Genomic DNA, 70,632 nt, shown 5'->3' with positions numbered 1-70,632 from the left:
ATACTATGGCCCAGCTTTTTCACTTTTGGGTTCATACCCCACAGAAATGCACATATATTCACCATAAGACACACATTAGGATGTACACAACAGGGATATTTGAAATAGTCCCATACTCGAAGCTATCTTAATGCCCATTACATTAGTTACCTATTGCTGCATTAAAAAATAATTGACTCTAAAACTTAGTGGCTTAAAATGATAAACACTTATTATCTCACAGCCTCTGAGATCAGGAGTTTGGGAGTAGCTTGGCTGGATGGTTCTGGTTCAGGGTCTCCCATGAAGTCACAATGAAGGTAACCAAGAGAGGACTTAAGTCATCTGGAGATTTTAACTGGGGCTGGAAGACCCACACACAAGTGTTTTCCGTTGCTTTCACAAAAAATACTTTACATGCCTCTTGGCTTTGACTTGCCAGGCTCCAGCCTTACTTCTCAGCACAAACCTCTCAGTCTCTGTCCTCCAATTACATTCTCCTTCTTCCAGTTCCTTGAGTGTTCCATGCTCACTCCAAGCCCCCGCCCCAAGGCCTTTGTAGAATGCTCTTCCCCACAATCACCAAGTTAACTCCCACTCATTCTTTAGATGTCAGCTCAAATGTCATTTCCTCAGGCAGACTTTCCTGATTCCATTCGAAAATAGATATTTCCTTAACTACTCTTTTCCACCATGAACCCTTCCTCTATAATACTTAACTGGGTTATAATTGTACACCTATTTGATAATTATTCAACTAACTGCCATCTCCTCCTCTAGACTGTAAGTTAATAAAGGCAAGGCCATTTCAGTTCTGCTCACTTGTATTCCTAGCATGTCACAGAGTGCAGGGGACAAATATTTGTTTTTCTTTAATGAATGGACAAGTAAGTCATGAAAGTCCTTAAAATTGTCTGGATGATACTGACAGGACAATTTTAGTTGTGTGGACGACTTCTCAGACCACATGGCTTGATCTAGAGTTTTCAGCTTTGCAGTCACTATAGCAAGTGTGGATTCTCTCGGTCCTCCTGTGGGCAGAGTGGGTTGTTTGAATTCCACATTCTAAGGCTTGATTCTAGTGCACTGTCCTCTTGCCCATATTTCAGAACTTAGACAGCATCTGTAACTTGGTCATTCTACCCGAAATGACTAGATGTCTTTTCTACCCCTCTCCACCTGGCCATCTCTTAGTCCTCCCTCAGAACCACTTGAAATGTCGCCTCCTCCATCAAACATTATCTGACACCCCCAGTCAGAATTAGTCACTTTTCTCTGCTCTATAGGATATTGTTATTCACACCTTCATCATAGCACAAATCACCTGTAAAATAATTATCCACTTATCTGTCTGTCTCCCATACTGTACTTCTCAAGGATAGAAACCTCATCTTCTCCATCTTTGGGCCAGTGTCTCCACATGTGGCACCTGGAACATAAAGGGTTCACAATAAAGACTTGCTGAAATGAAATTACGCAAGGGCACAGTTTCATGGTACGCGGTGAAAAATATAACAGTGCTTCTCTTTTTCCTTTTCTGGTGGTGTTGATCAGAGGTTCAAAACTACAGACACTTCTGAATATTTCTTTTTAGTGTTTCTGGACTCTCCTCCTTGAATCTGCTCTGTTCTCTGTTATGTTCTCAATGCCTAGAACAGTGCCCAGGAGACAACAACCATTTCATAAATAAATTTTGAATGGATATCTTTGATCAGAAGGAACATCTATAGTGCAGCTGGGATTTTTTTTTAATTTTTTTTGCCTGTTTGCTGTGAAGATGAGCAATATTATTAACCAATTTGACCTAACTGACATTTATAGAACACTCCTCTCAACAACACCAAAATACACATTCTTTTCAGCTGGACATGCAGGACTGTAGCTTAGGAGAGTCATCTATGTAGGAAACAGACTTGAAAATCATTAGCTTTACAATGGTAATTAAAGGCTTGGGAGTGAAGGCAAAGAGTGTGGAGGGTGAAAAGAAAGGAGGGTATGCCTGAAGTATGGTAAAGGAAGAGGAATCAGCAGAGCAGCCTGAGGAATAGAATGAGTGTGGGTGTTATCAAGACTACATAAACAGTGTTTCATGTAGGGAATGGTCCATGGAGTCAAGACTGCATTTACTCATGCGACAACTCAGAGCACCTTCTACATAGCAGGTACTATGCAAGTACTAGGCTGGGGATACAATGGGAAAAGAAAAAGCAAATTCCTCTCTACTCTCCTGGAGTTTATAGTCTACAGGGAAAGACAATCAAATAAATTTGTAATTATAAAGATGGTTTTGGTGCGAGCATATATCACAGGGAAGCTATCTTCCCTGAGGAAGTGACATTTGAGCTAGATCAAGACAGAAAGGCACCAGATAAAACACCAAAAGTACAAGCAACAAAAGAAAAAAAAAACAGATAAATTGGACTTCATCAAAATTAAAAACTTTTGTGCTTCAAAGGACACCATCAAGAAAGTGAATATATTGCCTAACCGGTTTGGCTCAGTGGATAGAGCGTCGGCCTGCGGATTGAAGGGTCCCAGGTTCGATTCCGGTCAAGGGCATGTACCTGGGTTGCGGGCACATCCCCAGTAGGGGGCGTGCAGGAGGCAGCTGATCGATGTCTCTCTCTCATCGATGTTTCTACTAACTCTCTATCCCTCTCTCTTCCTCTCTGTAAAAAGTCAATAAAATATATTAAAAAAAAAACAAACAAGAAAGTGAAAAAAGACAACCTGAGCACAGAAAATATTTGCAAAGCATATATCTGATAAGGGACTTCTACTTAATATATATTAAGAACTCCTAAAACTCAATAATAAAAATACAACTAACCAAACTAAAAAATGAATAGAGGATTTGAATAGACACTTATCCAAATAAAATACATAAATGGCTAATAATTATGTGAAAGTAGCTTCAAAATCATTCACATTAAGGAAATGGAAATAAAAAACCAAAATGAGGTACCACTTGACAGCCAAAATGATGGTTATAATAATATTTTTTAAATGAAAAATAACAAGTGTTTGTGAGTGTATTAGTTTGCTAAAGCTGCCATCACAATTGTCTCACAGTTTTGGATGTGTTAAAAGATAAAATGAGGCATATTAAAATTTTTTTGAAATACATTTTTATTGATTTCAGAAAGGAAGTGAGAGGGAGATAGGAATAGAAACATCAATGATGAGAGAGAATCACTGATCAGCTGCTTCCTGCAAATCCCATACTGGGGATCAAGCCCACAACCTGGGCATGTGCCCTGACTGGGAATCGAACCTGTGACCTTCTGGTTCATAGGTTGATGCTCAACCACTGAGCCACGCCTGCAGGGCGCATTTTAAAAATTTTTTAAGAGTTTATTTGAGCAAACATTGATTTGAATTAGGCAGTATTCAATCTAGCAGATAGCGAGGAGCTCTGAGGAGCTGTATAAAATGAAACAACTTGCCTGGCTGGCTTGGCCTAGTGGTTGAACGTCGACCTATGAACTAGGCTAGGAGGTCATGGTTTGATATCTGGTCAGGGCACATGCCCCGGATGGGGGCTTGATCCCCAGGGTGGGGCATGCAGGAGGCAGCTGATAAATGATTCTCTGTCATCATTGATGTTTCTATCTCTCTCTCCCTCTCCCTTCCTCTCTGAAATCAATAAAAACATTTAAAATAATTAAAATGAAAGACCTTTAGAGGCATAAGGAAGCAGGAATGAGAATGTTATTCTAAGCAAAAAGCGGGTTGGTTACTTTTCTTTAGGGATGCATGGCAGGGGTCCATCAGGCAGATTAACTAACTAGTGCTGATCAGTGATTCCTGATTGACTGGTTTAAGATTCCATTCTGGGAGAAACCAAGATGGCGGCATAGGTAAACACCTAAACTGCTGCCTCGCACAACAATTTCAAAACTACAACTAAAAGACAGAACGGACACCATCCAGAACCACAGGAAAGCAGGCTGAGTGAAAATTCTACAACTAGAAGGAAGGAGAAAAGCTCACAGAGAATTGGAGGTACGGCAAAGGGGCTTTGTGCGCGCAGAGAGGAAGGGCGGCTGAGAGCCTGGCTGACTTCCTCTGGCGGAAGGGGGAAGGAAGCCTCCGACCGCACTGAACCCCAGTTCTGACTGCACTGAACCCCAGTTCCGGGTGAACCCCTGGGGACCCACGCTCTTACGGGGGGAGTCTGGACTCTCGGGTGGAGACTCGAGCTGGGAAAGGCAGAAGTCTGAAGGCGCACGCGGGCCAGTGCGCACAAAGGCTGCGGAGGTTGCCATAGGCTTTCCCTAGTGGAAGGGAGTCAGAGGATCCTGACTGCACTGAGCCCCAGTTCTGACTGCAGTGAACCCCGGTTCCAGGCGAGCCCCTGGGGACCCACGCTCTTGTGGGGGGAGTCTGGACTCTCGGGCGGAGACTTGGGAGCCGGGGAAGGCGGAGGACTGAAAGCGCGCCCGCGCCGGTGCGCACAAGGGCTGCGGAGGTTGCCGCGGGCTTTCCCTGGTGGAGGGGAGTCAGAGGCTCCTGACGGCACTGTGCCCCAGTTCTGACTGCAGTGAACCCCGGTTCCAGGCGAGCCCCTGGGGACCCACGCTCTTGTGGGGGGAGTCTGGACTCTCAGGCGGAGACTCGAGCTGGGGAAGGCGGAGGACTGAAAGCGCACGTGCGCGCAGGGGCGGGGCTGACAGGAAGCCAAGACTGAGGCTCCACCCCATCCAAGCTGAGCACAGAGGCTATTGCAATTTGGCAAGTCTAATCCTATAGGGCTGTCTCCAGCACCGGGCTTCTCCCAGCATAGACACAGCTGATCCTTACAGCCAACTGACCCGGAGGTCAATTCTTCCCAGTGATACCAACAACAATAAAGACTTACTTACAACAAGGCTGTACACACAGTCCACAAAGGGGTGCACCAAGAGTGTCCACCTCAGGTTAACTGGGGAAGCAGACCCACTGGGCCATATTGGAAACCTAGCACAAATATCTACCTTACCAACTCAGGGAATCAGTGAAAATGCGGGGTCAAAGAATCAGATCACAAACGAAAGAAATGGAGGAAAACAAACGACTGGATATAGAATTCAAAACCACCGTTATAAGACTTTTTAAGAATATCCTAGAAAAGGCCAATAAATATAACGAGACCCTCGAAGATATGAAAAAGGACCAACTAGAAATTAAACATACACTGACTGAAATAAAAAATATTATACAGAGACCCAGAAACAGAATAGAGGAACACAAGAATCAAGTCAAAGAATTGAAATACAAAGAAGCAAAAAACACTCAACCGAAAAAGCAAAAAGCAAAAAAAAAAATCCAAAAAGTTGAAGATAATGTAAGAAGACTCTGGGACAACTTCAAGCGTACCAACATCAGAATTATGGGGGTGCCAGAAGAAGAGAGAGAGCAAGATACTGAAAACCTATTTGAAGAAATAATGACAGAAAACTTCCCCCACCTGGTGAAAGAAATAGACTTACAAGTCCAGGAAGCGCACAGAACCCCAAACAAAAGGAATCCAAAGAGGACCACACCAAGACACATCATAATTAAAATGCCAAGAGCAAAAGACAAAGAGAGAATATTAAAAGCAGCAAGAGAAAAACAGTTAATTACCTACAAGGGAGCACCCATACGACTGTCAGCTGACTTTTCAACAGAAACTATGCAGGCCAGACGGGAGTGGCAAGAAATTTTCAATGTGATGAATAGCAAGAACCTACAACCAAGATTACTCTACCCAGCCAAGCTATCATTCAGAATTGAAGGGCAGATAAAGAGCTTCACAGATAAGAAAAAGCTGAAGGAGTTCATCACCACCAAACCAGTATTATATGAAATGCTGAAAGGTATTCTTAAAGAAGAGGAAGAAGAAAAAAGTAAAGAGAAAAATTATGAACAACAAATACATATCTATCAACAAGCGAACCTAAAAATCAAGTGAATTAAAAACCTGAGGAGAATAATCTGGTGAATATAATAGAATCAGGGGCATAGAAAGGGAGTGGACTGATAATTCTCAGGGGGAAAGGGGTATGGGGGGTTCATGAAGAGAATGGACAAAAATCATACACCTATGGATGAGGACATTGGGGGGGAGGTAAGGGCAGAAGGTGGGGTGGGAAAGGGGTGGAGGGGAGCTATGGGGGGAAAAGGAGAAATAATTGTAATAATCTGAATAAAGATTTATTTAAGATTCCATTCTGGGAGAGCCAAAACTAATTAAGTCTCCATTTGGTGACATGGGGCTTAGCATAAGTGACTCCATTTTGAGTCTGTTGTCTTGTTTTTAAAAGAGGCCAGAAGTCTGAGATCAAAGTGTCAGTAGGGCCATGCTCCCTCCATAGGTGCTGGGATATGAATCTGTTCCAGGCCCCTCTCCCAGCTTCTGGTAGTTCCTCGGCTTGTGGCAGCATAACTCCAATCTTCACATGGTATTCTCCTGAGTGTGAGTCTCTGTGTCTAGATTTCCCCTTTTTATAAAGGACACCAGTCATATTAAATTAAGGGCCCGAACTACTCCAATATGACCTCATCTTAACTAATTCCATCTGCAATGACCTTAATTCTAAATAAGTTTACATTATGAGGCACTTTGGGTTAGGACTTCAACATGAATTTTGGAGGGACACAACTCAACCCATAACAGCAAGGATGTGAAGAAATTGGGACCTTCATACAGTGCTGGTGGGAATGTAAATTGGTGCAGCCACTTTGAAAACACAGTCGGGCAGTTTCTCAAAATGTTAAACATGAATCTACCATATGATCTAGCAATTCTACTCCTAGCTATATAACCAAGAAAAGAAAAACATTTGTTCATACAAAAAATTATACACAAATATTCATAGCAGCATTATTTACAGTAGTCAAAAGGTGGAAATAACCCAAATGTCCTGCAATTTACATATAAACAAAATGTGACATAGAATACCATGGAATATTATTATTTCACAATAAAAAGAAATAAAGTACTTAAACTTATACAATGTTATATGCCAATTATATCTCAATTTAAAAAAAAGAAGAAGAGCCCTGACTGGTTTGGCTCAGTGGATGGAGCGTCGGCCTGCGGACTGAAGGTTCCCAGGTTCGATTCCGGTCAAGGGCATGTACCTTGGTTGCGTGCACATCCCCAGTGGGGGGTGTGCAGGAGGCAGCTGATTGATGTTTCTCTCTCATTGATGTTTCTGACTCTCTATTCCTCTCCCTTCCTCTCTGTAAAAAAATCAATAAAATATATTTAAAAAAAAAAAAAAAAGAAGGAAGTAAAGTACTGATACATGCCTCAGCATGATAGCATGGAGGAACCTTGAAAATGTTATGCTAAGTGAGAGAAGCCAGTCACAAAAGATCACATAATGCATGGTTCCATTTATAAGAAATGTCCAGAATTTTCCAATTTATAGATATGGAAAGTAGATTGGTTACCCAGGGCTGGGGAGATTTGCAAGGGGGAAGGAGAGTGACTACTAATGAATATAAAATTTCTTTCTGTGGTGACAAAGATGTTCTAAAATTATTTCTTTCTGGGGTGATGAAAATGTTCTAAAATTGCTGCAATGGTTGCACAACTCTGCATATACTAAATTGAATTGTACACTTTAAATGGATAAATTTTATGGTACATGAATTGTATCTCAATAAAGCTGTTAATATATATATGTGTGTGTGTGTGTGTGTGTGTGTGTGTGTGTGATATATATATATATATATATATATATATATATATATATATATCACACTGAGTGGCCAGATTATTATGATCTCTGAACGCATAATAATCTGGCCACTCAATGTGTGTGTGTGTGTGTGTGTGTGTGTACTAGAGGCCTGGTGCACAAAATTCGTGCACAGGGGTGTGTGTCCCTCAGACCAACCTGCACCCTCTCTAATCTGGGACCCCTCGAGGGATGTCCTGGTAGGATTGGGCCTAAACGGGCAGTTGGACATCTCTCTCACAATCCAGGACTGTTGGCTCCCAACTGCTCGCCTACCTACCTTCCTGATTGGCCCTAACTGCTTTTGCCTGCCAGCCTGATCACCCCCTAACCACTCCCCTGCCAGCCTGATGGATGCCTAACAGCTCCCCTGCCAGCCTGTTTGCCCCTAACTGCCCTCCCTGCAAGCCTGGTCACCCCTAACTGCTCTCCCCTGCAGGCCTGGGTCCCCCCCAACTGCCCTTCCCTGCAGGCCCGGTTGCCCCCAACTTCCCTCCTCTGCGGGCCTGGTCACCCCTAACTGCCCTCCCCTGCTAGCCATCTGGGGGCAGCCATCTTGTGTGTTGGAGTGATGGTCAATTTGCATATTACTCTTTTATTAGATAGGATAGAGGTCTGGTGCACGGGTGGGGGCCAGCTGGTTTGCCCTGAAGGGTGTCCCGGATCAGGGTGGAGGGTTCCCTTGGGGCATGAGTCGGCCTGGGTGAGGGGCCTGTGGTGGTTTTCAGGCCGGCCACGCCCCCCAGCGACCCAAGCGGAGGCCCTGGTATCTGGGATTTATTTATCTTCTATAATTGAAACTTTGTAGCCTTGAGCGGAGCCAAGACTCCTGCTTGCTCTGTGGCCGCAGCCATTTTTGTTGAGATTTATTTATCTTCTATAATTGAAACTTTGTAGCCTTGAGTGGAGGCCTGGGCTGGCCAGGGTGTGCGGAAAACTTGGCTTCCTCCATCACCAGGGGCAACCGAGCCTCCTGTTCCCTCAGTGGCCACAGCCATCTTGGTTGGGTTAATTTGCATACTCACTCCTGATTGGCTGGTGGGCGTGGCTTGTGAGTGTAGCAGAGTGGTGGTTAATTTGCATATTACTCTTTTATTAGATAGGAGATATATATATATATATATATGAGGCCCAGTGCATGAATTCGTGCATGGGTGGGGGCCAGCCTGGCCAGGGGGAGGGGACATGGGCAGTTGGCCAGCCTGCCTGCTGGTCGAACTCCTAGTTGAGGGGACAATTTGCATATTAGCCTTTTATTATATAGGATATACACTAAGTGGCCAGATTATTATATGTTCAGAAATCATAATAATCTGGCCACTCAGTGTATATATATGAATAAATAAACTCCTTAACATGAAAAAAATAAAAAGAGGGAAGGGGAAGAGCATTCCAGTAAAAAACAATCACCAGAAGGTGAATCCCAGAATGGCAGCAATTTTTGCCTGCTTTGTTTGCTGTTGTATCCCAGCACCAAAACAATGCCTGGAAAATAACAGTTAGAAGTAAAATAGTATACATATATGTAGGTACAAATAAAATAGTATATATGTATATATACATACATACACACATACTGGTGCCAAAATATAAGCATATATACATTAGTATAAATAAAATAGTATATATATATACACACACATATATTTCATATATATTTATATGCAATGGATGAAGGAAGAGAATATGGCTCATTAGAGAAATGAAAGATCAGTGTATGTGACTGAGATGACCTGGAGAGGACTGGATCTGATCAGGCAGCTCAGATTTGGATCTTAATTCTAAAAGCAATGTGGAGCTACTGAGGGATTCAAAATGAAGATGGATCAGATTTACATTTAAAAAGAATACCTGCATCAGGGAAGAGTCAGTTAAGATAAGGACTGAAAAGTTGGATTTAACAAAATTTAGTGACCTTGGACAAAATCGGTCTAGATGGAGAGATGGGATGACTAATTTTGGGAATTGGAAAGGAAGCGGAGCTGGCAAAATTAAACTACACTTGGTAAGGCCTCTCCATATTCTCAAGTCTCCAGGGAAACCGACCAAAAATATACTTGGCTTGAAAAATAACAAAAGACATGTTTGCATGCATATTCACATATAGCCAGTTCACCAGATGATTCTGTTTCTATTCAAGGATTCCACACTTACCCTGACACAGAGGGAGGACCCATGGCTGCAGTTCTTCTGCCATTCTCTCCCACCAGATGCTGTCCCTCTTTCATCACTAGTAGGGAGGACACAGAGAAGGCTGCCATCATCTGAGATTTAGGGGCAGTTCAGAAACACAATTTGTTTCTTTTTAGCTTTACTGGGCCTCTCATCTGGACTATTTACAATTCAGACCCTGGAGGCAGACCAAACACTCAAGCCCTACTCACTAAAAGGTGAAAAGTTTTAGAATAGGGCACCTGCCCCTGAAGTGACCTGAAGTGAGAATCAAAAGAGCTAGGTTCTAATTCTAGTTCTACCAGTCACAGTAGCAAAACCTTGGGAAAGTAACTTAACACCTCTGGGCTTCCATCACCTCATCTCAAAAATTAAGGGAATAAACACATGTCCTGCCCTGATCAGAGTGGTTAGGAGGAATGGACAACCATGTAAAAAGATCTAGATTTTGTGGGGCCTGAAGTTTATATCATTTCATGGGACCCTTTTAAGAAAAATATACAATTATAAACACAAAATTAGGTACAAATGTGAACATGTATTTATAATGAGAAATTACATCAAGCTACAATTTTTAAGTTAATGAATACCCCCGAAATCACACAAAAATTAATATATTTGTTAAATTAACTTCTTGGCCTATACACTCTTTTCCTCACTACTTTTGGCTGCATATTCTTTAATGGCCTCAAAGGCAACAATTTTGTAATGCTTTCTGTGGAGGAACAGGAAGATAAATCAGTCTGTTCTCTCTTGTAGTTGATTAAGATTTGTTCTTTATTATTGCTAGTTTAGAAAAGCTTCTTACAGCTTCCTAATTCATTATTTTAGGCTGATTGTCAATTTGGGCAAAAATCAAGATTTAGACATAACACGCTTCTTTTCTTTGTGAGCTGTAAGATTTCTAGGAATTTCACATTTCTTGTGCAGTGATATTTTATATCTCCTCATTCTTCTGCTGCTTAACCTCTGACACCTTCAGGTCACCATGCTTGTAATTCAGCCCTGGAGTATTCCTAGAAGCCACTCCTTCACTGGAAAGGCTGGCAATAACTTAGGTATGCACGAACCTTAGATAGATAGGTAGGTTGGTAGGTAGATAGATAGATCCCACTTAAATTAAGAATATCCCCTACTCCAAAATGCCTAAAAGCAGCCACTTCAATGCCCCCAGATAGGGAAGTTTCAGGGGAAAGACAAAAGCTAAAATAATTTAGTTTGGCTAATTTTATGAAAAGATGATCGTAAGGCCTCTTTCATGCCATAGAGGGGGCTGGGCAAGAGAGGGCCCTGAAGGTGAAGTTTCATTGGCGTCGGGAAAACCACCTCTGCTACCACAAGGCTCATTCAAAGGCTCAACAAACGTGGGGAATGTTACTCATGTTTGGAGGAAGGCGCAGCGGACCTGGCTGTGCGCTGGGGAAGCAAAGATGACCTCTCTAATCTGGTTCCCAGAAGGTGGCCGGCCCATGGTAGCTGCCCAGTGAATTAAGTTGTGGCCGCTGCCAGCGCAACCTTACGTCTCCGCTGAGCCAACTTCTCCCTCCTGCGGCCTCCCCTCTATTCCCTGGAGGTACAAAAAACCCCAACCTACCCTTCTCCTCTGCAGACCCATGTCTCCGGGTTCAAAAGGGGCGCGCTCCCTCACTCCCACCCCTCACTTCCGGCCTGGAAACTCATTGGTCCCGCCAGGTCTCGCGACATCACGTCCTCTCGCCTTCCCAAGCCGACCAGGACAGCCGCACCCGCAGAGGTGCTGGGTCTGATTGCTCTGGCTGGCGATGGGGACGGAGCTCTTAGGCCAACCTGTTTCCTAGCGGCATAGATGGGGCTCTGCAGGCCCATCGTGTCCTAAAGGTTCAGATCAGAAACCGAAGGGCAGGGAACCGCCTTCCACCCCATGTTCCGCCTGACCCCGGCCCGGGTGGAGTTCTGCCGCGTATTGGGTGATAAGGACTCAGATACGAATGACTGCCTGTTCTAGGCGCTCACAGGGTGCCAGACACCCGGCTCTACACCCGTCCATCGAATCTAATCCCCACAGTAACCCCGAGAGAAAGGTGTGTTTTTAGACTCTTACTATACAGAGGGGGGACTCTTACTAAAAGAGAAGGGGCCTGAGGAGGACCACAGAAAGGATGCAGCCAACATTCAAACCTAGACAGCCTTGACTCCAGCTCTGAGGCCTCATGGCTGTGGTAGAGCAGTTTGTTAGCATATCCCGCCACATCCTAGATTCTTAGTGAAACGTGTCCCAGCTTTGGATTCACACAGAATAAGGTTGGAATGAAAATCCAGACACTTTCTATGTTGTGTGACCTTGAGCAACTTTCTTAACTTTTCTGAGACCCTTCAACTGACAGATGGGAATAATAATACTTCATGGGATCATTGTGAGTGTCGGGTGTTTGTTCAGTGCCTACGCCAAAATAAACACCCCAATAAATGGAAGCTACTGCTAATCTTTTTATCCCCTTACATGTTGTACAGTGTTCAATGTGTAGGAGCTGCTGTTATAAACCATAAATGAATGAGTGAATAAATGGAGGGAGAAATGAAATCCGACCCTGGTAGAGTAAGGTATCACTGATGCTGAGCCACAGGATGGTCATACCCATCTTCACATCATTCCAGATAACACTCCTCCCTCTGCTCTGTTCTGTGTACCCCTTCCGCTTTCATGAAAAACTCTTTCTCGCTCAGGGTGATGAACTCTTAGGGCCTCCACTGTTCCTCCCTGCAGTTTGGCATTGACCACAGTCCCCTGGCCCACTAGACTTGTCTGTTCATGCCTGAACCCTAATTGTGAGCATGGTTTTCATCCTCTTCCAAAGGATTCCTGATGCCATGCAGGCTTAAGGGTTCTGGGCATTCTGCCTGGCGGGGGCAGTGTTGCCTACAATCATGAGACAGCCCAGTCCATAGCCCAGTTAAGAAGCTCCATTACACAGATATCATCAAACTCATGCTACATATGAGAAGGGTAAGGCTCAGATGTTTAAGGGCTTTGTCCAAAAACAGATAGTTCATATGTGTTAAGAATTAGACCTTGGAGTGCCATTTACTGCCGGTCTAGAAGGCTGGGTATGTCTTAAAGAGACTGAAATGGACCAGATGTATATATATTTTACATATCTACTCCTCAAAACCACACCAGGAGATAAGTGTTTTATTTCCATATGGAAAATGCAGAAACTGAATTCCAGAGAAATTATGTTACCCAACGTCACAAGGATAGTGAGAGACTAAAGTAGGATTCAACCTTTTCCATCCCACAGGCTGACCCCAAAGCCTTTCTCTTTCCTCTGCCCTGTGCCACACTAAGCAGAGGGATCTTGACAAGTGCAGACATGAATGGGTATGTGGGTAGAATAGGACTTGGGGCGGGGGGGAACATTTCAGAGAGAGCAAAACATGTACCACAAAGGGGCTGTATCGGTTTTCTGTGTAACAAACCACTCCAAAATTTAGTCACTTGAAATAATAATTTCTTATCTCTCACACTCCTATGGGTTGAGTATACTCAGCTTGGCAGTTCTCACTTGGGATCGTATGGAGCTGGAGTCATCTGAAAGCCAACTGGGCTGAATGTCCATGATGACTTTCAAAATCACATGTTTGGCACCTCATCTGAATGGGCTGGAACAGATGGGGACTGGCCAGGCATTTCTCTCTCCACATAATCATTCCATGTGACTTGCTTAGGTTTCCTGATAGCATGAGACCACTTCATGCTTAGGTGGTCTCAGAGTAGACAGACCTCATTCATGGTGTCTGCCTTCTCCCAAAGTAAACATTCTAAGAGGCTGAGGCAGAAGCTGCAAGACGACTTCTTTTTTCCCCCCATTGATCTTTTAGAGCAAGTGGAAGACAGAGGGAAAGCCAGAGAGAAAGATCGATGTGAGAGAAACACATCGATTGGTTGCCTCCTGCACACACCCGAACCAGAGCCCAGCCTGGGGAGGAGCCTGCAACCAAAGTATTTGCCCTTGACCGGAATCAAACCCAGGACCCTTCGGTCCACATGCCGACACTATCCACTGAGCCAACCTGGCTAGGGCTGCAAGACTTCTTAGGACCTCTCTTTGGAAGCCATGCTGCATCACTTCCACGGCATAAGTGAAAATGAATCACAAGGAGAATGGATGATACATGGGTATGAATACCAGGAAGTTTGGTTCAATGATTTTTGGAGATAAGCTGCTACAAGAGGCTGAGGCAGGAAGGATCAACTGAGGGAACTGCATATAGTCCTGTTCTAGTGCAGCATGGTGTGCAAGGGAAAAATCTGGAAGTGATCACTTGTGTCAGATGGTGAAGGGCTTCAATGACATGCCCAGGAACCTGTGTGTGGGTACATACCGGGGTCATCAGCTGCCCAGCATCTGAGTCTCCTTCCTGTGCTGGAGGATCCTCCTTAATGGAAATCTTTAATGGGAAGTCAGATACTTGCTCTCTTGACCCCTGACAGGAAGGTCACAGAACTGTGACATCGAAAGTGTGCCAAATCAATGACCTCACTCAGGACTATGAATCTTCAGTAAGTGACCCAGGGAAGCAGAGAATTGTTTATAATTCATCCCAGAGGCAGCAACAGCCAGATCTCAGGTGGTGATGGTTGTGTGAGAGACGGCCCCCAGAGCCCAGAGCAGCAGCCCCCTTATCAGGCTGCTCCTGGGGCAAGACCTTGCTGAGGTTCTGGCTGCTTAGCTTCTCTTGGTTCCTGCCTATTCCCTGATCCTGATTCTTGAGGGTACCTGTCAATTCTACAATTGTCTGATATCGTTCCAGTAAATTCCTTTTCTACTTCAGTGAAGCAGAGTCCATTTATGTTGTTTGTAATTAAGAACCCCGATTGGTACAAAGAGCCCAATGAATGCTTCAGCCAGAGGAAATAACATGATCAGAGCACTTTATGGGAGAGAAAAATCGAAAAATCTGATATAGGTGAATTAAAGAGGAAAAAAGAGGAATGGCAGAAGTTAGTTAGGAGGCTGTTGTAACATTTGAGGTGTGTGATGAACTACAATATTGACAGTGCTGATGAAATAGGAAAATGGGCAGGTTTTGGCCACTGATTGAATATAGAAAGAAGAGAAGGGAAAGTCCAAATTGGCAGTAGTTTTGAGCCTCAATAACTAGGAAAATGATAGTTTTACAAAGAGAAACAAGCAAGTCAAGGAGAACTAGTTTGGAGAAGGAAACCATTCATTTATTCAACAAATATTAAACGTCTGCTCTATGTCAGCCACTGTTCTAGGCAGTGAGAAGAAGCAATAAGATAACGAAGTTTCAGTCCTTAAATTAACAAATACGTACATGAAGTAATGAAGCTGCCTTAATAAAGCTTTAGTTTGTGGAGCCACAGACACACAGCAAAGCATGTATAGCTGGCAGCCAGAACTTTAAGAAAGATCATAGGGCCCTCGCTGGTTTGACTCAGTGGATAGAGCATTGGCCTGTGGACTGAATGGTCTGGGGTTCAATTCCAGTCAAGGGCACATGCCCGGATGTGGGCTCGATCCCCAGTAGGGAGCGTGCAGGAGGCCACCGATCAATGATTCTCTCTCATCTTTGATGTTTCCATCTCTCTCTCTCCCTCTCCCTTCCTCTCTGAAATCAATAAAAATATATTTTAAAATAAAAATAAAGACCATAGGAAGAAAGGCTGGTTCTAAGGGCAGATTGGTAGTCATTCCCAAAGACATTCATTCACTCACTCATTTATATTTATTGAGGACTTACTTATGTAGGCAGTACCCTTCTTGCTATAGAAATACAGCAAAAAAATAAAGAGAGAGAGAGAGAGAATCTCAGCTTTCATGGAGTTGCCATTAAACAGTGTGTAGGCAGATGATAAACAAATACACAAATATATCAAAGATGTGATGTGTACTATGAAGAAAAATAAAGCAAGGTAAGGGTAGGAGGTGGTTTGCTATTTTACACAGGATGATCATGAAGGCCTCTCTTGTAAGGAGATATTTCAGTGAAGTCCTGAATGAAGAGAGGCAACATCCATGTGGCTATCTAAGAGAAACCTATTTCAAGCAGAGAGAATAATGAATGCAAAGGCCCTGAGGCAGGATAATTTGGTTTGTTCAAAGAACTGCCAGGAGGCCAAAGTGTTGAAGCAAAATGGATGAGGGTGTGAGTAGGAGGAGGCAAGGTGAATGTGGTCATGGGAGCCAGATCTTGTAAGGCCTTGTAAGGCATTGTAAGTAATTTTTCTCTTGTTCTGAGTGAGAAAGGAAGGCTTTAGAGTTTTGAGCAGAGGAGGCACACTATATGACTAACACTTTAAAAGGATCACTCTGGCTGCTGTGTATAGAATAGATGACGATGGGGGTGGGGGGACAAGGGCAGAAGCAGAGACCTACTAGGAGATAACTTCTGTCATTCAAAACAAAGGAGGTATGGACCAGGATCTGCTGATGGTTTGGATACGAGATGTCAGAAATATAAAGGAGTCCAGCGCCTCCAAAGTTTTCAACAAGAATAGCTGAAAGAGCAGTTGCCATTCACTGAATAGAAACGATGAGAATTATATCTAAAGTTTCAAACAGAGAGAAAAATTGTTTCTAACCTTCCTTCCTACCTGCCTTTTTAAATAATTTAGCTCAAAAGCCATGATTTGGACCAAGCAAAGTAAAGCATCTATGTGGGAGCAGAGGAAATATTGACTGACAGGTTATCAAGGCCAAGATGGGAGAAGATGACATCAGCAAGGGAGTTGAAGGGGGTAGCAGTAGTGGTGGGGAATAGGTTGGTTACAAAGGGATTAATCCAACAAGAAGGGAGAAGGAAGTTACACAAATAGGGAGAAAATTAGAATAAATCCTGTGGTACTGGATTGGAATTGAAGGTATGTGAACTCGTGACTTTCTATATAGAAAAATTGATAGATGATAAATAGATATAAATGTATAATCAATCATACTTTTATTTCCTAGCACTGTCCACTGAGAGACAATGAGCATCCTTAGCACCCAGATCTTGACTTCTACCAATTATTCTCCATTAAAAGAAACAAAGGTCCCTTGGAAAAATGGCTGCTTTCAGGGCTGGAGCAGAGAAAGTATAAGATGAGCCCAGAACATCTTGTGCCAGAAAGTAAGGAAGTACTCAAAGAATTATAGTGACAGGAGCCAGCTTGGCAGCTGGCCAATTCTGGGGAATTTTGAGCATGAACATAAATAATGAGGCAATGAGTAAAATACTCACACCTGTAATATTGCTGCCAAAGATACATAGCCCCAATCTAATCGTGAGGAAACAACAGATAAACCACAATTGAGGGACATTCTTCTTGCACTAGGTCTGTCGTCTTCTAAACTGTCCTAATCATAAAAGCAAAAGAGCCTCAGAAATTGCCTCAGACTGAAGCAGTGAAAAACTCGGGACTGGATCCTATCATCATAGGCCAACTGATGAAAGTCCAATAAGGTCTGGGGGTTAGATAGTATTAATGTATCGATGTTAAGTTCCTGATTGTGAGCACTGTATTAGGTTATGTAAGAGAATGTTATTATTTGTAAGAAATAAACACTACAGTATTAGGGGTGATTTGGTATCATGTAGGCAACCTACCATCAAGTGGTTTCAGGGAGGGGAAATTTCTTTGTACTATTGTAACTTTCTGGTACAACAAAAGAAAAAAGGTAAAGAAAGAGTGAATGGAACACATGAGGCAGTAGAGAATGAGAGGAGAGCCAGGCAGTATAACATCAAATATGTTCACTAAAAGGTTAAATATGTCAAAGCAGAGGACATTTAATAATGTGTAGTGTTGCAAAGACATCAAAGAGGATCAAGATTGGGAAAAGGTATTAAAACTTAATTTTTTTTTATATTGGGAATTATGGCAGCATCTTTATACATCTGCAGTACAATGGAAAATAAATCAGCTATTCCATTCACAACAATACTGATGGATATATGGATTTGAGGACCCTTCTAATAATTTCTTGGGTTTTCTGAGCCCTGAGATTCAAAGGTTGGAAACCTGATTCCATTGCATTCAGTATGATTTAAAGAAGAAAAATCCCGGAGACGGAGACATAATCATATTAGCTCTAGCTAGGAGGTCAGGTCTCTCTAACACCTAGTTTTAAAAATGGTCTTTCTTAATTTTGGTATATTATAATGATATAATTTGATGCTCACACTTTGGGCAAAAATATCCTGGATGTGGAATTATTATTGTACCCAAGTAATATATGTTCATTATGGACAAATGAATAATGTAGATAAAAAGGATACAAATTTTAAATCATATAATCCCATCATCCAAAAATAATTTCTGTTAGCATTTTGCTGCCTATTTTAGACTGTGTTTTTAAATGCAAAACACATCTACAATTTTGTGTTGCAATAAAGGAGGGATCCTGCCCTGTGCTATTTTATATCTTGCACCCACACCCCAAATAGAGCAAATATTGTGTCAGTCACTAAATATACTTCAACCACCTCATTTTTAAGGACGCTGTGAGGCATTCCATTGAGCAGATAGGCGGTGATTTATGTAATCATGTTCCTATTTGCAGACTTTTATCGTGGGCTCCAAGAGATCGCGCCGCAGCAAGAGCCCTCGAAGCCAAAAAGGACTAGAAAAGATGGAAGATTGGGGAATGGTTAAGTCACCGGACAAGATTTTAAGCACGCAGAAAAGGGGGAAAGAAGGTCAGCGAGGGTGCGACCGGCGGAATGCATAGGGCCTAAAGGAGTCGATTTGGGAACGGTGGGCGGCAGAGGATGGGTGGTACCCAAGAGCTAGAGGCGCGGAATGGTGGAACCCCAAACCCACCCCAGGCCTGCTGGAACAGCGTGCGGTCCAGGCTCAAAAGCTGGTGCGCCGCCGTTCCTCACCAACAGAGGGCGCTGGGTCCGCAGTAGTTCTCAGTGGGCGGGTCCCAGCTGCCCGCCAGATGTGTACTGCTGGACCACGGGAGAACTGAGCTCCACCCCAGCCGTTGCAGACCCGCAGGCGGGGTGAGAGCGAAGAAGGGATGGCAGGGGATAAGGGGAGTGGCAGAGTTCTCCTCTGTCTGCTCTGCAGGCTCCCAGATTGCCTTCACTTGTGTAACAGAAGCGGGTAGCCACCCGCCCAGAGGGGGCGCCGTTTTCTGATTCCCACAGAAGTGCGGTATGGACTGGCAGGGGACCTGGGGTTGGTTCAGCAAGACAGAGCCGGGTCCACGGGGTGGGCCCCGGGCCAGGAGAGATCCACGCGACCGTCTGCAGCGGGAAAGAGAACCGGCCTTGAGGGCTTTGAGCTTCTTGAATAACCAACCCTCGACTTCAGACGCTCCAACAAACACACACACACACACACACACACACACACACACACACACACACACACACAGATCCTCCTGGCGCTCTTTCTGTCCTGGGTGCGGTGTGCTTTCCAGGAGAGAAACTGAGGCACAGCAGGACGGAACAGTTAGTAGAGCCATCCTCTGCATATTGTCTGGAGCAGAGAAGTTGGCCTAAGAAGGCCTCACCCCTACGCTCCAATTAAGGACCCTGGGCAGGGGACAACCCCAGGGAACCGCCCTTTTGACCTGCCTGCTGTACCCACCCCTGGCTGCCTCCCGGACCCGGGAGTAATCAGCTGCTGCGCGCTGTTGTAATTGGCGGTGTAGGCCTACCTAGAAGAGGACCGGAGGACAGCCGAGGGGCTTAATTGCAGGGCTTTCGGGTCGGTAGTCGGGGATCCCTTCCCCGGAAACTGGGAGTTGGGGGTTTAAACCCCAGCGAGAATGCAAGAGGAGGAGGGGAACGTCCCCAAGAGCTGGAGGGTGGGGGGAGGGGGAAGATTCCAAACTCCCCACCCCAACCCCAGAAGTCCTGGTTAGTCTTGTCCGAGTCTCCTCCCTCGTCCTGACCCCCCCTCCTCTTTCTGCCACCCCCGTCACCTCCTCCCCCCCTCGTATCCCTAAGGCGCTCCCACCCTGGGGAAGAATGTGCCCTACTAGCGCACCCTTGCCATGGTAACGGCACACCCCCACCCCCGCGCACCGCAACAGCCCGGCCTGGCCCGAAGGGCGGTGAGAAGAGGCGGGGGGCGCCTCCCAGCCCTGCGGACACACCTCGACTGCCCTGGTTGCCACAGCAACCGGAGGCGTTTCGAAGTGCGCAACCGCGAAGTGGCAAAGGGCTCTGCTCTGCTCACGATCCCTCGCCCCTCTAATTCACCAGCAGAGGACCCTGGTTCCTGCAGGAGACTACCCTCCCCCAACTTCCAGGACAAAGTCCAGAGAGGGATCATGGGGTGTTACAGCTTCGACACACTGCAAGCCTAGGGAGCAAAAGCAGTTGGAGAGCCCCACAGAGCCTGGAACCTAAGAAGGAATCCCCCTTGTCCCCAGCCCGTCCTCCTCTCGCAGCAGAGCCCGAGGGGGGCGCTGGCAGCAGGAAGCTAGGGTAGGGCCCGGAGGCGCGCAGGCCCAACAGCGGAGCGGTGATTACAGGGACCTGTCCCTCCCGCCCCCGGCTCCCACTCTCATTAAGTCATTTTTTCCCCTGTTGGAAAGTCCCCGCGCCTTGAGCGCAGGGGTTGGGGCGACCGCAGGCAGCTGCCGGCAACCACATAAGAAGTGGGAGTGGGAGGGGAGGAGGGGGACCGCGACTAGGGCCTGGCCAAACTCCAATGTGGAAGGCCCCCTGCCAGGGGCTAGCTGGGGGCACCTTCATTTGGGGGAAGGAGGGGTAGGGTGAGGATGCCCCTGACCTTGCTTCTCACCCACCAGGGCCCTCCTACAGCTACCAAAGTCTACCTTTGCCTCTCTCCTCTTTTTTCCAACCGTAGGACCTTGGGAGACTGTAAAGCAGGATGATTGGGTTCTGATCCCCACACTAATCTGGCTGCTTCTCCCTGACCTTGAACCCACCACTGCCTGCTGCTCTGTCCACCACCCTCATTCTCTGTTAGTTCCTCCCCTTCCTCCCATTGGGACCTTCCAGGTTCCATTAGACCAAACTATGTTTTCCTTCTGCAAGATGACTCAGTGTCCATCAAGGTGAAAGGTGTTGAGGGTGGAGATGGTCCCCTTCTCCTCTGAATGTTCTCTGGTCCACCTTCTGTTATCATTTCCAAATCTCAGCCATAATCCTCTCTGAGCTGTTGGAAAGTTTTTCCATCTACCTCCACTATCCCACTTTATTTCAGCTCATTTCCCCTATTTGCAATCAGTACATTGATTCCTGCCTCGCCCTTCAGCCAGTATACAGAAGCCCAATGCCTCTTGGGTCCCATTTCATCTCCCTTCGGGCCCTTACCAAATTCCACACACCCCTGCCTGTTCAATTATGGGATCCAGCTTTGGTCTCAGGACTCTAGTCAGCTTTTGGCCCAGAGAGGATGGGGGTGGGCAACACCCTATTTGTTCCTTCCGCAACTTTTCCTGTCTTCCTTTACATGTCAGACTAGCATATGTCAGATCACCATGACTCAACTGGTCTGGTGTCCAGCCCCCTGCCACACCTCACCGCCCACCCTTCCTTCTAGAGGCAGCAAGCTCTCCAGAGTTACACCTCCAGCCTCCAAATTCCACCCCTGATCCTATATCGCCCATTTTCAGTCTCTCCTCCCCCAGCTCTGTCTTCCTTAAGCATGGAAGGCAGAGGAGGATGAGGCCAAAGCTTATGCTGTAGTGGACACTGCTGGGGGAGGAAGTGCCCACGCCCTATTCCTCCATTCCCCACGTGCCACCATTACCCCCCCTTCCCTCCTCCTCCTCAGGATGGTATGGCAGGGAACCCAGCCCCCACAGCTCTCCTGGGTGAACAAGAGGAAAGGAATGAGGCAGGTGTGTCTGGCTGCTCCTGCTTACCCCTCCTCCCTGGGGACTCTTACCTGCCTGCCTGCCTGCCTGCCTGTGGAGCTGTCTTTTGGGGGATGGTGAGAGAAACACTGTATTCCATAGAGGCAGAAGAACTGAGCATGTGAAAGGAAGGCCATGCTGCCTTAGCATGTCTGGGAGCTGCTGGGATGCAGGCATTGGAGGGGAAGGAGCTGAAGACAAGCTAGTGAGGTCAAATCTCCCAGCTGGTGGGCCTACAGGGGTGCGTCCTTTCCTTCTTACCCTTCCCTAGGGGTAGGGAGACATGGGACAGGGCTAGGGAAATATGGGGGATTTTTGTAGGCTGGCAATTGGGGAGAGGAATAAGACTCTGTCCTTGTCCAGTTGATCATGAAGGGTGGCATTCTGGGGTGAACTGAGGCAGAGAGCAGGATCCCCAACTGTGAGCAGCAGGAGGCCTGGATGAAGAGGTGAAGTATTCTTTCCCTAAGATCCTGATCCCACCTTCCTCTCCATTCCCACCTCCTCTTTGAGGATCTGTTCCAGAAAACATCAGATCTGAGAGCCAAGGAGAGTGTGACACTGAACCAGCTCAGCAGTGTTTTCATGGGGACATGGAGATGGGGATGTGCTTGCTGACCTAAAGGCACCCTGAGTTGGGGATCTGGGGGCACAAGAGGTCCAGGAAGGATGCCTCCCTCCCCCACCCCAGCCTTATATACCCCACCTCCCCTGCCTGGACTCAGAGAGACCAGAATCCAGACAGTGAGTCTCCTTGGCCCTCCCCCGCCACCCTTCTCCCAGCCGCACCTCCTAACCCCACCTGCTCCCTGGGGCACTGGGCTGGGTTGAGCTGGGTCTTGCCCAGGATTACTCCTCTCAGAGTGCCTCCTGTCTCTGCTGACGGGTGCTGCTGGGCACAGCCACTCGTCCTGGCTTGTGGCAGAAGGTTCAGCTACAAGCTGGACTGCTAGAGCTCTGGCATCAAGAGCTCTTGATCCAGCCCCTTGTCAACATCCCCTGCCTCCACTCCATCCAGTCTGGGCCCCATCTCTGGGTTGGAAGACAGCTACAGTCTCCTAACTGGATCCCCTGCTGTCAACTTGTCCTCCTTCAGCCAGTTCCCCATGCAGTAATCCAGGTGGGAATTAGACCATGACACTTGCCTGTGCCTGCTTCAGACCCTGTGAAGGTTTCCATTCCTCTTAAATAAAATCCCAACTCCTTACCTTGACCTAGGACACATGATATGACCCTTCCCCTGCACCCAGCTAGCTACTCTCCTGCTAATCTATCCCTTGATTTCTTCACTCCAATCACACTGGCCTCTTTGCTATACCTCATCAGAGCTTTTGCATTCACATGGCTTCCGCCTGGAAAGCCCTCACCCTCAATCTGTGGGTGACTGTCCTTATCATGGGGCCCCCAGCAAGAGTATCACAACTCCAGAGGCCTTCCTGGACCAATCAATGGTTTTATCTAAAGGAGCCCCACTCCCCCAAATTACTCTACATCCAGCACCCCACTTTATTTTCTTCATCGAACATAGCATTGCAATATTTTGAAATGAACATTGTCTGAAATGAACTTGTTTACGTATTTACTTGTTTATTGTCCATCTCCCCCAGCCAGAATGTAAACTCCAAGAGGGCAGGTGCTGTCTCTCTTATTCACATCTGTATTCCCAGCACCCCTCATCCCCTGAAGAGTACCAGGCCACAAAGAGTGCAAAATAAATATTTGTTAATTGAATGATGAGGGGCAGAAGCCTGTCAGGGAGGATGTCTGGGCCTCATTAGGATCTCTGCAGCTCAATTATGTCCATTTCTTCTTTTCAATCCTCTTCCTGCTGCCTATCAGCTTCCATTCATTCCCTCCCACTCCAGGGGAAGGGGTGAAGGATGAAAGGAGACAGGCTTGGGGTTGGTGGCTGACACTTACCCCAGGATGTGGGGCAATTCCCAGCCCAACTGAGCAGCCGGAGCTTGGAGCCCACAGAAGTGAGTGATGAGGTCTAGACTTTCCCGTGATTACAAACTTGAGGACCCTCAGAACTGTAAGGTTCCTATAAGATCATGTGACTCAACCTCCTCTCCCAGGAGCCAAGGCGACTCTGTCAAGATCTCAAGCAGCAGAGAAAGGGCCAGTCTCAGGGAGGGGAGCCCTTTGCTACTTGCAGACGCTGACCCACTCAGTGATGCGGCACTCCTCACAGACCACGAAGCAGCACCAGTGGAAGCGGCAGTGGCAGCGCTCACTGCGTGTCTGGCGCAGGATGTTGTGGCCCCGACCACAGCACATGCTGCCACAGCCGTCGGGGCCTGCGCTGCTCTTGTTGCACAGGCGGCCCACCGTGCCCGCCGAGTCCAGGCGCGGCTCGTGCTCGCAGAAGTCGGGAGACTTCTCGAAATAGACCAGGTCTGCAGGGCTGGCCCGGCGGCGTGGCCCGGGAACGCCCGGGACCGGGGAGGGAGCCCCCCCTGGGCCCAGCTCCAGCTGGCCGCTGTTGCGGTTGTGCGGCCTGATGAGAGTGGCGCGGTGGAAGCGATTGCGCAGCAGCGCCCCCACAGCGCGGAACTCCGGTGTCACCTGCCAGCAGGTCTTGAGCTGGCAGCTGCCTGAGGTGCCGTGGCACTTGCACTTCCGCCGCATGTTCTCCATCACGGCCTGCAGAGGGAGGCACGGTGAGAAGTGACCCAGGCCACCCCACTGCCCTCCTTCCAACACTGGTCTGAGAGAGTCAGAGGCTTTTGAAACCACCTCCCATTGAACTGAGGCCCCAAGCGGGGTTGGAGGGCGGAGGTCGCACAGCCCCTGAGCCAGGCTGTCCAGAAGAGAAATCTGCCTGCTCTTCTGCTGCTCTCGCACCCACCTCCCACCAGGCCAGGCCTTGGGGGAATTCCCTCTTTCCTGCTCCCCCCTCCTCCTGCCCGCCTTCCCCAGCACCTGCAGGGGGCCCTTGGGGCTGGAGGCTCTTGCTTCCTGAGGGGGGATCCCAGATCCTCAGGGAAATTCCCTCTCCTTCCATCCCTCAGGTGGGGGCCAAGAGCAGGGGTTTGCTGGCCCCACTACATCCCAGCCCCAAAGCCTCTGGCCTTGCTCCAGGCTGTGAGTGGGGGCTTTGGGGAGTCTGAAAAAGCCTCTTTCCTCCTCTGGGCCATGAGACCCTTTGCAGGGAACCTAGGAGGGGGGAGGGGATGGAGAGACAGCCCTCCCCACAGTATACTGTCTGGGGCTTATTCTGTCCAATGCCGAGTACCACAGTCCCTCCTAGGAAACAGAACACCAACAGGGCTCAAAGGCTTTACCTGAAAGCAGAATGGGAACAGAACCCAAAGAGCCAGACCCGCCAACCCAGTGAAAGTGGAGAGAGGTTCCCAGACCTCCAAAGGAGGTAGGTAGGGAACAGAACCTACTCACGCCCTGCTCTTCTCTGGAGTCTCCTCCCAGAGAAGCCCTTGGCATTATCCTCACCAGAGGACCCAGAGGGAGTTGACCACATCCTTCTCTCTCCCCATTCCACATCAAAAATACACCCTCAGACAGGGAGAGCAATGATCTGGGACCCTCAACCTGGGCAAGAGGGCCACAGACAGACCCCCTGCTCATCCATGTTTTAAAGGGCTCCTCAGCCTATATGTGCAGCCTGTGGTGTCAGCACCACGTGGGAACTAGCCCAAAGCCTCCCCTGGCCAACAGCTCCAGAACATCTGCTTCCCACAGGCAGCAGCCATTAATTAACCAGTTTAACGATGAGGAGGAGGCACTGCTGGTATGGGCTGGGATAGTACTGAAGCTTGGGAAAAGAGCTGCATGGACAGGGCAGGGCTGGGTGGGAGCTAGACTTGACCTGAGGGTGGATATGCCTCAGTTTACTTCACCTCTAAGGCAGAATGGGAAGAGCTAAATCAGCTTGGAGATTTTTTGGAAGGAGAGGGTGAACCAGCCTGACTGAGGGGCCAGGAGAAAGGGGAGTGAGATGGAGAAGGTGCCAGCCAGAGTGAAGGGAACCCAGGACCAAGGCCTGGGCAGGCCTGGCAGGGCAAGAGAAGGGGCAGGGTAGGGGTGGAATAGCCAGGAAAGGGAGTGCTGAGTTACCATGAGGCTAAGGAGGCACCTTAGTGTAGGTGTACATCTAGAGTAGACTATGCTGTAAGCAAAAGAGCAGGGTCTCAGAGCTCAAGTGCTCAGAGATAAATCCTGCTTCTACGCTTTTCTCACTGGTTACATCACCTTCGGTCAGTTTAGTTGCTCTGTGCCCCAGTTTCCATATCTTAACTGGAGGTTCATAATAGTACCCTCAATAGGTAGTTGTATGGACTAAGTAGGCTAATATGTAGTAAAGTGCTCCAAATAGTACCTAACACATAGTAAGCAGTCAATAAATCCAGTTTATTATTACTTTCATCTCTCTCTCTCTCTAAATGAATGAGACATTGGAGGTAGCATGACCATTTGAGGGTAGGGGAGACTGGGACACAGTTCTACGGAGGTTCCTAGGAACCTCACTTTGAGGAATTCCCCATTCTGCACAGAATGGTTGGGAGAGAAGGGGGTTGCAGCAGAGGATATCATGGAACACTAGAGTGGATGGCCTTCTGGATGATCCAGTTCAAATTTCCCACTTCATAGGGGAGGAGAGAGTGTGGCAGATCCAGGCCTAGACCCCTGAGGTCTGACTACAACCCTGTCTCTCACCATTGTTCCCAGAGGAAATGGGCAGAGCAGGCTGCTCAGCAGAGGGTGAGTTAATGAGGGCAGGGGTTGTTTCCGCCCTCTATCCCCAGGCCTAATCAAGTGCCTGGCACACAGTAGATATTCAATGCATGTTCGTTGACTAAATTAGGAGGGGGCAATGAGAAAGTTGCTGAGTTAGGGGGAGCCATGTGGTTCCCAGAGGAGAGGCAAGCTGGGGAAGGGGAGGGGCCGTGGCAGAGGGAGTAGAGTGAGAGGCTGGGAAGGGTAGCTCTTACCTGCCTCCCAACTCGGTTGTTGTGGAGTCTCATGCGTGCGTGGATGTCTCTGTGAGGCTCCCGGGAGTCCAGAAAGTCTTTAGAGAAGCGCTCCCCAAAGCCCACGTCAGGGCTACAGCCGCCCCACTCCCAGGAGTCCTGCAGGCCAGGGCTGGCAGGGGGCAGGGCTGGGTGCTCGGGAACCCCGTGGCTCAGGCCCTTACCCCGCTGCAGCGCATCCAGCTGTAGGCGGTGCAGCTTCCGAAGGAAGGCCTCCTCATCCCCACGCCGGGATGCATCACAGCCGCAGGCCCTCAGTTTGCCCAGGGCACAGGCATTGGAAACTGCGTGCACGACGCCAGCTGCAGCGATGGCATATGCGAAGGCACTCTCTCGGAAACCTGCAGGTAGAGATCCAGGAAACTTAGGCTCTGAGCAGCCTTGACAAACCATCCCTCTGCCTTCCCTACCCAAGCTTCTCACCATACAGAGGGGAAACTGAAGCCCAGTGTTGGGAGAAGGCCTGTTACAGGGCACCGAGTCAAAGGGGGTCATAAAGCACACCAGAAGTTCTGCCCAGAGGATGCAGGTGGAGGGAGTCTCCCTCATAACCCCCCTTTTTGGCACTGATTTCCCTGTTTCATTAACATCACCCTTAGCAAGCTCAGAATTTGTGTCTACATCTCTCCTTTTGGACAGAAGGTACCATATCTGTTAAACATTCTTTTTTAAAATCAGGGACTTGCCGTAGCTTGTTTGGCTCAGTGGGTAGAGTGTTGGCCTGCGGACTGAAGAGTCCCAGGTTCAATTCCTGGTCAGGGCACATGCCTGGGTTGTGGACTGGATATATATTTAAAATAAAACAAAATCAGGGACTTAATCTATTACCTCTCTCATAATATTTGCATTGTAAAAATAAGCCTGCAGAAAGAAGGCAAATTAGGTAACCTAAAGAATAAATCACCAGTGATGGAATTCTAGGTTGCAGGAAATGTTGGGCAGATGGGTAAGTCAGAGGCGCTGGTGTCCTCCTAAAGCTCCTGGCCCCAAGATTGCCTGCCTGGTGCCCTCCCCGCCTCCAGGTTCACCATAGAACCTTTCTGGGGCCAGAATTGAGAGGCAGGGAAATCAATTGGCAGAATTTCCCCTTTTTCTGTCCACAAGACATTCCTGAACATCTAGGTCAGCTGAAGGTTGTTTGAGGGATGCTAGAGGTGAGCCCTGTGCCTTGCATGGGGTCAAGCATAAAAGTGTTGAAAACTGAGAGGGAAGCACAAGCTAAGGCAGACACTTTCCCTGAGATGCTGGTGGTGGTAGGTGGGGTGGGAGGGGGGGCAAAAAGACTCCCTCATGAGCCACTCTCAGGGGCTCAGGGCTGGGTCAACCTGGCCACTGACTTATCTACACTGCTTTCCTCCTTGGTGTTCCCAGCCTGAGCTTTTCTCTGGGACATCCCTGGTAGGTCTGGGCCTGTGGCAGGGGAAGGCCTACTTGCAGAAGAGTATCTGGCTCCCAGACCCACAGCTGCTTGTTGCTTATTCTGCATCTGAGAAAGGACCAGCTATGAGCAGGTTCTGGTACAAGTTTCTGACCAGTCTCTGAACCTGTGTGAGCAATGAAAGAAGCTAAAAGTAATAATAGTCCTTATACAAAGAGGAGAATCTACCTTTGCCATGGGCCTCTGCTGAGGAAGCCCAAAACTAGCCAGAGGCTGAAGGCCTTGGGGGAGGCCCAAGGTTCGGAGGAAAAACTAGGGCCTTCCATTCAGCATCAAAGAATGGAAGGACAAGCTCTCAGAGGACTTACAGCTCCAGAGAGTCAACCAAGACTGGACAGAGACCCTAGCCCAACCTCACCATGTGCACTACAGGCCCCTGTCCTTCTCTTCCTGCCCAACCAAACCAAACAAAAAACAAACAAAAAACCCCAAGATATATAGTAGTAGTTAAGATTATGAACTTAAAATCAGATTGCCTGGGTTCAAATCTAGGCTCTTCCACTTACTAGATGTCAATAGCTATATGACCTTGGCCAAGTGACTTGACTTCTCTGTGTCTCACTTTTCTCATCTGTAAAACAGGGTTATTATTATCTGCCTCACTGTTGTTCCAAGGATTAAATGAGTTAGTAAATTTAAAGTACTTAGAAAAATACCTTACTCATAGTAAGTACTATATAAACATTAACTATTAAGTTCTTCCTGCTGTCTGACCTCACTCACTATTTCTATAGTTTCAGGCCATTGCTTTTTGTTTCCCTGATCGGGGACAGAGCCCAGAAGCTCATAACCCACTCTACAATAAATTACTTGGGTCACCAGAAGCCCATACAGCAGACTGTCCCTCTCTATTTTATCTTTCCAACTTGTGGTATCTTTGGGATCTTTCATAAGAAGCCAGCTATGAACAGACAAGAAGGGATGTGTATTTGCTGGAGCCTTCAAAGGGGATACTGGGAATTGGTGGCAGCTGCAGAGGAGTAGATACTGCTCTGGGAGGTGGGGCCCAAGAGAAAGGAGGACAGATTCACGCTGAGGAGCACACCCTGTGTTTATCCATTGCCTTTTGTCTATGGAACTCTGAAGCACTTCTCTTATTGCTGAGGGAGTCATCAGCCTGCTCCTTAGACAAATGGTAATATTCAGACCTCGAGAGGAAGCCCAGACCTCAGAAATCTACCCCCCAAACACACACACACACACACACACACACACACACACACACAGTGAAAGGGAGATGCCCAAGGTGATGGGGGTTATGGAGCTGGACCTAGCCCCAGCTCTCCCAGTTTCCAGGCCTGACAACTTTCTGCTGAAGGCCTTTTGACAGGGAAGACCTGCTGCTGAGTAAGAAACCAGGTAGCCCAGTTGCCAGTTCCCATGGCCCTGACTATGGATGGCACCAGGAAAGAGCAAGAGGCTGGTCCAGGGGGATGTGCTAAGCCAACCATCATATTCTAGGCTCTGTTACATTCAAGGATAGGCTGGAGGAATCTGGAGAAATGTAGTTCACAGCCTGCAATGACCACCCATACCTACCACAGGCAGCAAAAGAAACCATTCCATGGTCTCTAGTAGCTGTCACAGCCCCATGTAGGTGTGACCAGGCAGAGTTTGTGTGGCCACCTTCTGTTCTAAGCATCCAGGCCTCGAGAAGTCCAGCCCACTGGGTCTGCCTCCAGTTCCCATTCAGGGCCCCAGTTTCGGTCCTGGCCCCGACTGTCTGGAGCAGACGCAGGCACTGTGCCATCTGGCCAGCTGGAGGGGGAGAGGGGTGGGGCCATGGCCAGCTGGGCTGCCCGGAGCATTGGTTGGGGTGGGGGTGGGGGGCTCGTTAAGACGCACAATTAGCCTCTCTGCCTTTGATCTGGGACAGGGACTGCCAGCATCTAAGTGGAGTCAGCTGCTGCTACAGGCTGAAGCCAATGGCCAGGAAAGGGCTGGGGGAGGAGATTTGGAGGGTAGGGGAGTGTGGAGGAGAGAGGATTCAGGAGCCAGTGGGAACCTGGAGTGAATAGAGAAGCTTGAGCCCTGCCCATTTGAATCAGACAGGAAAGGGGAAAGGTCTGGTCCCCATTCCCTCTGTGCAAACAATCTGTGCGTGCTCATGTGCCTGGGCTGAGAGGGAGAGAGTTGTGTGGATATGGCAACACTTAGGGATGACACTGAATGTGGCTACATGCTTGCACAAATATGGGTAGGAGTGTGTGTGCATGTCAGTTTCATTTCTTGGACTACTCTTACATTGCCCAGTTCACCTCTGGGCACAGAGATCATGGTGGCCTTTAACTTGGGAGGCAGTATGGCAGAAGTTGAGTGGAATCTCTAAAGTTAGCTGGCCTGCACTTGAGTCCTGGTTCTACAGCTCACTTACTAGCTGTGTGACTAAACGCAAGTTACCTAACCACTCTTAGCTTCATTAGTAAAAGGAGGATAATAATAGGACCTACGAATGGGGATTGTTTGAGGACCCTAAAGTACAGATAAAGTGCTTTAGAAGAGTGCTTGGCACACAGCAAGCACTTAGTATGTGTTGTCTGATTTATTGGATGCCATTAGAATAATGGGACCTTAGGTGACCTTGGGATATGATTGCCTGTGCCTCTGTGTCCCCATCTGAGTTTTACCACATACCCCAAGCCTGGAGACCTAGGCATGAAACCAAGACTCTCTGAGGATGAATGTGAAAAGGACGTGGGAGAAGAAAGAACCAAAACCTTGGAGAACAGAGGCTGGACTCTAATTTGCTGGCTTCTCCTGCACTAGGAGCCTGGCTTGCTGTGGGGCTTTCTGTGCCTTCTATCATTTTCCGGTGGGTCTGGGCCTTAGGGAGGGCAGTACCTAAACTGTGTGGGAGCTCCAGAACCTGCTGTGTGAATCTACTGCAGTCTCCTCCATCAAACCTCTCCCTGTCCTCGGATCCCTTCTCACTCCAGAGTCCAAGTCCAGCCTGAAGTAGCCCCTTCCTCAAATCTCCCTCTGGTCCCTGAGTGAGATATGGGTTCTCTAGTTCTCACAAGGAAGAGCTTCCCTCTAGCTGGTCTTCTGCCAACACTCCACCCACCCAGGCACTAACCCTCTGGGTCCTAGAACTAAAAGCTGGGAATACCAGTGCCCTTGACACTTAGGTCACGGCTGCCCCTGGGCTGGATAAAACAGCCAGTATGGACTGGGAGTCCTCTCACAGCTTTTTTTCTGACTCTAGCTTCCTAGAGGCCCCTCTTCTTATCCCCCAACCCCAGGCTTCAGCACACACACACCGATCTCCTCTCCTTGGCTTGGTAAAGCCCTGTTATATGCCCTGCCTTCCCAAGAACACACTCCAGGTACTCAACCTCCTTTCCTTCTCTCTCCTACATTAGAACCCCATCCCTCAGCCCAACCCATCTCAGGAAAGGTGCCAGAACAATTAGATGACAGTAACAGCATTAAAATGGAAGGCCCAAGGGACCACCTCTTCCTAGCAGTTTCTGTATTTTAAACATGGCGGATGCACCTTCAAGAAACCCTATGGGCAGCCTGGGTCAGAAGGGGGCTCAGCACCTTGATATTCTATGTGGCAGAACTGAGGTCACCTGGTCCCACATAGCTTTAAAAGAAGTGAAACTGTGGAAAGGGCCTATACCAGGGCCTGGCTGCCACCAAAAGTGGTCCCATGGGATTTAAACTCAGCTAGTCCTTCAGGTCGATGGGCCAGGGCAGACCAGGAAATGACCCCGATGAGGGTGAACTGAGAGGTGAAGATGAGAGAGGTCCTTTGTGGGGGGAGTGGCAATACCTTTCCAGAAGCCTAGAGTCCCCTCCTCGAGGGAGAGGTACAAATGAGGTGTCGCAATGCTGGGAGCAGAAGCCGCAGAGGTGTGCGACGGTGTTCTGAGGCCGAAGGAAGGAGCCCAGCCTCCTTGCCAAGCCCAGGAGTCGCTGTCCCGCCCCCTCCCCGCTTTGGGCGCCGCCCCGCCCCGGCTAGCCCTGGCAAGTCTCCCCCTCCACCCCTAACCTCTCCCCCTACCGTCCCCCCAGCTCACCTCCCGCTTATTAAACTGCAGGTGAACCCGGGAGCGCCTGGCGCCGCGCCAAGCCCGCTCGGTTCCACCGCTCGGAACTCGCCCCCAGTGTCCAAGACCCTGCGTCCTCCACCGGGCGCACGGGCCTCGCCAGGCGCAGCCATCGGAACGCCTGGCTCACTCAGGAGGACCGGAAGGGAAGAGGGGCGCCGAGGCCAGGAGGGGTAAAGAGCTAGTTTTGCCTCGCCCCTTCGGAAGCGGCAGGGCTGAGAAGCTCAGAGCCCGCCTGAGTCCCAGGGAGCGGAACCGAAGCAAAGTACTACGGTGTCCTCACTGTGCGGCCCGGGCGCTGCGGGGAGATCGTGGCTTCGGGGAACTCGAGTGACCTAGAGACCCACCCGGAGTGGGAGCAGGCGCGCGGCGGCGGCCAGCGCCGGCCTGGCCAGGGCGTGACATATGCGGAGGCCTGTCACTTCGTGTTGGCCGGCGCTCAGCGGAGCAGGGCGGGGCGGGCGCCGGTGGGCCGGCCAGCCGGGGTCCGGGCCCGCCGCCCTCCAGTGGCTGGAGAGGCTCGAGAGCAGCGGGGCGGGCGGGGCGGGGCGGGAGCGCAGGGCCGGGCGGGGGGCGCCCTCTCAGAGCGGCGCGGCTGGGCCCGGGAGCCGTCTGCTGCGGCCCGCGGGGATTAGTTCGCGGCTGCATGCCGCCACACGCGTCGGGCTGGGCTCCGCCAGGGAGAAACAGCGCCCCGGGCTCGCGGGGGAGGCAGGAGGGAGAACGCGCGGGGGCGGGGCGGGCGGCCTGGGGTTGGGCTGGGGGAAACTGGGAATACTCAGAGGGGTCCTGGGAGGGGTCCTGGTGAAAAAGGGAAGGCGCTGGCTTTCTAAGTTCTCTCTGAAGTTGGGGTCCCTTGGAGCCTATTCTCCCAAAAGCCTCAGGCCCCTAGGCCAAAGGGTATACGAGTACCCCTCCTTCCCCCTTCACCGTCAACCAAGAATTGGACAAGTCCCAAAGAGCTAGGTCCCCACACTGTCCCGCACAGGTCCCCACATTGTCTCACCTAAGCAGCTGAGTAGGAGAGATAGGTATCCAGCCAGGCCCAGCTAGGAGGCAGGACCCCCATCTTTCCCACAGCACCTGAGTCAAGGCCTAAGATATCAACCCAGGAGGTAGGTGTGAGCAGAAATGAGTGACAAAACCTTCCTAGATCTCCAGCCCAAGCCATTCTAGGGACTGCCCAGGTGAGACCTGGGTCACCTAGCAGTGAGGAGGGAGGGCAGGAGTCTTAAGTTTCTCTGTGTTGTGAGGGAAAAAGAAATTGGCAGGGCCTCCAGGCCTACTAGGCTGGAGGCACACACACCCAGTGCCTCTGATTCAGAGAGAGCTTTCCAGGGAGGTGAGGATGACACAGAGGCTGGTGGCATACCCTGCTGGGAAGAGCTTCTTCGGAAGTACAGACCTTTTACCTGCCCAGGTTTCCCTCACCTACGCCATTTGGCAAAAGTCCCCCATGCCTCTTCATGCTGATTCTGGGTACTTTATTACAGGCTCTCTAACCTCAATGCTGTTTGCTAGGTGGAGGGTAATTGAGGCAGGTCACAGATATAGATAGTTCCTGGGCCTGAGATAATGCAGTGCCAATGACAGGGCAGGATAACTCAGGGGTCCTCTTCTCAGGCATGGAACCTGCCACCCTGGGACCACACAGCCCAGCCTCAAGCCAACTCTTCCCCATTTGTCTGCCCCTCACCCCCCTCACTGTCGGGGCATTTCTGAGACCAGATAAAGATAGCATGGCTGGCAAATGGGCACCTGAGGAGGTTGCCAGCTTGAGGGAGTGGGTTGGGGATGGCTGGCAGATAGGTTCTAAGGTGGAGGTGCTGGATGGGGCAGGCAGAGGGGCAAGATGAGGGGGAGCTACCTCTGCTGAAGATGGGACTCTCGTAGGGGATCTTGTTTCGAGTCTCGAGACTAGAGCAGTTCCAGCGCTGATCCCGGAACTGGTGCTGACATTCGTGGATGGCAATCTGGATGCCCTGGATGGCTGAGGCAGCCACATCAGGGTGGCGCACGCACACCTCCATCTGCCGCCTACTCAGGCCGGGCAATGTCAGGCACACGGTGTTGGCGTCGAGCACGGGCTCCGGGGGAAGGCGGAGGCCCAGAATGTCGTTGGGTGCAGACCTGCAGAGTGGGATGGGGGTGGGTGAGTGTTTGGGGAACTAGGAGGACACCATCTAACAATACAGTCTGTCCCAAAGGCTATAATCCCCTGGCCTTTGAGTTTGGGCCCATGAGTGTACCCCTAAAGCATCCTTGACCTTCTCACCAGCATCAACTCCAACAAAACCCACCCAGCTGCACACCCACACAGATAAACATGTGCAAATGCACACATTTGGAATGCCTGCACACACAGTATTTTATAAGTACATCTGCAGACATAGATGCTTACCCACACAGCACTCCCCAGAAGACCACTCTTTAAGACATGTTTCAGACATATTCCTGAAGACACATTGAGGTGAACACCCAAACCCACTTACACACATGCACACTTCACCAGACATAGTTACACACACAGACACACAACACATGCACACTTCACCAGACATAGTTACACACACAGACACACAACACATGCATACTTCACCAGACATAGTTGCACTCACAGACACTCAAGTACACACATGTGTTCATCTTAACATCTAGGAGCTCTCACATTCACATACATGTGCACACAGACTGCCATTTACATAACACAGCTTGCTGGGCTCACTCAAACACCACACACACACACACACACACACACACACACACACACACAGAACCCTTCCATCTTCAGTACCTCACTGACCCCACCTGGGCTACACCCTTCCAACCCCCAACCCTGTCCTTGCCTGTGAGCCATCTCCAAGGTGGAGCAAGGCAGTTTGAACTTACTCCTGGGGTGGGGATGCATGCCCCCAGCACAGCACTGACTCCAACTTGGTACTTGCTACACACACACACACACACACACACACACACACACACACACACCTTCCCTTCTAGTAGCCATCACTCTCCTGGGCACTGCCCTGTCTCCCTGGACTGCCCATATTCTGTCACCAGTTCTACACCCTCCTATGAGGACACTGTCTTTCATTGGGCAGCAGGACTTTCCTGCGACACTGTCCCTCCCTCCTTCCAGGGTCCCCAGAGGCCTCTGTGGCTGGGGGTCCCAGTTCTCTAGGAGGGCGGAGCATAAGGTGAGGGCTCACCTGGGCAGGGCGGCAGCCAGCAGCAGTAGGAAGAACAGGAGCGCGCAGAGCGCGGGCCGCGGCTGGGGCCCAGGTCGGAGAAGCCGCAGCCAGGGGCAAGGGTGGGTGCTGCCCATGGCGCGCGGGCCGTGATGGGCGGGGAGTAGGGGGCTCACAGCCCGGCAGGACCCTCGAGCCAGGGGCAACGGCGCATGATCCGCGGGGGTCGGGGTGGCTGCGACACAGAGCTCCGACCTGGGTCACGGCTCCGGGAGCAGACGGCGCCCGCCTCCCCGCTCCATGGGGCAGCGCCCCCGGGCACCGCCCCCGGGGGGGGGGTAGCGGGCGGGCGCACCGGGCACCTCCTGGCACAGGGGTCCAGGGAATTTCCCGAGGCCCCCCTGCGACAACTCCTGGTGCCTCTTGAGGGTAAGGGGGGCCCGGAGGTGCTGCGGGCTGGGGACGAGAGGCTGGGGTGCCGGGCAGCCCCCCAGCCCTGCCCCGCAGAGCCTTCGCTTCCAAGGGCGTGTAGGGCGAGCCGGGTGGGGGCTGTGGGGGGGCGGCGCTGTCTGTGCCTGGCCTCGCCGCCCAGAGAGTGAGTGACTGTCCCAGCTCAGGGAGCTCCGCCGCCTCCCCACCCCCCAGAGTGTCTCAGGGCTCTACCCCACGTGACGTCACGACGGGGTGGAGGAGTGGAGGCGTGTACGCGTCCTGAGGCCACTGCGTCCGCTCAGGACTCTGGGTGGGAGCGGACACGCGGGGGGTAGGGGAGGAGAGGGCTGGGGTCTGTGCGCGCAGGCACAGGGAGGTGCCAGTACTCCGGACGGATGTGCTGGTTTGTGTTGGAAGGTGTGTGTTACTGGGAGGTGTGGGTGCCTGGCTGAGACACAGCTGCTGGGGAGCGGTCCCCCCCCAATACACACACCTGCAAGGGCTGGAGGGGGAAGGGCTCGCCCCCCCCCCAACTTCAGGGGGGACTTCCCAGGCTTGGCTGGCGAGGCAGGTGTTGAATCCTGCAAAGAGGGGTTTGGCAGCTTCTGGATCTTGCTCTCCTTCGCTGTGTGACCTTAAACAGGTGCCTGCTGCTTACTGAGGCACCCTTTGCTCCTTTGTGAAATGAGGTTAATGAGGCCCCCCTCATCTAGTCATCTCATCCAGCCAGTGAAGATAAAATTGCTGGGACTCTAGTAGTAAATGCTTGTCTGGGCGCAGAGCACCCAGAGGTGGCACACCCTGGGAGGGGTGGGGTTAGAGAGCCTTTTAATCCTAAAGGTGTGCTTCAAGGGCGCCTTATTTCACCCTCTTTTATTCACAAGAAAATATTTAGGTTCAGAGAGGGTCGTGACTTACTCAAGGTCACACAGCAAGTAGGTGGAAGAGTTGGAACCAAAACCAGTTTGCTTGATCCTGAGCACAGCAGCAACTGCCCCAACACTGAGTACTGCTTTCCCTGGCCCTGCCACCTGTAGTTGGTCCTCTGGGAGCTCCCCAACACCAGCTTCCGGCTCAGTCCCAGGCCCACTCCTCTCTGGGATCCCTTCCTGTCCTCTCTCCGTAGCTGAACACTGGGCTCACCTCAATATAGGGTGAGTGTACTAGATCCAGGCAAGCGCCAGAGAGCCAGAGGGTTGGGATAAAGGCTTCAGTGCCTGATTCTGGTTCTAATCTGTGCCCTGATAGTGAATCCTACTCCCGCTGAGGCCTTAGCATCCTCCTCTCTAAAATGGGCACAAGCCTCCCACTTTATATACACACCTCCCTGCCAACCTCACTGTCTAATCTCTCTGAAGAGAGCCACTACTGGTTTAAGGACAAACTACGGAACCTCTGGCCTCAGAGACAAAAGGGGCCCTTTCCTGGAATTGGCCCACCCTGGGGAATTGGTGGAGAGGGGTGGGGCCCTCTCTGTCCCTAGACTGTCAGGTGGTGGAGGCAGCCTGAGCAACAGCAGGCTGATGGCATACTCCCTCCTTCATTTCCCCATCTCTGCCTGCAGCCACTGCAGCTGTCAGGAATTAAGGGCTTGAGGCTGTGGGGGATGGGGGTGGCAAGGAGGAGGGGGAGAAGATTGGCTGGACAGCACAAAAACAGCAGGGGGGGGGGGGGAGGAAGCAGTCTGTGTCAGCCAGAGCCTTGTTTGACCCCAGCTGCCCTCTGCCCCCACCTCTCTCTCCCACCATGTTGCAGGCACCATGCTACAGGCACAGGAAATGTGGAACTAGACTTTGGGAAGGGTATAGAGAGGGATAGGGCAACACCAGACTCAACACAGGAAGGAGGCATGAACCCAGGGTGAGAGAGGGCCCCAGCAGGGGCAAGCTAGACTGGGAAGTCATGCTCCCATTGGCTGCGAGGGAAACTGAGGTCCAGAAAGGAACACGCTCAATTAGGAATGGGTTCCTAATCCTTACTCCCTGTCTAGTGCTCACACTAGCATTTCCCAGTACCCATGCATCATATGTATCCCCTGGGGTGGACCATTGTGGGAAATACTGCTTCCACTCCCAAGAGGCTGAATCATCCTTTCCAGGGGCAAGGCCTGGACATCTGCATTTCTAACTGGCATCCCAAGTGATTTTTGTGAGGATCACATTTGGGAAACACTGATCTTCTTGAGTGGCTGATTTTTTCCTTCAGCCTCCATCTAATGAGGGAGGGTCTCTTTGCTCTCCCACCCTCTACTGTTCATGAACCATAGACATGTAGAGGAGAGGGAGAAGGCCCTTTCTTCGAAACCCCCAGGAGGCAAATAATGTTGCCCAAGCCCTGCTTGCACTAGGGCGTGGTTCTGGCCTGATGTCATGAGGGTTTAGAAGCACCAAGCCTGGGGCACCTCTCCGTAGTTCGGGGGGAGAGGGCATATGTAGGGTCTTGGCCTATGTGCAGATGAAGCCCAGAAAGAGTGCCTGCCCCAGCCTCATATGACCCACACCATGGGCAGCCCCTAGGCCCCACCCTGGCCCTGCCCTGGGCTCTGGCCCTCAGCCCAGCCCCAGCCCCCGCAGCAGCCTCAGCGCAGCCTGAGACCACAATTACAGGGGCCACTGAGGGTGGGGGAGCACCATGGCTGAAAGGCAGCTCTGAGAATGGTTCCAGCTGTGGCAGCTCTGGAGGAGGTTGCAGGGAAGGGAGTGCTGGGGAGGCACCAGGGTGAGAACAGGTGGACCCTCGGTCCTGATGCTCTGCCAGAGAAGTTTGTCTTGGTGAAGAAGAGAGGGAAGGAGTCCCAGACTGATAAGGCAGCTTGTTGTCCTATTGTCTAGGTCTCAGGGGCCACCACCCCTCAGCAAGGTAAGGGAGCATAGCTTGTTGCTTCAGTCTCCCAAACATCTAGTTTGTTTAGTCACTGAAGGGAAGGGGAAATGTTTCTTGAGCTCTCAGCCTACAGCTGCTCCTGGCCCTTCCAGCCAGCTTCCCCATCTATCTTGCATTCAGGCTGTTCCTGATATGGTCACTCACACATCTGGAGCATCTCAGTACTTTCCCCCCATCTCCTTGATTCCACATGTCCTCCATCACTCAGCCAGCAGGAAGCCTTGGTGGCTCAGATTGTGTCTGGGGCTGAGCAACTGGGTCAGCAAGTGAGGGGGCGGGTATGATGGGATATTTTTGAGTTCTGCTTCCAGCCTCCTTCCCAGGCAGCAGTGCAAGAGCCTGATCTTAAAGAGGGCCAGGATAATGGTTAAAATGGTGCCTATCGAGCCATTACTCTCACCCTTCACAGATAGCTGTTCCCAGACTCCTGCTAGGCTCAGTTACAGAAGATGGACCACTAACAAGTGACTAGCACTTTAAAGATTGCAGTGTACTCTTACAATGTACTAAAAACTACCAGGCACCCCCCTCCCCCCATTTCATAACGGGAAAACTGAGGCTCAGAGAGATTAACTGATTTGATCAAGGTCGAGCTAGCAAACTAGGCCTTTTGTTCACTGTATCATGCTACTTCCTCTGAATTCCTTTTAACATGCTTGGGTTGGTATCAGTTCATGCCACTGCCTCAGTTTCCTTCTCTGGCATCATGGAGAAGAATGTCCAGTATCACCCACCCCATACACTCTCCACTCCGCCCCTCTCCCCTGGACCTGGAAGTAAAGATGGGGAGGCAGGCATCCCAGATAGTCTGGAACCCTAGCAGCTTAACCTAAACTGTCTCTGGGTCTCCTTGCTTCCTTTCATCCTTTCTCCTGCCTACCATTCTGAGTTCCCTAAATGTCCTGCAGGTTCTGATGGTCCCTTTTAATAGGGAAACTGGGCTCTGTGCACCCTCTGGTGGTCTCTGAAAGAAGTTCAGGAGATTATTTTTAAAAGTATTGTACCCATCAAAGCGCTCTGGGGAAAGCAGAGATGTGAATAAAAACCCTATCTGTAGGAAGCTTCATTTTGCCTCCACATGGCCCACAATGCCAGTTCCACTTTCTTCCCTTTGTAAGTTATCCAAGTCCTCTTGTACGAGAAGTTCTGAGTCCAAATTCTCCATGACACTTCCCTGAAGCCCAGGCATTTGACCCGAGGGAGCCAGGAGAAGCAGGGAGGAAAACCCAGATGCTCCTTCCTTCCCACAGCAGCCTATACCCCCTCTCCATACATGCCACATACTGGGGCCCGACCTGATCCTTGAGGGCTGAGACAGGCTAGGTCATAGATGTGGATGGAGGGGCATTGAAGGGGGAGGACAGATGCACTAGAAGCCATGGTTAGGGTCTGGCGTGTCCAGGATGAGTTCTCCTTCCTTCTGTTTCATTTGAAGAACTCTGCCATCCTCCCTGTGCCCCTATTCCCTGTGGTCTTGGTGGGGCTGTCAATCCCAAAGTAGTACATCTCTCTGGACACTGTTATTGCTTCAGGAATAGGCAAGAAACCCAAGCTGACCCGGTCAGGGTCTTCCTCAGGACTTCTGCGTAGAAGGCCATTCTTTTTCATATCACTAGCTCTAAGAAGGTAGGCATAGAGCTATCATTTAGAGAAAGTCAATCTGCAGTAGGTGAGAATGAGGATGGCATGAAAAGAGAGGCAGAGGTAAGCAGAAACAATAGATGTGGGGTGGAGGTGGGAAAAGAGATGTATGACACGCTTTGGGACCCTGGGTTCAGCTGTGCCTGAATTCAGTTTTACCCCTGGACTTCCAAGGTATAAGACCCATTAATTAAATTTCTTTCGACCAAGCTAGTTTTTTAAAAAAATATGTCTTTATTGAGTTTTCTAGAGAAAAGAGTGAGAGGGATAGAGAGATAGAAACATCAATGAAATGAGAGAGAAGCATCATTGATCAGCTGCCTCCTGCACGCCCCCTACTGGGAATCAAGCCCAAAACCTAGGCATGTGCCCTGACCAGGAATAGAACCTGTGGCCTCTTGGCTCCTGGGTCAAAGCTCAACCGCTGAGCCACGCTGGACCAAGCTAGTTTGAGTTGGGTATCTTTATTTTCAATCAGGGTCTGCCTAATACCTACAAAAACAACAACAACAACATCCCCGCAGCTTTCTATTTCCATTCTTATAGCAACTACCATTTATTTAGCATAAATTTAACATAAGTTATTCTGTGCTAAGTGCTTTTCATACTTCAAAGATATCCTCCCCACAATTCTATGAGGACGTGGGATGGATTGTAATGGCTGCAAATTCTTTGCCACATTCCCATGGAGAGGTGGGGTCTATTTCTCCTCCCCTTGAATTTTGTCTGGTTCTATGACTAGGGTCGACCAATAGAGAGTAACAGATATGCTGTGCAACTTCCAAAGCTGGAACTAAAAGAAGAGACGGCAGCTTCTGCCTCCCAGTCTGGCACAGTCTATTTCAAAAGTCAGCCTTATGTAAGAAGTCCCACCACACTGAGGCCACCATGCTATGAGGAAGCCCAAGCTAGACACATGGAGAGAAGGAGGCCACTGGAGAAGCTCTGAGGCACTAGACATATGAGTGAAGCCTCTTTGAGTGTCCAGCCCAGCCCAGCCACCAGTGGAGTACAGCCAGGTGAATGACTACAGCCAACAGTTCTGCCATAGGAACAGAACCACCGAGCTGAGCTTTGACAAATTCCTAACCAAAAGCATCGTGAGAAGTAGTTATGTTGGGGTTGTTTGTATGCAGCAATGGATAACTGAAACAGGATGATAGTCCCATTAGATAGGTAAAGAAACCAAGACTCACATGATCTGTACTGTAAACTTCAAAGCAGCAGCACCAGCTTCAGACCCAAAGCTCTTGCTTTGCCCTACATACCTTGAAGGGGGCATGTACAGTATTTGGACTATGAAAATATTGGGGGCTTTGAATCCTAGCCTTTCGGCTATCCCCTCCCCCCTTCTCTCTGGAGGAAGATGGGGGCATGAAGTTCAGCTCTGGAGAGCCCAGATCTCCCAAACCTTTCCTTTCTTCCCTCCACACTAACCATCAGCTTCCTGAGAAAGAACTAGAAGGCAGGAAATGTAGTTGGGTGCCAGGAAAAACCTTGGAACAACTTTTCTTTGTCTCCCTCTAAGTGTAATTAGAAATGCTGTTCTGAGCAGTCTTTTCAGTGTTAATGGGGGTAAAGTTAGTTTCAAATGTTTAGTCTGATGTTAGTAATAACATATTTCATCACATTCTACGGTTCATAAAGTGCTTTAATCCTATGGGCTTGGGTGGCCCTAAAAGTCTACCCACAAATCCCCCAGGGATCACAGAAACAGAAGGGCAGATGAGGGTGTCACACTCCCCTAGAATGTTGATGAGAGCTGAGTACGCCAGCAGAGGCTTTCCCCAGACCCTCTCAAGAGTCTGTTCCTTTAAAGAGGGATTGCTACTTCTTCCCCAGCTTGTAGATCCAGGCCCTAGATGTGTGACAAGAGTGAACAAGAAGAATGCCAAGGGGAGATTTGGCACTCTTCACCATGGTTGCCAGGAGAGCCCAGTCCCATGGGGGCCCGTGGCTGGGGGGGGGGGGGGGGGGGAAGAGATAGGGACCCAGTTCTATCAAAACCATCTCCCTTTAGACACTCCTTCCAGAGCCTGGCCCCATGTTAACCCGCAGGAGACCAGCCCCCCTCCCAAACTGTGGTCCCAGTCCTATTGGTTTAAATATCTTTATTGATACTAAACTCACCCACCCAACACATGGCCAGCAGTTCTTAGGAACCCCGCATCCAGAGGCCTAGAAAAGTTTCCGTCTGGGACCAAAAGAGAAAAACTGCAGAGCTCCCTACAGCGTATAGCCTCCCAAGAACCCATTAAGGCACCTCTGGGGATCCCTCCGATGCACTGGGCCTTCCTGGGCACGCGAATAACTCCAACCTCAGTTTCCAGAGGCTTGGGAGATGGACTTTTGCAAGGGTAAATTGGGCCACGGCAGCGCCCCCTGCTGGAGCCCAGAGGTCACACAGGTACGAGAGGCAGCGCTGCGCGCAGTTGGGAGAGGCCGGCGGCGGGTCAGAGGCAGAGGCTGAGCTCCTTGCGCACGAGGCATTGGTGGCACTGCACTACGCAGCACCAGTGGAAGCGGCACAGGCAGTTCTCCTCGAGCTGCACGCTCTCCTCGCGGTGCCCGCGGCCGCAGCACAGCAGGTCGCAGCCGCTGAGGTCCAGCGCACTGCTGTTGCAGGCGCGGCCGCGCGTGCCTGGAGAGCCTGTGCGCCGGTTGGGGGCGCAGAAGTCGGGCGAGTCAGCGACATAGAGCAGGTCAGCGCGACTCGGTGGCTTGAGGTTGCGGACAGCGGGCAGCAGAGCCTTGCCATCGTTGGTGCCCATGACACGCGAGGCGCCGTGGAAGCGCTCGAGCAGCTCCGCGCCCACCTCTCGGAACGGGGGCAGCTTCTGCCAGCAGGTGCGCAGAGCGCACGAGCCCGACAGCCCGTGGCACTTGCATTCAGTGCGCGTATGGCTCCGCACCGCCTGCGGGGAGCAGAGGAGCAGGCAAATGGAGACAGATGTGGGGTGCAGGTCGCGGAAAGGCCCAGGGGACTGACAGAAAATAAGGAGGGGGGGGGTGGATGGAAGAGAAGAAAGAGCAGACAAAAAAAAAGGAGAGCGCAAGGTGAGGAGGAAATTAAGGAAGTGACAGCCCAGAGTGGAGGGTAAGAATGACAATAATGGAGAGGTAGAAGTGGGGAGTGGGGGAAAGAATGCAGCGCAAGGATTCTGCGATCCAAAGCCAGAGAATGGGGAGAAAGTAGAATGGACAGCACCGGTGAGAATCTCCCTGGAGCAGGGGAGGTGGTGTGGTAGCTGTCGCACCTTCTCCCTCCTGCCAACTCTCAAGGCACCAGGCAGGGCTGAGCAGAGGCGCAGAGCCCGCTCCTTGGGCGTCTGTCTCCACCATTCCTCCCCAACCCTCTCTGACAGGTATGTGGGCCTGTCAGGACATACCTCTCTGGGCCCCTTCTTACCCCCTGCCCATGCCTCAGCCCCAAACTCTAGAAGATACAGGATATGTGTGGGGATACCTCTAGAGCACTCTAGAACTGAGGCAGTGTGCCCACTGTGGACGCACTACTGAGAACTAGAACCCCAGGAGTCCTGCCCTCTATTTGCTGTTTGTGTCTAAGAGTCACAACCTCATCAGAGATTTATGGGGCCCAATGCCCTAGGAAGATCATCTCTGGAATCTCAGAGTCTAGGGACCAATCTGATTACAGACATTTGTGTCCCTCCCCCTCCCAGGTTCTGTCCTTCCCCTTGGAGACATCTGACCCAGACAGCTTTCTTGTCCCTAAACAAGCTCCTGGGGCCTCCTCATTGCAGAGGGAAGGGGAGAGGCTGCCAGAGTTCTGGGCAGAGTCTGGTCTAGGGTTGCTGGGAGGCCAGTTGACAAGAGTCCCAATTCAGTCACAGCTTTCCTGGCCTCTGCCTGACCCCCTCCTGCTTCCACCAGGATCCAGCCCATTGCCCCTTGGTCTAGCCCAGTGGTTGGCAAACTGCGGCTCGCGAGCTGCGGTTTGCTGCTCTGTTGACTAATGAGTTTGCCGACCACTGGACTAGACTAAATGTTACCGTGTCGTTGGAAGCTGTGAGGATTAGGCAATTGTGGCATATTGTGTGCAAAGAGGTAAAGAGTAGTATATGACAGTGGTCGGCAAACTCATTGGTCAACAGAGCGGCAAACCGCGGCTCGCGAGCCGCAGTTTGCTGACCACTGCACTACCTCAAGACATTTGTCTCCATCCTCTTGTCCCTGCCCTGGCAGCCACATCTCTACCCACCCCCAAACTTTACCCCACCTGTCCTGTTTCAGAGGTATGCCCTCTCTACCTGGGGTCCCTAAAAGCCTCAACCGAGTCCTCTTCCCTGGGTGACCTTCCCTACCCTGCCCCAGGCCCTCCTAGGCCCCCAACCAATCTTCCCAAGTGGCCCCCCGCCACCACGCTAGTTCCCACACACGTTAACATACTCCTACACATACACACCCTCTCTCACACCCTCACTTCTCCACACTTCAACAAAGTGCTCCTACACATTCACCACACTGTCCCACATCCACCCAGCCACACAACTGCCCCACATCCTCTGACACAAGCACATGTTTCCACATTCGTGCACACACCCTCTCGCACAGCCCTGCCCATACTCACCAGCCGGCCGGCCTCATTGTTGTGAAGTTGCACCAACGCTCGGATGTCTCCACTTCCCCGCTTATGCCTTGCATCCATGAAGAGCCTGGACTTCTCATCCCCGAAGTCCACATCGTCCCCACAGCCTCCCCACTCCCAGGCTGCACTGCCCTCTGGGGAGCCCACAAGGCCAGGGGGCCCAAGGGTGCCTGGCAGGCCAGGAGGCCGTGGTGGGGCCCGCCTGCGGGGTGCCTGGCAGCCACACTGCAGCAGCTCGCCCATGGAGCAGGCCTGCGTGACTGCATGGCTGGCGCCCGCAGCCGTGATGGCAAAGACGAAGGCGGTCTCCCGGATGTCTGTGGGGACAGGGAGGAGCAGTCAGCACAGCATCAAAGTTGAGTCCTAGGGGACTGTGGTGGGTGGGGCAGTGAGGTGGGGCTGGAAGACAGGATCAGGGCAGGGTGCCCAAAGATTCTGGGAGAGGTGGGGCTCAGGCAGCCTCCTCAAACCTCCACCCTCTCCTCTGAGCCCAGAGGTCCCCTCCTCACACTGACCCTGCTGCAGGATGCGCCCAAAGGCCTTGCTGTGGCTGGAGCAGTTCCAGCGGCGAAAACGGAACTGGAACTGGCACTCTCGAACCCCAAGCCGGGCACCCCGTGCTAGCTCAGCCACCACTTCTGGCTCCTCCTGGCACAACTCAGCCTGCCGCCCTGCCAGCCTCCGTGCTTTCCTGCAGATACTGGTGGGGTCCATGACCAAGGGGCTGCCCACTGCCCTGGGAAGCAAAACACAGCAAGTCAGGGCTATAACTCCAAGGGTAGGGGGTGACAGAGAGGGAGACCAAGATCCCCGCCCTTCCCCCCCCCCCCCCCAGCCCACAGCCCAGGAGCTGGGATATGCCTCCCACCACCAACAACTAAGATTGAGATTCTCCTATCTGGTTCCCCTGCCATTCCATCCATGTCTGTGTTCCCTTTTAACTAGAGCCCCTAGACTGAAATCACTGTAGAGCAAGAATTCAATCTTATCCTTCTATGCATATTTTTTCTAATAAATCCTTATATAATTTGACTCAAGGTAAAGGCAGCTGGCAGCAGGTAGGCCAAGACTAAAATTCACAGGCCTCGCCCAAAGGGAGACAAGGAAGAATTTAACAGAAGGAAGATCAAGAAGATTGTCAAAGAAAAGAAAAAGATTTTAGAAAAAGATCAGAAAAAGAACTGGTCTTAGTGGACCACAAGCTGGATATGTGTCAGCTGAATAGTCCTGATGCTACAAGGCATGGGCAATCCCAAGGGATATAGAAAGCCATCTGATGTTAGAGTGGCTGGGGAATGGATCCTCTGAGAGAAGTCACACTCTCTCTCCAGCCCAAGTTTCTCATTCTGTAAAATGGGAAGGATGGGCTTTGATCTCTAAGGTGGGCCCTCCCACCCTCAGATCCTCTGTTTCCCTGAATTGGAGAGCAGGAAGAAGGAGCTGGGGGCTGAATCTATGAAGCACTGTGAAGCAGGTGACGGTGACCCTTCTCCTACTCCAGGAGCTGTGGCCTTTCTAGAGCAGCATGGCAGCAAGCCAAGCCCTATGCACTGGAGTGACATCACTGATTGGAGAAGGGGGACACTGAGCGGGTGGGTAAAGACCTCATGGAAAGTTCCACACACTTTCAGAAATCCCTCCATTCCCACCACCATTCCCAGCCTTCATTCTGACAAGAGAGCTACCATTTGGTCTCCATACCAGGCCCGTGAAGGTTAACTTGGCTGGGTATTCACACCTGGATGAAAGGGCTTTCATCAGATTGCTCTTATTTGAATGCTTAACTGGTATGCCTGTCTTGTAGGAATGAGTGAGTTGAGCACTTGGGAGCTGAGGGTAATTTGAGACCACTCAAAAACCCTTCAGCAGAGGGCAGAAAAAGACTCTCTGGGCGGGGAGAGAAAAGTGGCATCAGGAAATAGAAAATGTAGAGGAAAATGGTGGTAGATAGGTGCCAAAGGTCAAGGTGGCCTTCTTTTCAGTTTAGCTTCAGTGTACATACACCCCCACTGTCCCCATTATTTGCTCCACAAGTACAGGCTTCCCAGGCATGTTCTGGCCTAACAACAATGAAATGTAATGGGCTTAAATAGCAGCAAGAGGAATTTAGGTCTTAAGATAGAACTTAACACGAAGGAGTGAGATGCTTGAAGAGGTGGTTGCAGGAAGATATGTAAGTCCTTTAAGGTCTAACACACACACACACACACACACACACACACACACACACACACACACGCCACCCGACAGATCATTGTTATCATCCCTTTCCAAGTAGTCCAGGAGCCAGAGTTCTCTCCTCAGTGGAGAGACTTATAGTCCAGACCAGTGATTTTCAACCTGTGTGCCACAAGAATTTTTAAAACTCAATACCTGACTATTGAGCCAGGGCACTGACCTCTTTTTTTTTTTTAAATATTTTTTATTGATTTCAGAAAGGAAGGGGGAGGGAGAGAGAGATCAAAACATCAATGATGAAAGAGAATCATTGATCTGCTGCCTCCTGCACATCCCCCCATTGGGGATCAAGCCCGCAACCCAGGCATATGCCCTTGACCGGAATCGAACCCGGGACCCTCCAGTCCACAGGCCGACGCTCTATCCACTGAGCCAAACCAGCTAGGGCGGCACTGACCTCTTTTCCCTTAGATTGTTAAACAAAAAAATGACAACAGCCAACAAAACAATAGTTGTCCAGTGTGAATGAATCAAAATTATACCTAATTTTTTGGGTCAGATTGACACATTTTTGGTGTGCCACAGAATTTTAGTAATTAGTTTATGTGTGCCATGAGATGCAAAAGGTTGAAAATCGCTGGTCCAGACCTTCCCTCCTCCATGCTTAGGACCTGCCCATCACTGCATTCCAAGTGTATCCTGGGAAGGTCTAGCCCCAATCCTTTCCCAACCCTAGAGAAGTGATAGATGGAGCAGTGGGGAGTGGGCCAAGGGTAGGGCAGCCAAGCTGACTCCCAGTGGCTCAGTGACCTTCCAGAATTTTAGGTGCTTCAAGAATTGATTTCTACTGCCCAGTGTGGCTCAGTGGTTAAGCGTTGACCCATGAACTAGGAGGTCACAGTTTGATTCCTGATCAGGGCACATGCCTGGGTTGTAGGCTCGGTCCCTAGTGTGAGGCGTGTTTCTATCTCTCTCTCTCCCTTCATCTCTGAAATCCATAAAAACATTTTTTTTTATTTTAAAAAGAGTTGACCTCTATCTATTTACCTATCTATCCCCACCTCCTGCCACTTATTTCACCTCATTACAAAAAGAATTTGAGGCAGCTTCCAGTAAGATCATATAGGGTCAACAGATAAGACTATAAGCACCTTGAGAGCTATTAGCGTCATTTTCTTTTGTCTCCTAGGCAGATTTTAAGGTGCTTAATTCAAATTTCCCCTGCATTTTAATGGAAAATTTGCATATTATGAACAATTACTATAATACTACAATGAATACCATTTAATACATGTTTTTGAATGAATAAATGAGCCATCTAAGGAGAAAATCCTTACTTGAGCCCAGCCCCTGTCCACATGTCATTTCATGACTCCTAATTGCTTTCCGTAAACATTTTATTTCTCCCACTGGATTCAGAGGCAGGGAAGCAGGCCTCCCCGGCTGTCCAGGTCCTCTCCTGCCACCACATGTCCAGGCCTCCACCTAGGAGTCTGGGGCTCTGCACACTCAACACTCCCCCATGCTACTAAGTTCCCCAACTCTCCTCCCCAACCCTCTGCTAACTCCCTACTTTCCCAAGGTCGACTGGCCTTATCTTCCCAAGGTTACTGTGCCCCATCCCTCTCCTCTCCCTCCTCCTGTCCCAGGGGATGGAGGGGGTATGCAGGGGAGAAAGGCAGAAATCTCTTGACCTTATCTGTTTCCCAGGGGCTAGAGATAGAAGACTCAGAAGGATTCCTGGCTGCCTGGGAACTAGACTTGTTTACAAGCTGGTCAGGAGAAGGGATGGGCAGTAGTAGCAGCCAGAATCCCAAGGGACCAGTTTGCTCCCTGCCCTCCTGTTCTTGCTCCCATCTTCAAGTCACAGGAAAGGGAACTCCAGAAAACGAGTGGCAGGGCAGCACTGGGCAAAACACCGAGCCTCACTTCAATACCCTGGTTTCTGTCAGCTCTGGGCGAGCTGAGACACTCTGGGCAAGTCAGTTCCCTCTCTGGGTCTCAGAAACATGAGGAGCTAGCATGAAAGGCTCGCATACCCCCTCTAACTTTAACACTTGACTCCACATCAAAAAATAACTCCCCCATCTCTCCTCTTCCTTTACCCTCCTTCCTTCCCTTCTGCTTCCTTGGGGAATGAACTCTGCTATTCATGCTCTGAGTCAGCATTGTGCTGGGACCAGCCCACAGAAGCTGTGCCCGTTTGGGAACATCTGCATGTTTTGGGGGCTGGAACACAGGGTGGTAAGAAATATGTAATATAGAATATGTAGGGTCTGTGATCCTAATCAAGTAGACATTCCTGGGCATAGAAACAATGAGGCTAGTTTTAAAAGAAATCAGTATGCAGACAAGAAGGGACAAGCCTAGGGTTAGCCATTCTAACTGGCTTGGCCTGCGCCAAAATCTTCCTCCCAGGGCACAACATCTGTAGATCCTGCTCTGGGGGCCCGGAGTCCTGGCCTGCTCTACTTTTCCTTTCCCATATTCACAGAGCCTAGGAGAATGCCCAAGGTCGTGCAGTCCAGTTCCACCAACCTGACCTCCATTATACAGATGCACAATCTGAGAAGGAAGGTGACCAACGCTGACCACTCAGTGGCGGGGTGGGGGGGGTGTCTCATTGCAAGAAACTTAGGTAAATATTTTAAAAACCAAAGGGCCAGAGGGAAATGGCCACCAAAGGTATCAGAAGACATTAGGTAGCCTCACATGCCACCCTCCATACAGCCCTTACTCCTAGCAGGATTGGGTAACTCTGCAGCCATCCCAGATTCTACTGCTAAATTTCTGGACTCAGAACCAGCCCCTCCCTACCCCCTAAGTCATGAAAATCTAACCCAACATCTCTCCAAGCTCACCTTAGATACCACTTGCCCTAAGGTGCCTCCTCTGTTTCCCAAGCCTCCCTCTACATCATTCCGCCTGTCACTCACTGGGGGAGAGGGGCAGGTGCTTGTTATCCTGCCAGTGGCATAATTTTGTCATGTTTTCTTGTCTATCTCTCCAATTAGATAGGAAACTCATTAAAGACAAAGATCTCATGAGGAAGCATAATATCAGTAGCAGAGTATATACAGGGCTTTGGGGATCCAGCAGACATGGGGTTGGATCTGGGCTCTGCTGCTTGCTTATTCTATGATGTTGAGCAAATCCCTAGCATGTCACGTTGGCATTTAGTATTTGCTGAATGGCTGCTGAGACTTAACCTTCTGAGTCGGTTTTTGCAACTGTGAAATGGAAGCAAATAATAACACCTGCCCACATCCCCGGTGGCATGTGAAAAGAGCCTGTCCAGAGAGTGGGCTTCCACAAGTGATTTTTGTCTTGCCATTCATACCCTTATTCATCTCTTTGCCTGCTCAGTGCAGGGCAAACAGTAGGAGTGCAGGCGGTGTCTGTGGATTCCTGAGAACTCTCTTTTCTCCAACTTACACTTCTCAGTCTGTGTCTCCTCCCCTACCAGTCCTGCCCATGGACCAGAGGACCCTCCAGGACTCCCACCCCCCTTCCCCGATGAGCACTCCTGGGTGGATTATTGAGGCCAAGGGGATCACAGACCCTTTTGATGCCCAGCCTCCTCTGAAAGGTCTCACAGCCAGCTCTCTATCACCCCCCCCCAGGCGGGGGGGGGGGGGGTTCCCTCATCTGACCCTCACCTCCAGGAGCCAGCAGAGGGAGCCCTGAACCCTGGGGCTGTGGGTGGGGGCTGCACGGGGGTGGAGGAGGTGGGTGGTGGAGAAGGGGCAGAAAAATGTTGCTTGACTGCTGTGAAGGCGGCTGGGCCCGGGCCTGTGCCCGCCCGCCTGTCCTGTCCTGCTCTGTCTAACTCCCTAATTACTGCTACCCCTCCCCCAGTCCCTACTCCCACCCCAACCACCACATCAAAGCCAGTGATGCCCCAACTCCATTAACCCCTGCCTCCCCACCACCCACCAGCCACCCTACACCACCACCAGCACCACTCCCTTCCCCACCCCAATTTGGTTCCCTCTGCCCTGTCCTGGACACTGCCCTTCCCACCTCCTCACACTTCTCTCCTTCCCATCCTCACCATACAAGAGGGCTTCCTTTTGATCAGGGCTGTGGGAGGCCCAAGAGTAGACACATTGAACCTCCTACTGGATCCCCTGAGGACAGGACAATCTGTGCCTTCTGCTCTCCCATACTCAGGTGGGGGCAGGGAAGGGGGAGGCCCAGTACCCCTTTCCTGAGTCCCACCCCCAGTGGCACCCAGGGTGAGATCCTCAGCAGGAGATAGGCTCTATCCCTGGACTTTGCTGGACTTCTTACTGTAAGTGACAAGATGAGACCAGATGATCTCTAAGTCCTTTCTCAGTCTAATTTCTGAATTAAATGGAGGGCTCAGAGCTGGAGGAACCAGCCAAAGAGGCCAAGTGGAAAATGGGAGAACCCTCCCAGCAACCTTTCCCTTCCTCAGGTAGTCCAGGGCAGCACCTAAGATCTCCTCCCATCCCACTGCAGGCAGGAAGGAGGGCGCAGGCTAGAGGACTCTTACCCAGTCCCCAGGGACAGGCTTCTGTGTTCCCCGAGTGCCTCCTGCTCTGGCTGGCTGGGTGCCCTGCTGCCAGCCTGACCCAGGCCTGGCTGCCTGCCCCGCCCTGGCCTCATCCCCTCCACAGCTGCATTTCTTCATCAAAGTACACATTTGAATCCCCCTCGCTGAGCCCTGGTGATCAAGCCTCCCACTGACCCCCCACCCCCCAACTCCTGGCTTCTGATGAGAGCTGGGCAGGAGGGGGCTGGCACCTCCCAGGAAGTGTCACAGTGCCAGGACTCTGGTGGGCTCAGGGCATGCTCTGGCCCAGATTGAGCCAGCCTCCTTTTGCCCCTGCCCTTTTCTGCTAACAGCCCCATTGTCTTCCTCCAGGGGAAGCTGCCAAGGCGGGAGGCCAGGAGGGTGGGACTGGATGACCACCCCACCCCCATCCCCACCGCACCCTGAGCTTGGCAAGGACCAGCAACAGGACTGCCCACAAAGGGTGAGGGCCCCAGATAAAGATGGGATGGGAAAGGGTGGCCAGGCCCAGCTTGGGGTGGGGGTCACAGCTGGAAAACCCAGGCTTCAGGAAGGAGCCTTGTCTTTTCCCTGTCTCCCTGTGGGGCCAGATATGAGGCTATCTTAGGCCCACGGTTCCTGTTTCTATAAGGAAGGGGGTGGTGGTGAAAGGCAAGATGAGATGGGGGAACGGGGTGGGATTGGGTGGTGTTTTTCCCAGTGGAACAAGGGAACGGTTAGTTTCTTTCATAGGAAATATAAAACAGAAAGAGGAAAGAGGAAGAGAGAAAAAGGGAGATTAATTTTACTATTCTGTGAAAGTGAGCTATTTTCTACATCCACTAATTAAAGGATAAATAAAGATGGGTCAGACATTAAGAAGAACTTTCGGGAACAGGTAGAAGGGAGCTGGTGAGTAGGAAGCTATAGCCTCTCCCTCTCTCTGACTCATTCTCAAAATGGGATCTGTCAGGGTCAGCGCATTGGCTGGACAAGACAGCCTGGTCAGTGTCCTGGAATCTTGGATTCTGCAATTCACAAGGATACAGTTATAGATGTGAGAGAGACAGGCAAAGAGGCTGGGACAGAGTTTAGAAAGCATCAATTCCATCAGGGGAGCAAGGGGGAGAGGGACAGAAATGAGAGAGAAATCTTTGGAACCAGGAGCCAGGTCCCTGAGCCTAGAAGGACCCTCCTTTCCTAACCAGGTCAGTCCTGTCATTCAGAGTTCCTGGGGTCCTCTCTGCTCCCAGTCTGGCCACTGCTGGGATGTCAGAGCAGACTGCAGTGGGCTGCTGCAGGTCGCTGCTTCCTGCTCCACCACTAGAGTTCTAACCGGAGAAGTAGGGAGAAGAGGGCCAGCAAGTAGGTCCTAGACATCAGAGAACAGCCTGGAAGTTCTGGCCTGAAAAAGCTCCCAGCCAAAGTGAAGCTGGAGGGTGAGGGTGAAGTGAAGAGTGGCAGGAGCCTCAGGCCACTTGGGATGCTGGGTCTGGCCCATCAGCCCATTCCTGATCTTGGAGGGCAATGATGGGTGTGGTGGGAGCAGGAGTGTAAGCAACCAGAGTCAAAGGTCCTGAGAAAGGGAATCTGGGCTCAGACCAAAAGAATTAAGTATCAGAAACAGATAGAGGAGAGCGAAGGGCCAAGACAGGCAGGAGTGGCAGGTTCTATCTGAGAAGCATCTGAGTGAGGCAGTCTCTGGACATCTTATCAGCCCAGCCCCTCACTCTTCACCCTGCTTGCCCTGCAGCTGTGGCCATGAAGGCTTCTGTGTTCTCCCACACCTGCCCTCCTCACCTCCCCCCCCCCCTCCGCCCCACTCCTTGCTTCCCAGCTTCAGGGTCAGTCTCCAAGGGATCAGGTCTCCCTCCCTCTGGTTTGGCTCTTACCCAGCAACCCTTCCTGAACAAAGGCACCCCCACAGATACAAATCCCAGAAAGGTGAATCAACCAACCAGTAACACTCCATAAAATTGTCCCCAGCACTTTTAGCCTCCAGAGCCCCAAAGGCCACGGCTCTGGTTTCCAAGACCAGGGAAGAGAGACACAAGAGGAGATGGTTGTCAAAATGCAATAACTGGCATAGTTGCCCAATGCATGGGATGGTGCATTGGGAGCACAGAGAAGGCAAGGGAGAGAAGACAGAGGGACAGCTTCCTGGAGGAGGTGTCACTTTAATCAGAAGGATGAGAACAATTTGGACAAATGGAGAGGGAGGGGAGGTAAGGCAACAACTATCAGGGAGAAACCCCTGTCCCACCCTGAGAGAGGGCAAAGTTAAGAAAGGTTTTGGAGAATAAAAGAGAGACCCCTTTACAAAGTTTTGTTTGGGATCCTGGACTTTAAACTTAAATGAATACCCCTTTACACTCAGGAGGTCTCTGGCCAGGAGAACCTGGGGTGTGGAGGAGGGAACTACATTTAAGGAGTACCTCCCAATGTCAGATAATTTTGCAAATCATCCCACCTAATGCTCCGACTAAGCCTGCCAGGTAGAGGGATTGTCTCCCTGTTTTATGGTTGAGACGTTGCGGGGCAGCGAAAAAGTGACCTGCCCAAGGGTAGCAGATTTAACAAAAGGAGCAGGTTAGGTCTCAGGTCTATTTCAAAGCTGCTACTGGGTTATGCTAAGACAGATGCAAAGGACACATGTTGCTAGCCGGAACCTGGGTCGCCCTCAATTTGCCCCCTCACTGACACCCGGAGGGATGCTCTCCCGCCAGCAGCTCCCTGTGTGGGCATCCTCCTCTCCATCTCCCTAGAAGAGACAGTTCTGCTTGCTTCACCCCTCCTTCCAAATCCTGGGATGGGGGAGGAGTGGAGTGTAGAGAATCCAGCCAATGACATGGCGATATGCAAATAGGCAAGACCCTGCCTTCTTAGGATTGGCTGATGCCTCAGCGATATTGTCCAAGTCCCTCCTCTCTATTCCCGGGTGGTTTTTGCTGCTCTGGAGACTGGAAAGGAAAAAGTCCGCGGGACCCAGATATCCGAATGGTCCTGACTTGGCACCCACTTTCCCAGTCCCTACTCCAGCCCCAAGACTCAAAGTTCCTGCACCCTTCGCTGCCTAGGTGTCTGTTCTAGCTAAGGCCAGTTCCGGAAAGATGTCCTCATTTCTTAGTTGACCAAGCCTCTCTCCTTCCACCGGACCCTCCCGGGTTCCTAAGCTGCACATTTACTTGATCCTTGATCCCATATCCGCAATGTCCAGGCGCCTGGGTCCCTCTCCTGCCTTTCCTCCTCTGCTCGGGGAGGAGGAAATAGAGAAAGTCAAGGTCCTGACTCAGTTTCCCCTTTCCGTCCCTTTCCTGCCACTACCGCCCACACTGAAGGAGCTCAGAGAGAAGGAGGTAGATTTCTGGGCAAAGTGGGGCGGGGAAAAGGCAGCCGTTTGACCCTGCTTATGACTTCCTACCTTGTTCCTCTCTTTTCCCCAAATCTAGTCCAACTCCCCTAAATCCAGAGCCCTCCTCGCATGTTCTTTTCTTCGGATCTCTAACTACAGATCTTCCCCCTGTCTCCCCGGTAGCTTTTTCCTATCCACCCACCAATTCCTTGGTGACCTGGATTGAGCGCATAACCTGGGAGGGAGCTGGAGTGTAGGACACGGGAGGAGGAAATACAATAGAATGTGCGGGGGTTTGGAGTAGTTTAGAGCTGCCTGAGTGGTAGTTCAGAAGTGCCTCGGGTGGAGGCCGGCAGGAGAGCTGTACGCACCTCCCCCGCACCGCCCCAGCGCGCAGGTAGAGCCGGGAGGCAGCGGGACCGCGGTTCCGAGCAATCCGTCACGAGGTCCCCACCCTCGAGCGTCGGGAGCCGCACCGGGACAGCGCGCTGCAGCACTCACCACCACAGTCCGCCGACGTGCGCGGGACACAGGAGCAGCAGCAGCAGCAGCCCGAGGCGGGAGGGTAAGGGCGGCAGCATCGTGACCGCTCTGCCGCCCGCCGGTGCGGGCAGGGGGGGCGAGGCTGCAGGGCCAGTCGGTGCACGCGGGGCCCGGGCTTCAGGGCGAGTGCGGCTCTGGCGGCGGCCGGGAGGCGACGGCTCCAGCGGCGGCGGGGGGGCCCATCCCGGGCGACGAGGGCGCGGCGGAGGCGGAGAGCGGACGGGGCAGCCAGCGCCTGACTCTCCTGCCGAGCTCGCTCGGGAGAAGAAATCAGAGCCGGGGGCAGGGGTGGGAGGGGAGCGGGGCCCGGGCGGGGGCGGGGGCCGGGAGGCTGTTGGGGTGGCAGTTGCGACAGTCAGGCGGCGGGACTCTCGGGAGGGAGCTGGGAGCCCCGGGGCGGCAGGCGCAGCGCCGCGAAGGGCGGGAGCGAGGGTCCGGGGCGGGGCCGCGCGCTCGTGGCTGCCCGACCCGCCTGCCTCGCCCCCTCACCACGCCTCTCGCGGAATGGGAGCCCCCCGCCGTCTCGGGAGTCGGGGGCAAGGAGGGCGGGGAAACAGGGTGGAACGGGGTTGGGGGGGGGGGAAGAGGAGCTGAGGAATGGGGGACGGGCTGGAAGGGAGACGTTTGACAGGTTTGTTGACTGTAAAGAGAGAAAACTTCCCAGGAATGAGGGAGTTTGGGTGGTGGGGGGGTGGGGGGCGGGGAGGGCGGTGCGGGCGATGCTAGAGCGGGGGCCAGAAGAGGAAGTCCGCCTGGGGCTCTGGATGCTCCTGGGAGGGGTGTCTAACGAACTAGAGGGTAGGGACGGGCGGACTCAGGAGGGGGTCACCACTTACCGGGGCCGCCTCCGCCCCTCATGCCCCTTTCTCAGCCTTTCCTGTAGAAAAGGAGGAAGCCCTAGGCCTCCACTCTCGCTCCCCAGCCACCCCGCCTCTTCAAGCCCGAGTTCGGGGGAGGGAGGTGCGGAGGGGAGATTAGACAGCAAGAAGAACCTCTTGATGGTCTGCGCTCCAGCTCTCAGACTCATGAGCGAGCGATAGAGCGGAGGTTGCAGAATAGCAAGAGATTGAGGGGTCAGAACTCTGCAGCCAGGCCTCGCGTATCCGCGGGTTCCTGCCTCACGTTGCTTCCCCAACTTAGCGGGGCCAGAAGGGGTAGGAGAGCCAGCTGCAGGTGAGATGGCATTTATTCGATTCTCTAATGCTACAAAAATGTCTTTGATGCCCCTGGCCCCCTCCCCACGTGGGGAGATCAAAGGCTCCGTGGGAAGGAGGGACAGCTCCATTCATCACGGCCTTCGGGCTCGCAACGGCTGCAGTCCCTGCTCCTCCCCTCCGGCCCCACATGCCTCAGGGGTGCTGAGGGACAGGTGGTGCGGGACATTCCACAGCAAGGGCCTTGTCTCCAAACCACCATTTTCTATCTAGAGTGGCCATCAACCTTTAGGAATGTATTGGGGTGGGGAGGGCAGATCTCGGACTTCTAGCCTGAGGTGCAGACACCTCAGGCTCCCACAGCAAGCCTCCTGGTGGTTTGAGTGGGGGAGCCCCTGAACTTGGAGAGTTAAGCCACTTCCAAGAAAAACACCCGTGGTGAACAGAGAAGGCAAGATTCTGAGTTCCTCAGAGAGCAGAGACAAGTGGATCAAGATGAGACTGGGGAGCAAGGAGATAATGACAGACCATAGGTGCCTACCCCTCAGGAGGAGGCAGATCTGGGAAAGGAAAGGATGGGTGAGACGTGGGAAAAGGAAATGGAGAAATGTTCACCGAGGCACATAGGGAATCCTCTGAGTTTGCTGGGAGCTCCACCCCAGGGCCCTGGTGTCTGGGCTGTGTTGGTTTAATTCCTGGGTACAGAGAGTTCTGGTGAGGGGCTGGGATACTCTAGAAGGGGAGGGGGCCCTGTGGGAGGAGCTGGTGGCTGAGGGAGTTAGTGAGGAGAACATGGCCCTAGTGCTGCCCTTTCCCACTGTAACCCTCCATAGCATCCAGATGCCACGCATAGCCCTGCACCTATTAATTCTGTACACGGTTGCTGTTTCTGCAAGGCAATGCCAACTCTGGGCACTGCACACTCAAAGACTTGCCCAGGTTAGGCACACACTCAGGCCAGATGGTGCCCGAACAGATTGTTGGGGGCTCTGTGGGGGTCCCTGGAGGCTGCAGGTGGCCAATGATCAGCCCCCCCCCATCCACTGCCTGGGTTCTGAACCCCCTGCCCCCACCCTGCTACTGTTATTGCAGATTATGAAATGCTCTCCCTATCCTGCATTCTTCTTGAAGGCAAGAATTTTAATGTATTTGTCTTTGTCATCAGGGGACCAGGGCTCTGGGACCGCCCTGCCTCTGCCTGAGGAGGGAGCGCCCCAAATCTGGTCCCAGCTGCCTCCAGACCCCAGCCTCTCTCCATTACCACCCCCTCATGCCCTAGCCCTGCCCCTCGCCTCCCCCTTCTAAGACACAGTCTCTCTGTGGGGTGGATAAAAATGATGTTATTGAAACAACAGAATTGGGAGCAGTGGCAGGGAGCAGGGATCAGCTCAGGAAACTGGGGTGTTTGCCAAGAAGCCTTCTCCCCCGCAGGCGGCCTTTCAGCCCCCCCCACCTTTCCTACAAACACACACAGCCCCACCCCTCCTGCAGTACTCTGTCTGGTCAGATCTTGCAGAATAGTTGGCCATCCCTGGACTCCCCAATTCCTTGTCCTCTCCTCCCACCCCAGAGTCCCATTCCAGAATCAATTGGCTCAGTGGTGCCTGCAGAAGCACTGGGGCAGTGCAGGTGTGGGCTGTGGTCTGTGATGGACAGGCTCCCAAAGCCTCAATTACCAGGGCCTGGGTTCCAAGGGAAACCTTGCCTCTGCTCACTTCCTTTTGCCTTCTCTGCATTCTCATCTAGGAGTTGGCTGGCATCTGGGCAGAGCCAGAGCAATGATTTCTGCCCTTATGCCCTCCAAACCTTCATGTATATGAATTCAAAAGTTACTGAGACTTCAATCCATTACTATCACCCTGGAAGACTTTCCACAGAGAAGGACCAGGACATAGAGACAGAGACACACAAAGACAGATCAAGATGCATGCACCCTCCACCCCCCCACACACACACAGCTTGGCACAGACTTTCAGAGAACTCCACAGAAACCACAGGACAGCCTCACCTCCCCCAGACAATGCTGGATAACCCACACATATGGATGGACACACAGATGGGCTGGCTCAGGATGAGACTCATACCTGCTTCTCTGGAGATCAAATGTGTACACACACACACACACACACACACACCACCACCACCACCACCACCACCCACCATCACCACCTCTGCACAGACATGCATGTAGAGAAAGGGTCACAAGAGATTGGAATGGGAACACAGCAGCCCAGACATGAGCAGCATGAATGGAATGGTGCCCCAGTAATCCCCCTCTCTCTGTCCTCTGGGCACTGGGCACCCTCTACTCTTCCCCCCACTGCTCTGACTTAAGTCCCAAGAACCTGTTAATTCCAAGTCAAGGCCCTGATGCAAAAGAGAGATGGGAAGAAGAGACATGGGTGTCTGGCTGTGGGTTTGGAGAGGAAGGAGGGGTAGAGTTGGGGACTGTGGAGGGGGAGAGAGGCACCTGGAGAAAGATAACATCAGAATTGCTGCAGGCACAAGCAGAGCCCTCTGTCTCTGTCGGATTCTCTCTCTCTTTCAGTGTCTTTTCACGTTTCTCCTGTCTCCCTGATTTGGTCTCTATTTGTGTCTGTCTCTAAATCACTTTCTCTGTTTCTTTGTTTCTCAAAAGGACTGAAGCTGCAGGAGCCCAGGAATTTGGGCCTGTGACCCTTCCCCTCCCAATAACCTCTCTCTCTCTCTTCCTCCCTCCCCACTGCCCTCCCTCCCTTCTTTCCCAGCAATGGGACCTAACTCTCATTCCTTTAGGATGGTGGCAGGGCTTCAGAATTCCTCAGGGCCCTGTGTCTCTGGGTCTCTGGGTCCCGGGAGAACAGAGGAAAGGCCAAACTCTCTAGAGAGATGGAGGGAAGGAAGCAGCTAGAAAAAAAGAGTCACTTTCCTCTCTCTTCTGTACCCCAAATCCCTCCACTCCAGCTTTCCCCAGCCCACCTGAAGTCATCAGAATGCACCTTCCCAGCTGAGAGGGTGGGAATTCAAATGTCCAAGCTTTAGCCAGGCTTGTCCCTGCCTTGCAGGCCAAGTTTCCTCTGAGACTCCCTCTGGGCCTTTGTCCAAGGGAACCCCCACTCCAGGCCCAGGTTCCCCACAGAGCCCACCTGCCTCCCATCTTCCACATCTCTCAACCCTATCCATGTCCCCAACCTTCCTATCACCCCATCAGTCAAAGGGAGAAAGAAGGGGGGGGGCGAGGAGGGAGCAGGGGATGAGAGGGAGGGGCTGCTGGCCCACCAGGACTGGGCTAGGAAAAGCCAAGGAACATTTGTTTCCACTTAGCTCTGCCCCAGTGGCCCTGAGTGGGAGTGGTAGGACCCAGGAGCTTCTCCAGCCATCCCAGTCCAGACCCAGCTCCTGCTTTATGGATAGTGGAGTGGGCAGGAGGACCCTGGGTATTCTGGGGGGAGCCCCTACCCTCTTCTCACTGCTCCATTCTTTTCCAAGTGACACCAGTTATCCCGGCTGTGTCACCTCTCACCTCTGAGGAAACCTGGGCTCCTCAATCAGTTCTTCAGACCCAGACTCTCTCCTAATTGTATTGGTGTCTGCTGGCTATCATCTCTCCCTGGGCCGCAGTCAGCAAACTTTTAATTGAACACCTACTATGTACCAAACACCCAGCTAGATAGTGGAGAAACAATGGTGAGCAAAAGCAGACATAACCCCTACCCTCAGGGAGCCGACAGTCATTAATCAAAGCATCTCACAAACAATTGGAAAACCACAACCTTGACCTGTGAAGGAGAAAGGAGGGGGCTGTGAGAGGCTCTGGTTAAGGGACTGGCCAAATTGGGAAGGTGAAGAAGGCTTTTCTGAGAAGGGAATGCTCCAATTGAGATACAAAAATAAGTTAGGGTTAACCGTGAGGGGAGAACATTCCAGGCAGAGGGAACAGCCTTTGCAAAAGCCCTGTGGGGCCCTGGCTAGTTTTGCTCAGTGGTTAGAATGTTGGCCCACAGACCAAAAGGTCATGGGTTTGATTCCTGGTCAAGGGCATACACCTAGGTTGCAGATTTAATCTCCCAGAATCCCTCCTTTTCCTCCTTCCCCTGCCAGCAAGCAGGAGGCAACCAATCGAAGTGTCTCTCTCACATCAATGTTTCTTTCTCTCCTCTCTCTCTTTCCCCCTCCCCCCTCCCTTCCACTCTCCCTAAAAATTAATGAAAAAAACATCCTCACGCCAAAACCGGTTTGGCTCAGTGGATAGAGCGTCGGCCTGCGGACTGAGGGGTCCCGGGTTCGATTCCGGTCGGGGGCACGTGACTTGGTTGCGGGCACATCCCCAGTGGGAGGTGTGCAGGAGGCAGCTGATCGATGTTTCTAGCTCTCTGTCCCTCTTCCTTCCTCTCTGTAAAAAATCAATAAAATATATTTAAAAAAAACAACAACATCCTCACTCCTGGGGTAAGGATTTTTTAAAAGCCATGTGGGGATATGGAGAAGGTATGTGGGCACTGAATCAAGGTTGTCACTGAATCACAGGGTGGGAAAGAGTGAAAGGCAACTTGGTGGGAGATGAGGCTGAAGATATTTGGATGATCAGACCAAGTAAAGCCTTACAGGCATGGAAGGAAATTTTTTTCTTATTTTGAAAGCAATGGGAATTCTACAAGACAAATACATTACAAGAGGGAAGAAAAAGAGATGGAAGGGGACCTCTAGTTTAAAGGAGAACTACAGACATCCTATATAATAAAGAGCTAATATGCTAATTAGACCAAACAGCAGAAGACGGTCCAGACGACCTTCCAGACAAAGCCGGGGTTGCAAGGTCCTAGCCCCTTGCATGAATTTCATGCATCAGGCCTCTAGTATAAATTAAAAAACAAAACAAAGGTGAGCTATAGTATTTAGAGATGCATGCTTGGATGACAAAAATAAGTTGTCATAAAATTCAGGATAGTACTTGCTCTAGGGTTGAGGGAAGGAGGCAGTTCTATTTTGAGGGGTATGGCTGGCAAAATTCTGTCTCCTTTCATGGCAGTTGTTTTCAAATCTCTTCAATTTTACATTTGATCTGCACTCTTTTCTGCATTATCTTAATCAAAGGGTTAAAGGTAAAAAGCAACAGGAAGCCCTGTGAAGATTTCACTGGGACAGTGAGTGACAGGGCCAGTTCTACATTTTGAAAAGATGGCTCTGGCCACAGGGTGAAGAGTGGATTGGAGCCAGAGTGGAAGCAGGAAGACCAATTTGGAGGCTCTGTGTGGCTAAGGTGAAAAGCCCTTATGGCTTGGGCCCACGTCAGTGGTGGAGGAGATGGAAAAAAGCCAGCAGTTCTGACTGGTATTGGGGAAGTAGGGGTGAGTGGACTTGGGGAGGGGGTGGAAATGGGGGTGAGGAAGAGAGAAGTGGCAAGGATGCCTCTGAACATTTAACTGGCCTAACAGGATGAATGGTAGTGTGTCTACTTAGCTAAGAACACTGGAAGGGGACCAGCATTAGGTGAGGTCGGGTGGGGGAGTTTGGGACATGAATTAAAGATGCTTCCGAAACATTAGCAAGAGCTGTCGAGTAGGCAGTAGGATATATGGGTCTGCAGCTCAGAGGGGAGGCCTCAGGCGAGTCATCTTGATGTAAGGTGTAATTAAGCCAGAGCAGAGCTGAGATCGCCCAGGGGAGAGTGAAGAGTGAGAGGAGCCATGATGAAGTGCGGTGTTTAATGGCTGCATGGGGAGGAAGAGGCTGCAAAGGGGGCGAAGGAGGGGCTCCAGAGGCAGGAGGGGAAAGAGCACTGTGGTTCACAGGAAAGACAGCACTTGGAGAAGAGAGCATGGAAAACCATACCAATCACTTCTGAGATGGGAAGGAAAATGTATCTACAGAATACACGAGGAAAACCACTGAATCAGTTCAACCACAGCCTAATGTTGCCAAAGCACAAATACCACCCCACCATTTTCTTGCTGTAAAACATCCATCAGCATACCTTCACTTACAAAATCAAGTCCATGATTCTTAGCTTGCCATTCAGGCCCCACCACACAGTTTGTCTCTTTGTCATCCCAGCCTCATCTTCCTTTTTGTTTCCACCTGAGCTCCAGGCTTACAGTGGCTCTTGGTCAGGCCTCCATATCCTGCCCTGACACTCTGCTGGCCCAGCTCAATCCCCACATTCTCCAAGACCCCACAAACCTAAAGTTGGAGGCAATCACTCAGATTCCCAATAACTCATAGCACTTTGAACCTTTATAGAAAGTACAGCCTTTATACTTGATTTTGTTTGTATATTTTCTACCACTTGTTTAGGAGTTTTTTGGAGGGTGAGAACTATGTCTGGCCTGCAGTGGACATTTCATAACCTTGGGTTCTGTTGAACTTCGAGAGAGTGAAAGATATGCTGGCTGGCAGGGCAAGGCCAACTAACTCAGCAGGCATGGTCTCAGCTCCTCACCAAAACCAAGTCTTCTGAACTCAGGTTGGAAACTGGGGCTTCAGAGGAGACCAGGAGATTTTTTAACATTCCCTCTCCTGCAGCATACATACAACCCACCCTGACCGCAGGGCTTCTTCTCAGGGAGCCTAAGCACAAGGTCACAGCGCCATCTCCTGCCAAGATGGGGCACTGTTCCTTAACAAAGGTTATCTCCAAAGCAGAGAAATACAAATTAAAAATGAGAACCAGGAAGAACACCAACCTGTTAAATTACCAACAAAATTTTAGAAGGTGTAAAAGTCAAAATTGGAAGAGGTGAGGAGAAATTTCCATGTGTTGCTGCTGACACTATAAATTCGACCATGCTTTCTGGGGGGCATGTTGGCAAAACTGCTAATATACTTTGCATGATTTTACTTCTGGGGTGATAACCAGTGTAAGTTACTTAAGAGAAATAGCCCTAGCTGGTTTGGCTCAGTGGATAGAGCATTAGCCTGCAGAATGAAGGGTCCCGGGTTCGATTCTGGTCAAGTACCTTGGTTGCAGGCTCCTCCCTGGCCCAAGCCCTGGTCTGGGCTCTTGCAGCAACCAATTGATGTGTTTCTCTCACATCACTGTTTCTCTCTGTCTTTCCTACTCTCTTACACTCTCCCTAAAAGTCAATGGGAAAATATCCTTGGGTTAGATTTAACAGAGAGAGAAGGAGGAGGAGGAGGAGGAGGAGGAGGAGGAGGAGGAGGAGGAGCAGCAGCAGCAGCTACTCAATGCATGCAAATGTAATTATTTATATTTTCTATATTAGTGAAGAGCTAGAAGCTTATGTAATGCCTAGCTAACAACAGGGTACAGCTAAAGTAGATATGATTTTAAACGAAGAATAATCTCTATAAAATAATTTCAAGTGACAAAAAGAGTACCCCAAATGTTATTTTTATAGTAAAGACTGTGAAATAGAAACAGTGCATGCAGCAATGGGGATCAGAAGAGGATTAAACATCTTAGAAGTAGTTGATGTTCTTCAATACTGAAGACGCATTTTGAGTTGTTCTTTGTTTTGCTTTGTTTTGGTTTTGCCTACTTATTTACTCTTCAGTTGAAGCTTGTTTTTTATTATCAAGGCTTCAGCTATTCAGTGAAAAGAAATCAAATAAGGAGGGAACCAATTAGGAAAATGTCCAAAGCTCATGGGGCTGAGGAGTCTCCCTTAAGGGCAATCAGAGACAGAGACCCTCCCTGAGGCTTTTCTCCAAAACTGCCCACCTCCTAGCACAAGGTCCTGCACATAGCATGTGCTCAATAAATGTCTGAGGAGCCACTAAATCAGGGGTGGGGAACCTTTTTTTCTGCCAAGGGCCATTTGGAAATTTAAAACATCATTCATGGGCCATACAAAGTTATCAACTTAAAAATTAGCCTGCTATAGAAAAAAAAAGGGGGGGGTTAGCCTGCTATATTTGGTCAAACACTTAATTAACGCACCTCTAATGCCTAGCCAGGACCAGACCGAATGATTTCTCTGGCCTTATCAGCCTGTGGGCGGGTCATTCCCCACCCCAGCTCTAAATGAAAACGATTAACTAACTGCCTGAAATATTGACCATCTTCCTCCTTGTCCTTCTTCTCTCAACAGCTCTGGAGGGGGGATTGCCCACCAGAATGCCCCTGGCTGGATTGAAGTGGCTGGGCCTTTACACCCCTACCTCACTTGGTCACCAGATAGGTGGGCAGCCACAAGAAAGGCAGAGTGTGTTCTCTGACGCTGACCCTGAAGAAGCTGTCAGCTGGAGACTGTTTGCTGTCCCCACTCCCTATAGTTGGGCAGCAAGTGCTTCTATGAAGGGGAACCTGGGCGGTGCATCTCTGTGTTTACTATGGAACTTTTCACAAATGAGGAAACTGAGGCCAAGGTCAGAGTCATCGAGTAATAGAGCTAGGAGTCCAGCTTGTACTTCTGCCTTATCCCCATCCTCCTCTGTCCGCCAGTGGCCCAGCTCTACCCCAGGAGAAGGCCCACGTGGAGCCACCCATTAGGAAGGCCCCCATGGAGCCAATGTTACAGACAGCATGTAAATGATCAGAAGAGGCCACAGGGTACCCGGGGCATCAGAAAGGCAGGTCCTGGAATGCCCCTTGAATCCACTCCATCTCCTCTCTCTGTCCTTACTCCCAGGACTTGTGACCCACCTGTCTCTGATCTTCCTATATTCCTATAGGCCAGGATATCACACTTCCTCATGCCTCTAGGACAACACTCATATGTGCACCATCTGACTTCCTCCTGCACAACAAATCCCTCCATAGCACAGATGCTTCCCCAGTTATTATCTCATAACTACAGCTTTGCATCATTTTACTTTGTTTTTTTAATCCTAACCCGAGGATATTTTTCCATTGATTTTTAGAGAGAGAATGGGAAAGAGAAACATCGATGTAAGAGAAACACATCAATACGTTGCCTCCTACACGAGCCCTGATCAGGGCTGGGGATGGAGCCTGCAACAGAGGTACGTGCCCTTGACCAGAATTGAACCCAGGATCCTTCAGTCTGCAGGTTGACGCTCTATTCACTGAGCCAAACCGGCTAGGGCTGCATCATTTTACTTTTAATTTCAAAAGACAAGCAAGTTCACATTGGTTGGCTTTGGAAATAGAGTGGGATTAAATTCAGTCAACCACTTACTAACTGTGGGACCTTGATCAAGTAACTAGCCTGTCCATGCCTTGATTTCCCATCCAGATAAGAATACCCACCACCTGCAGCTGTAATGAGGACTGAACAATATGATGAAGACACACAACAAGATCAGTGCCTGGAGGATACCAGGTTCTCATTTGCTAGCAATGCTTGTTTTTTAAGTGAAGAACTCAGGGTGGGGACCAAGTCTTCTTGCACTAAAGGTAGACAACAGGACTCCCAGACAATTCCTAGGCAACCAGATGCATCTACATGTTACCACCCAGGGAAAGGTGATGCATTTCTTTTCACCTTTCAGTTTAAAATGAGACAATTTAAGAAAAGTATTAGGCAAATTATAGTCTAAGTGGTACGTGGATATGGCAAATCCATGAAGGGGCCAGCAAATGATGGTGTTTTGGGAAGCACGGCCTATGTCGAGGTCATTAAACCCATCCATGCTCTAAAGGCAGAAATGAGGAGTCCCAGAGAAGGTGAAGGGCCCATTGCCCAAAGCACAGCAGAGTACAGCTAACATTTGTTCCTTTCAATCCTGGGAGCCCAGCAGGGGTCACCTGCTCCAGAGAGTTCCTGGGGGCATATGTGGAAGGCGGATTCCCCAGCCTGAGAGCCCAGTCTGACATGTCCTATGTTCTTCATTCCCTCCAACAAAGGTATGCTGGGAGTCATGCTGGCAGAAGAGTCAGAAGGCCTATGTTTTGGTTTGAGGAGCTGATTTGCTTTGTGTTTTTAAGCAAGTCACATCCCTACTTGCTGTCTGTCTCAGTTTCCCCATATGACAATAGGGGTGGGGATGGATGAGCTTTTAAGGTGAGTGCAGGTCAGGCAGTCCCGTAACGACTGTGGTGGGTCCTTAAGGCCAGCAGAGGGCAGCAGACCCTAAGGAGCAGATTCAAAGCAACCTTCAAACCATCCAGAAAGAACCACAGTGAGAAAGAGTGATGGGGTAATCCTACAGAGTGGTGGGGTAATCCTACTGACTGGTGGAGGAACAGGGCTGCTCAGGAAAAAAAGCTCTGTGTAGGAACAAGGCCAGAGGTGCCCCAGCCTGGCTTGGGGCAAAGCACTTTATCTCTCTGGGCTAATGGCAATTAGAGACCAACTGGATGATATTCAAAGGCAACATTTCATTCCAGTACCAACTTCTCTTGGGGCCTCCACTATTGGATGACAGTTGAAGATTAGATTCATGCATATTCTCTCTCTCCTTACAAAAAAATATTTTAAAATACTTGGGGAAAAGAAATGTCGCATCATGGGAAACTATCATGTTCTGCAGAAGATGCAAATGTCTCATTTTTACCTCATCTAAGTTCAAAGTGAATTTGTTATTTCAAGATGTTTAAACAAGACAACTTATTAGCATATTACTGGTAACAGTAAAAACAACAACAGAAACCTGCCAAAAAACTAAAAACAACCTAAATACCATAAAATATATGGTACCAATGGGTCAAGACATACTATTTGTGAAGAAAACAAGAACAATGCACCAGGATAAATCCTGAAAAGGGTAAATTTCTGGGAGGAAACACAAGTAATTTAGCGCCCTGTTAACAGAGGCACTACCTTCTGGGACAATGGGAAAGGGAGATTTACTTCTCAGTTTTACTCTTCCATAAACTGCTTTGGAATTTTCTAACAATGTGCGTGTATTATCATTTTAAAATGTCAACAGGGATTATCTGGTAGGAAGATTATGCATTATTTTTGTTTTTATCTTTATACTTTACATTTAAAAATGTTTTGTTATTTTGAATGTGTTACACATTATAAAGTCCAGAAAATCAGGACAATATAATAAATCTTACTCCCACCTTGTTCGAATCTACCCCACTCTCTTAACTCCCTATCCCCCAGCCCATATTCTGCCAATCTGTTACTGGTCCAAAGTCCATGTGTTCAATGCTTTGAAAAACAAACTCAAAACGTCAGTGTTTGGAGTAAGGAAAGGTTTATTGATAGAAAAGGCCCCAACTGAGAAGATGGGAGACTTCCTGGTGCCTCAAATCCATCTTAAGAAAGTACAGAGTTTGGACTTCTTTTATGTCAAGGGAAAGGGAAATGGGAGGGACAAAATGTGATTGACGACTGCAGGCATCTGGGTGTTAGCAGGGGTTCATGTTAGTCCTGTGAGCCCAGTCATAGTTTCCTGCAAATATTTGATAAACAATGTATACTTCCCTTGTCTCCCCAAGCTGAAAGCAGAATGCCTCTAATGATTAGCATGTCTTTATGCAAGACTAAGCAGAAGCTATTAGCCTGAAGGTTATGGGAACAAAGCAGGCTTGAACAAAAGCAGTCAGAGAGGCCAAGCCTTTCAACTGTTACAAATTCTCAAGGTAAGCACTTCTATTGTTTCTTGTATCCTCCCAGTATTTCTTTGTGCAGAATAGACATACAAATGTATATTTTAGTCCCCTTTTCTTATACAAACGGTGGCATTCTATGTCCACTGTTCTGCCTCTTGCTTTTTCTATTTAACAATGTGTCCTGGATATCTTTCTATATCACTAAAAAAAAATCTCTCCCACCTTCCTCTTCCCCTCTTTTCTAATATAAGTATTTAGTGCTATAAATTTTCCTTTCAGCACTGTTTTAGCCATGTTAGGGATGTGGAAATCAGAGAAAGAAAATGATTTGCTAAAAGTCACACAGCTTGTGAGGCAATGTCTCTTAGCTGAGCAGAGCAGGAACTCTGTTGAGGCCCAGACTCTTCTCAAAGGCTCCCTGTGGCCACTAGGTAAACAAAGACTTCTTGGGACAGATGTCCCCTTGAGTTTGCATGCTACCCAGAGGCTCTGAAGGAGAAAACTTGAACTTGGCCTGTTATTAGCATTTAAACATGTGCAACAGGTGGAATGGGATTTTTCTGAAGAAGGTAGACTGAGAGAAGGGGAGAGAGGGGGAAGAATGGTTGGAGAGAGAGGGAGGCGCAGAGAGAGAGCTCTAATGGGCCCTGGAGGCAAAGTTACTGTTAGTGAAAGAAATCTGGCAGAAAAGGCTGTGCTGGGAAGCAGGGCCAGGATGTTGGAGAGTGCTGTGAGTCCAGGTGGGAAGTGAGTCTGTGCTAGACAGTAATCCAGTACTCACTCCACACCCTGAGACTGGGAAGCAGAAGGCTTGGTACAAGGGAAAGTAGAGTACTACTAGGGGCTAGCAGCTCAACTGTGGAAAGGAGTTTTGAAATAGCTGATCTAAAGATCTAGATGGAATGTTTCTGTTGGCCAAAGAGGGAGACAGAAGCCACAGAGGTCTGTGGCCAGAAGAGTAAGGATATACACAAGCAGTGGTGTGGGTAGTAGGGTAGTCTTAGCCACCAGAGAGAAGAATGGCAAGAGCAGAGGGGAGCAAGGCAATGGGACTGCAGCCCAGCATGATAGCTCTGTCTGTGTGTGGAACATACTCAAACTTCTAGAAGGAATAGGGGACGAAGGGCTTAGTTCCAGAGGGAACATAACATGTCTTTTTGCTAATCAAAGGAGTATAATTTTGAGCTCCAGGATTTTTGGCGTATCATCTGCAAATGTGGCACATTTATTATGATAAGCAGATGAGATATGAATAGACACAGCTCACATTGGTTTATTTTTTGTCATTTATTTTATTTTAAATCAGTATCACAAGCTGCATAAAGACATTATTATTATCATTGAATACATGAGGACACTGAAACTCAGAGTTTTCCAAGCTTACATAATAAGAAATAATCACTTCATTCCTCTACCCAGTTTCTTTTAAATTCGGGTGTACATACTACGGTAGTAACTGACGATGGAGGGGACTGCACATCTCCCAGAGGTCCTGGGTTTGCACCTGGATACAGACTTGGATAAAGTTCGGGTGGTACTTTTTTAGATGGGCCCAAGTGCATTTTATTAGGCATGGGGATTTCTGGAGTTGTGTGTAACATAGCATGGAGGTTACATATGAATATTGGGCAACTAAAGGGGAGGATTATAGTTATAGTTGTTCTTCAGTGTCCACTCCATTTCTCCTTATTTTGTAGTAGTCATGCAATTGAGAGAACTGACCTTAGTCAAGGATGAGCCCTGAGGGGTTTAAGTCAAATGTTTTCTCTGGGTGATGATTCTGGAATGAGCATGTGGCCCACTTTGGGCTAATGAGATACAAAGAGAAATTTGCTGAGGGGTTTTGGAAGATGTTTCCTTCTCTTAGAAGAAAGTACAGGAAAAGGGGGTCTCTGGGTATTGTTGGACATCAATAAGGGCCCCAGAACTGTTGCTCCCACCTCAGTACTTGAAGTTGGCACTGGAAGAGATCCGAACTAAGAGACTCAAAGGAAAATATATCAGAGCCACTAGCTTAAATCAACCAGAAGCCCAACCAGCCCTGTTAAGTGAACCAATAAATCTCCATCTTGTTTAAACCAATTTAAATAGAGTTTTCTATTTCTTGTGCCTGAAATCGTCCTGACTGGTACAGTCTGCCCTCTGAGAAATTTAACCTCAATGAATTCAGGATCTCCTCAACTCCTCTGGGGTTGTGTCTAAGTTCCTGAGTACTTATATTGGCTGAGATTTGGGAAGTGAGAGTAGGTATTTGGTCCTGATGTCTTTTCTGCTGGCTCTTGCTCATGACTCCTAGTTTCCTTGTATATCTAGCTATTTTCAACCATGTGCTGGATATTGTTGGAATAGTTTGTGGCTTTGGAAGAGGTAACTTTGCCCAGAGAACATTTATGCTTGCTTCATCTGGGCAAACATAAGGACCACCTCAAGCTGAGTTACTCTTTGATACTCTCTGAACCATTCAGATGAAGAAAACCTTGACTGTAAATCAATCTAAGAACTAGTTTGCTTCTGAAGCACGCTTCCTCTGAGGGTGTGGTCCTTTGAGAGC

At 50.2% G+C, this 70,632-nt stretch overlaps 2 protein-coding genes across 2 annotated transcripts; both read right to left on the bottom strand.

The window, feature by feature from the left end:
- Positions 1–23,260: 23,260 nt before the first annotated feature.
- On the bottom strand, positions 23,261–35,679 carry WNT10A (Wnt family member 10A). Its single transcript, XM_080669437.1, has 4 exons — positions 35,385–35,679; positions 34,043–34,305; positions 26,644–27,023; positions 23,261–24,337 (listed from the first exon to the last, which is right to left on the bottom strand). The coding sequence occupies exons 1-4, from the start codon at positions 35,498–35,500 to the stop codon at positions 23,840–23,842; spliced, it is 1,257 nt and encodes a 418-aa protein (XP_080525563.1). The 5' UTR covers positions 35,501–35,679; the 3' UTR covers positions 23,261–23,839.
- Positions 35,680–40,539: 4,860 nt separating this feature from the next.
- On the bottom strand, positions 40,540–55,777 carry WNT6 (Wnt family member 6). Its single transcript, XM_080669440.1, has 4 exons — positions 55,479–55,777; positions 45,444–45,664; positions 44,911–45,245; positions 40,540–43,234 (listed from the first exon to the last, which is right to left on the bottom strand). Exons 1-4 carry the CDS (start codon positions 55,556–55,558, stop codon positions 42,773–42,775), a joined length of 1,098 nt encoding a protein of 365 aa, XP_080525566.1. The 5' UTR covers positions 55,559–55,777; the 3' UTR covers positions 40,540–42,772.
- Positions 55,778–70,632: the final 14,855 nt, after the last annotated feature.

Source organism: Plecotus auritus, assembly GCF_963455305.1.
Source record: "Plecotus auritus genome assembly, chromosome: 5".
NCBI classification, from domain to species: Eukaryota; Metazoa; Chordata; class Mammalia; order Chiroptera; family Vespertilionidae; genus Plecotus; species Plecotus auritus.
This window is presented reverse-complemented; position numbering and strand designations above follow the sequence as displayed.

What these genes read in the sequence shown, in the direction of transcription:
- WNT10A (XM_080669437.1), bottom strand. Translation starts at nt 35,500, where the DNA reads ATGGGCAGCACCCACCCTTGCCCCTGGCTGCGGCTTCTCCGACCTGGG. An exon ending in CTGGCTGCCGCCCTGCCCAG is followed by an intron (nt 34,306 to 35,384) that starts GTGAGCCCTCAC and finishes CCCACTCTGCAG; the next exon opens with GTCTGCACCCAACGACATTC. An exon ending in GAGTCCCATCTTCAGCAGAG is followed by an intron (nt 27,024 to 34,042) that starts GTAGCTCCCCCT and finishes CTCTACCTGCAG; the next exon opens with GTTTCCGAGAGAGTGCCTTC.
- WNT6 (XM_080669440.1), bottom strand. Translation starts at nt 55,558, where the DNA reads ATGCTGCCGCCCTTACCCTCCCGCCTCGGGCTGCTGCTGCTGCTGCTC. An exon ending in CACGTCGGCGGACTGTGGTG is followed by an intron (nt 45,665 to 55,478) that starts GTGAGTGCTGCA and finishes TTTGCTTCCCAG; the next exon opens with GGCAGTGGGCAGCCCCTTGG. An exon ending in TGGGCGCATCCTGCAGCAGG is followed by an intron (nt 45,246 to 45,443) that starts GTCAGTGTGAGG and finishes CTGTCCCCACAG; the next exon opens with ACATCCGGGAGACCGCCTTC.